This window comes from Lissotriton vulgaris, chromosome 6 (genome assembly GCF_964263255.1).
Source record: "Lissotriton vulgaris chromosome 6, aLisVul1.2, whole genome shotgun sequence".
Lineage (NCBI taxonomy): Eukaryota > Metazoa > Chordata > Amphibia > Caudata > Salamandridae > Lissotriton > Lissotriton vulgaris.
Window position 1 is genome coordinate 1,738,575,134 of NC_141694.1, and position 72,089 is coordinate 1,738,647,222.

The 72,089-nt window shown below is 44.7% G+C and overlaps 1 protein-coding gene across 1 annotated transcript; it reads left to right on the top strand.

Moving 5' to 3' along the window:
* Positions 1-21,698: 21,698 nt before the first annotated feature.
* LBH (LBH regulator of Wnt signaling pathway) lies at positions 21,699-59,254 on the top strand. Its single transcript, XM_086927974.1, has 3 exons — positions 21,699-21,879; positions 26,820-26,916; positions 57,122-59,254. Exons 1-3 carry the CDS (start codon positions 21,854-21,856, stop codon positions 57,308-57,310), a joined length of 312 nt encoding a protein of 103 aa, XP_086784100.1. The 5' UTR covers positions 21,699-21,853; the 3' UTR covers positions 57,311-59,254.
* Positions 59,255-72,089: the final 12,835 nt, after the last annotated feature.

The following is a 72,089-nucleotide window of genomic DNA, read 5'->3' on the forward strand; positions in this document are numbered from 1 at the left end:
GCCAAATTTACAAGTGAAAAGTTACTATTGCCACAAAGGAGCCATAGTAAGTCCAGCACTACACATGGCCAAACATTGATACTGTAGCATGGAGGCAGAGTCTTAAAATGGCAGCACATAGGAAATAATGTTAAATGAAATTATTTTCAATTTTTATATATATATATATATATATAACATTAATTTAATGTTAAAAAATATAATTCAAAAAGTAATATTTTATGCCAACATAGTTTAATAACGGTTTTCAATTTCAAAGTAAATGTAACTTTAATTTCTAAAAAAAATTAAATGAACTTCAATTATTCAATGCGTAACATATTTTAATACTTAATAATTAAATGTAAACAGTTTTATTTTTTGTTCATACATATTTTAAAAATAATGTACATTTAATTTAATTCAGCATTGAGCTAATTGTGCTGTATTCTTTTTATTTGTTCTACGTTTAAAATAAATATAAAAAAGTAACATAAAAGTATGGTCACTAATTTATTTCAAGCTTAGTAATCGTTTTACATTTCTCCTATACCTTAAACTTTACTTTACCATAGGGAAACCTTCACCCTGGTGGCAGAGATCTCCCTATCCCTAAGATAAAGTACAGGAAATGTAAAACAGATTACTAAACATAACAAAAACAGTAAAAACCTTTTTACATGAAATAATATTGTAAATTAATTTTATATATCTGTTTAAATGTAGAACAAAATAAAAACAATGCTACAGCATAAATGATTTAGGGCCTGATGATGACCCTTGCGGTCACACCACCAGTCCGCTGTGGCGGTGGTCGGGACCATGCCTCCAAGTCGGCAGCATCCCGACCACCGCATTATGAGATCACTGTGGGGATGAAGGTGTGTTTGGCTAAAGGAGAATCTGAATCTCATGTCAGCTGCACTGCTGTGCCTCCTGCAAGTTGGGCGCACTGTTTCCATGCACACTGTCATGCAAGGCAAACAGTGCGCACACCGACCGTGTTGGCAAATGGAGGCACAACATGGCTCCTGGCCCAGTCCACATGGGGTTATTCGCCTAAGGCCCTTTTTGTAGCCCTTTTTTTTTTTGTCGAGTCTTATATCGCGTGAACTAGACCCAAACCGAATCAGGTATCAGAGCGCTTTACATATCACCAGTTACGTTATATGAGGACACACATTCATTTTAGGCACGCGGGGATTAAGTGATTTACCCAGAATCACAGGAGGTTTTGGCGTTGTTACCGAGACTCAAACTCAGATCCCCAGGTCCGAGGTCGAGCGCCCTAGCCGCTGAACTTTTCATGGCGGTGTCCCTGCCATGAAAAGGTCAGGCGGAAAGGCAGATAATAATTTCCACAGCAGTGCCCATGCTGGCTGTGTCACCGCCTGCATCATAATCCCGTGTTTGGACCGCCAGGTATGGGGAAGGCTGGTCCGCCAAAATGCGCGGCGGTACCTGTACCACCAGGATCGTAATAATGCCCTTAATTTAAAAGTAAAATGTAATCATTTTAAATATATTAAATGTAATTTCTTTTTTATAAGGTTTAAATTTAAAAACTCCCACCTAAAGTAAAAGATATACTTTTGTGTATTGATAAATATTTAAAGTGATTTATAGAGTTATTTAAAAATAATTACATTATATTTAAATGAAAATTAATGTTACATTAACTTTAATATTCAATAAAGGTTATTAAAATATTTAAATTAAATTAAAACGAAATACTTCCTAGATCATTTTTATCATTAAAAACAATGTATTTGTATTTTTAACTATTTTAATTGAATTCTGATTATTTTCTATGGGGTTTTACTTTCGGTCCCTACCTCCTTTATTTTCTATGGGACGGTGCTGTCCAGCCTGTATGGGGCCATGTTTGGTGCTGAACTTACTCCAGCTTTGAGCTGGGGTATATTTAACATTGTTTTGATTCCTTTTGGCTGTAGTAAGTTTAAAGTGCAGTTTATCAACAGGAATGGGCTTACTCTTTTGTGGGTGGGTGCATGTTCCTTTCTAAACCCTCTCCTAACTTCCCTTCACTCCATTCTTAGCCCCTCCTCTTTAGCAGGAATTATTTGCCATTTTCCTACTACTCTCTTGTTACTCTCATTTTACTACTAAAATATATACTTGAGAGACAGAAATTGAACTTTTCCAGGTATGTTTTTAAATAGCATTTGGTAGTATGTATGTGCTTCTAAAACCTACTACAAAATACCGTTTGTGAATAGGCCCCAAAGTGGACTGTGCTACAGATAGCAGTCTTTTCAAGTGGGTTTCATGTTAGCAGAGAAGTTTCACAAATGCCCATTTTTTGGTCTGACTTGTCAGTGCAGCTGCTGCCAGACCATAGCAACAGAAAACGAGCTTGGGCTGCCTGTTATGGTGTATGTATACATCATGAATATGTATCACCAGAATGTCCATACAGTATGCTTATATTTTTCCTTAAAAAGTCTAGCACCTGTTTTTTCGTTTTCTTTGTGATGGACAATAACCTGTTTGTATGTTTTTTAGCCTAAGAAAAAACACACACATTTCCTCTTCGTCTATCAGGAAACCCCACTGATATCTACTGAGTTTAGTCCAATTGAGGGTGAAGGGCCGTCTCAAGCTGATCAGAACTGGCTGGGAGGGTAAGCATGAAGACCACAATGAGGCTATTGTTCCCTGTTTGTTGAACATACCCAGTGCCTCCTGGAATTCCAGGTCCTTATCAACCAGACGCTGGTAAAGACCAAGAGGATGCAGAATAGGTGGCATGACTGCCATGCCAACTCCTATAAGGAGTGGCAAGAAGTCTTGCTATTGATCTTCAAGCAACAGGATAGGATGCACACTTATTCGACAGGGCCCTGCGAGGCGGATGCACTGTCATTGACACCGGTTATGAGGTAGCACCCTGAGAATGAACCTGGGGCTCAAACATGTATCATATGAACTTGATGAAGCCCAACTTTAGCCAAACTGAGGAAACTTTGTTGGACTTCATCCAAGAAGAGCCACCTAAGGAGGATGACCAGACTCCTGGTCTTGTGGTTTGCTACCTACAGGGCTTCACCTTTGACTCTGTGAAGCTCCCACGGCCTCTCATAGAGCCCCAGAGGAGGGAGTTGTAGCTGGTAGTCCACACATTTAAAGACACCTTCTCTAGCTGGCCTGGTGTGGTGAAGGGTGTGGCGCTCAGTGTGGATACTAAATGTAAGCAGAAACAAAGGTTCCTGTGGGATAATAAATTAAAATAATGATACTATTTATATGCGCAATCGCAATAAAAAAGAGTTAAAGTCGGTATCCAAAGGTGAAGAAACCTTGATTTTTGGTAATAACAATTGTTATTTATGTATGTAATAATGCAATTATTTAATCAGCAACAGAGCAATAGTGTGTAGTGTCCCCAGTGAACATGGAACCTAAAACATTGTTGACATATTTGTGACATATATACATGGTTTCCAATATTTTTTCAAGTTGACCATCGTAAATGATATGTGATGAGAGCGTCGTGTTGTGAACGTATCTAGGACCCTAATTAAATATTCCCGATTTATGCCCTTGTGTGGTTATAACAAATCATATCCTTATAAGGCATAAGAATCATATCCATATTTAGTCATAGCCAATGCAGTCCAAATACGGCAAGGCTACTTCCCTAGACTCCTAGAAAGTACAACGCGTTCTTTAAACAAACCAAACCTCCAGCAGCCCGGGAATTCCCCCTGCTTCTGTTTTGATTTGTCCTAGAACTCCTGAGAGTCCTGAAAGAACTGCCAGTTCTTAGTGACAGTTCTTAGTGACGTCTATGTCCAACCTAACGTCAAACTCGGCACCTTCCAGGTATAAATATACCAGCATTTGCCTTAAGCAACACACTGTGGTTTGGAGCAGAGCGGCTATCTACTTACCCAAAGCCCAGCTGATGCGAGTGCCGAAGTAAGCCGACCCTCCCATTTGATGCACTGAGAGAGACGCTGTCTTTTCTCCTGCCGAGAAATCCAGCTCCAGTGTTTCCAGTCACCCTTGCGGGTTGCTGGGAGATCGAGTCCTGAGAAAGAGATACAAGACCTCCTTCATTCTAAAACCAAGGTACGGAGCTGATTAAATCCTTAGAGAATTCTTGATTCAGATTCTTGGCAAAACTAACTTAACTTAAACTGCAGCTCACTTACTCCTTCCCACGTACTAGGCTTAGGTTAGGTACACCGGGGTAGGCGTATTTTAGAAGCACTAGTTGAGTACGTTTAGTCAACTTTTATCATCGTATGTATTGTATATATTTTATCCGTTTTAAGTATCATATGGCTCAGAAACCATATAAATGCTTTTACAGTATTATTTCATAATACTCCTTTTACTGTACGCACTTTACTATATGATCATTTCTCTTGCATGAGAAAGAAGACTGTTCAATAAATAACAACTTTTATTGAAAACGCCCGTCTCTCTATTTCTCTGCACTCTGGTGAAACTAAGCATGCACGATTGACTGAGTGAAATAGCTATCTATTGTTTTCACACGACTCTGGAGATATACTCCTTATTCTGGAGGGAGCAAAGTTGTCATGTTTATGCAGGTTTTCAGAAACTAATCGCTTCTTGTCTAATCAGGAAAGTTAACTCCTTCCTGTTCATTCGAGAAAGTTTCTAGTGACCTCTGAGCTAGCTGGCATTCATAATTGAGTCTAACATATTCAATAGAGACCTAGTCGACCTCAGTCCTACGTCTAAACCATCGTTTATGTTATTCCAATGCACAGAGCCTATTGAGAATATAGGAACTACCCTACATGGCGCCCAACGTTTGGTAAGGCGATAATCTAACGCAAGATACTAGAGTAACTCAGTCGTGCTATTCACACAGATCCCTTTTTTCCGTAAAAACTCCAATAGACGTCTGGAGTAGGTAAAAGGTTAATATCCGCCAGAACTTAGTTAGAAGAGATTCCTATGTATTAGTTTTTGGTTTAGTCAACGTTGAAGGATACAGTGTTCCAAAATATTGTGCACCTAATCTTTGTTTCCTTGAAACTTGATCTGCAAAACTTTCAGTCAGAAAAATGTCAGAAAGTGACGACGAAAGGAAGAGAGCTAGACTAGCAGCTCAACTCTTAACCGATGACACGAACATCCAAGATGACGACCCGAATGCTATAATCATCCCGGTCAATATAAGAAAAATTATAACTATAAAACTTATAGAAAATGGAGTATCATCAAGAGGTGGTACAGTTGTATTTGTGGTAGAGGCCCATGAATATCGGCAGACGAGGTATCCTATTCCTGGATACATTTTCCAGCAGCACACGCTGTGACACGCGAGTTCCACTACTACAAAATAGAGGAATCTCCAGAGGAATACTCTCCTTTCGAGGAAGTTGAAATTCCACTAACATACCAAGAGCACCTGCTCTGGTTTAATGGCGCCCTAAAATATCAGAATCACATTACCAGGCTCGGTCCACTAGGTAGACCAGGAGCCACATGGCCGGTTCTAGCCAGCTATACACCACATCCCGACATTGAAAAAATGTCAAGCGAAGAACTCTTAGTTAAAATAAAAGAGTTAACAAAAGCATATAGAGATTTAGTTCAATTAACAGTTGACGGTACAACTAAATACACTAACTGAAAATCCTGAAAAGACTTTCATTAACAATAATCTAATTACTCAAAAGAAGAAGTGGGAGGGTAATAAACAAACCTCTCCCAGAGAAAAACAGTTTCAGTCCAGAGGAAGGTCTCCTCAACAAAGGGATAGATCTCCAGAAGGAGGAGGCAAGTCTCCACAACGGGAACCCTCTGAAAAAAGATACAACCTTAGAAATAGGGACAATTTGAGAAAACCTGACTGATATCAAGATATTGATACTCGTCCCTCTCGATCTTTTCAGACTTCCTCACAGAAATCGGAAAGAAGAGGACGGTTAGAACATAAAGAAGAGCACGTCAAGTCCAAAGACAAGGAACCTGCTCATCAAAGTAAAAAATTACAATTTCCCAGAAAGAAGGTAGCCAGTATTAAAGTAAAACATGCCGAGAATTCTGAGGACACAAATGAAAAACAGAGAGTGGGCCCAGACAATGCTAGACAGCGCAGCAGAAGAGACCATAGCTCGCAAGATCCTGATGAATCTTCTGGAGACAGTGGACACGAATGAATACATTCAAGTGGAAACTGCAGACACCCGAGTTAGCGTGCCCCATAAACTATATGAAATAACATTACGTATAGAGGGAGATAAAACTAGGAAAATAAAAGGTCTCTTCTGGGAGAACCTATCTAAAGGTTATGATATTCTTCTAGCAGAGAAAGACTGGCCACCAGAGTTTGTCAGGGAGTGCCCACATGGTGAAGAAATGATTATGCCTGCCTTCTCAAATCACATTCCAATTCATAAAAAATACACATTTGCTAGGAAATGGGCAGTGGCCCAAGCACCTGCATTATATAAAAATCATGTAGGATGGGATGAGGATTCTCCACACCATAAAATCCAGTTAAAAAATCAACCTACTGCACAGAGGCAGTATCTTGTTAAGCAAGAAGCTAAAAAACAAGTCAGAGAAATCTTAGATCAACTTGAATATCAGGGGGTTATTGAAACATGCACCTCACAAATGAACAATCCTTTGTTTCCTGTCTCCAAGCCAGACGATTCATATCGTCTAGTTTTGGACTACAGACACCTAAACTCCTGCTGTAAAACATTTGCAGTACAAAACTCACACAGTGCTGCACTAATGAATTACATTGTGCGCAAAAAATATAAAACGACATTAGATATTTCAAATGGTTTCTTCTGTCAAAACATAGCACCTAAAAGCAGATATTTGACCGCTTTCTCCAGCATGGGGATTTTTTCATTACAAACAGACATGTTAACTAAAACAAAACTGCAAACACGCGCAAAAAAACGCAACCTTGTAATCCGAGTCATCCCAGGAAGATGCGGATTCACATACCTGACCTCTAATGAGGGAGAAACGGTACCAATAGCTTACAAATCACTCTTGTTTACACAAGCTGAAATGAAATTCAGTTCTACTGAAAAAATTCTAACTGCGGTTCAAACTGCTGTAGCAAAAGAAAGAGCCCTAGCCCAAGGGAAGAGCATATCTGTACTAAAAGCAGTATCAGCCCTAGAGGCAGTAACAAGACCAGGCATTCTAAATGCTAAAGCTCTAGATCCGAAATGGATACAATGGGAAAATTCTCTTGCAACAGAAGACGTTAAACATGCATTTGATCCGAAAATGAAAAACTAGAATATCTGGAATATGAAAATGAATGCCCTCTCAATCGTGATTCTGCCTCTAGAACAGAGGTATTCAAACTTTTCCAGGTTGAGCCCCCCCAGCTGAATTCCCCTAGATGTTGGGCCCCCCCACCACCCGACAGAAACCTCGGGAATCTGGCACACCACATGATCGACTGCAACGCGCACACCGCGGGCCATATCCGGCAAACAATGCTCAACACAATAAGAGTGCCTAGCAAACTGCAGGCCTGTGAGTGGGTGTGGCGAAATGACAGAGGCGTACCACACAGCTCAAAACACAATCCTCCAAGGCAAAGGAAGTCATCACAACCCTCCCCATCCATCATGTACACCTTGTCATCCACCAACTCCCCCACCATTCATGCTGTCCCTCCATCTGTGCCCCATCCACATCCAAACCTCTTCAACCACTTGCAAACCCATCCACCATCCATCCCTCCATACATCCCCTCACCCATCCATCCATCATCCATCCATCCCTTCACCCAATCCATCCCCTCACCAATCCATCCACTCTTCCACCCATCCATCCACCCACTCATCCATCCAACCATTCACCCCTTCACCCAAGCTATCCTCCCACTCATCCAACCACTCCTCCATTCATCCATCCACTCTTCCACCCATACATCCACTCCTCCACCCATCCATACACTCACTCATCCATCCAACCACCCACCCTCTCACCCATACAGCCATCCCCCCACCCACTCATCCATCCACCAGTCACTCATCCGTCCACCCACTCAACCCCCCACTCATCCATCCACCCACCCATCCATCCCTCCCGCTCTCCACCCTCCCCCCACTCATGCATGCACTCTCTGACCCATCCATCTCCATGCTCCTCTCCCATCCATGCACACACCTGCCCATCCACTCTGCCAATCATTCATCCATGTTCTCACTCATCCATCCATCCATCCTCCCCCTCTCTCTCTCCATCCATTCCCCCCTCACCCAGCCACCCATCCACCCTTCACCCATCCACCCACTCATCCACTCATGAATCCATCCATTGACCTCTCACCCACCCCTTCACTCCTCCATCCATCCCCCGTCCATCCACCCTCCTCAATCACCCATCCATCCCCTCATCCACCCCTTCACTCATCCATCCATCCATTCATTCATTCACCCCTTAACCCATCAATACATCAATCCATCCATCACCTGTCTCATCCATCCACCCACCGACTCGTCCACCATCCACTCCCCCATCGATCCATCCACCATTTCACTGATCCATCCATCCCTCCAACCCATACATCTACCCTTCCAACCATACACACATCCATCCACTCCCATCCATCCCTCCACTCATGCATCCATCCTCTCTCCCACCATCCATCCACGCCTTCATCCATCCATCCATCCCCTCACTCATCCATCCACCCTGTCACCCACACATCCACCATTCCACCCATCACTCCACCCATACATCCACCACTCCACCCATACATCTATTCACCCACATGGCAACATAACGGACGTCTGGTGGCCGGCTCCACCCGACATCCCTCAGACATTTGATGATTCAAATTCGAATCTGCAGACCAACATCCCTGAACACAGACACTTCGGTGCCCCACACAAAGATCCTCATGAGTTGAGGACCGCAGACCAGAGCCCACTGTCCCGATTCATGGCCCAAACCCGGATGGCAACCTCTCCCTCCCTTCCCAAAATAACTGAAGGACTCCCGCCCCTCCCCCTCACTCCCACCCCCTCATAGCTGCCAAGGTTTCAGATTGCTTATGAGTGACATTTTCATAATTTCAGTGTAATTATGAGTGACATTCAACGACTGTGAGTGACACTTTCTTGCGAGCAAAATTTAACATGACAAGCTTTAAGCATCAGGTTATGTTTTGTTTGACCATGGTACCAGAAGTCAGACTGTCAAGCCCTATGTCCCTGTACTCCAATTGTTCTCTTTCCCTCCCAGCCAGTCAGAGGTAGCAGAGATGAGCACAGGGGCACGCACAGAACTGATTATAGGCAGTGTACACCAACCCAAAGCATGCTTTCCTGGTCTCTGGTCCTGCAGTGTTAGATCACCAAAACTTTTAAATCTAAACATGCTCATGTATGTATCAAGCAGGTAAAAGGTTACAAACGGCAGACATAGGCTTTACAGAGTGATTGTGAGGATGGCATGACACTGTTTATATGCATTATTCATCGTAAATGTTGCATAAACAACACTGGTGTTTCAACATCCACTCTAGAGCATCACATTGCATTTAGGTGAAGCATTACTTAAATAAACTATGTTGCATGTACATAAGTGCTTTATTCTATTAACTGGGAAAGTGCCATAACTTAAGAATCGAAAGGTCACACATAGAAACACAGCACACAAGGACTAAAGCACATAAGCAACATAAAACATGGCAATTAACTCCAGTTTTAAATCTGTAATAGGCACAATCCTATGTTCACCTGTCCCTACTACCTTCGGGTGTAGCTATAGCTGATGCTCCTCAACAACACACCTGTCAGCTGCCCCAAAAATTAAGTGACACAGTCAGCTGACTCGTGGACACCGCCACAGACAGACACTGAACAAGGCTCACCGGCAGTCAATGTGAGCTGGCAGCCATGGCACTGTAGTCTATTAAAACAAATCTCCTCAACCCTGATGAAAATTATGAATATCCCAAAAGCAGTTTGCGCTACCTGCCCAGCCCTGCAAACAGCAGCACAGATAAGGTGCCTAAATTTAAAATTAAGAGAGTCAACACAGCGGACTCGTGGAAAAGTAGCTGAGCACTAGGCAGCTGAGGCACATAGGTCACTCATAGAAAGCAAGGTTAATTTAACATTACTCCTCGACTCAGACACCCAAAAATAATCAAACACAGTTCCGCCGCCTCCCCCTTACCTCGGACGCACGGATCACACCACAGCAGGGCTGTCGCAGAGAGCTATCCAATGCTGCTTTGCGAGACGCCGCTGGCAGGCTCCTGTCACGTACTGTGTGAACTTCTGCTAGAGGGCCCTGGCAGGCAGGCGATCATTAGCGCACTACAACTGCTAATTTAAAACCAATACCATTGCCAACCAAATAGCAGAGAGGATATACACACTTCAGGGGGCACTGGGGCACACACTTACTTTGCAAGGCTCATTGCAGCAATTCGGTAAAGGGCCGCCTTGTGGTCACAACTCCTGCTGCAAGCACGCCGTGGCCTTCTATCCTGCACGGCCAATTCACGGAGTCGACAGCTTCAGCTGCAGTGGGAGGCAAGGGGTCTCCTCTGCTAAAGCTGAATGTGTGTCTGTTTGTTTGCTTTCATTTTTAGCAGAGGAGACTACTTGCCTGCACTGCAGCTGAAGCTGTCGACTCCGGGAATTGGCCCCCTCCTGGGAGAATCACCCAGACAAAGGGGCACAAAGGGAAGATCGGAGTGGAGCGCTCGCCCCCCCACAGATTGAAGAACCCTGCTCTAGAACAACACACCTGTGTAATTTACACAGACAGATTTGCACAACACTTCGTTGTGGAAAAACAAATTTACAATGCAGCATGCGCGATTGTCAAAGGTCGCTGGCGCTTAGGTAAATTCAGACCGATGGTCACTAAAACTGAATCACTCAGAAACTGTACAGCTCAGCGAGCTGAAATAAGATCTTTAAAGATGGAGCTTGAAAATGCCGATCGCGAATTCCCCACACTGATAGTGTGCGATTCGCATTACTGCGTCCAGTCTTACAATAATTCCATGCAGACCAGGATAAAAAACGGTTACAAAGATGAGACAGGTGCCACAATAAAGCATAAAAAACTATGGAAACAAGTAGTTCTTTTGCAGAAAGAACTACGAAAGACTCACGTGATACATACGCAGAGTCTTCAACGTGATGGCGTTCACGTGGCAGGGAATTTATTGGCTGACAGAGCCACAGCGGCAGCTGGTCAACCGGCTTTCGTAGCTACAAAAAAGCATATGAAAAAACAAATAGACGGTAAAACGCTACTAGCAGTAAAAGCCTCAATGGAAGGCAATTATGCTGCGTTACCTCTAAACTATCCACTCGGAAATACATACATAATTGATGCGAACTCCGTTCCGTTTGCTCAAATCGCCTGGAGTGGGGGATTGAGTAATTCCAAACACGGACCGGAGAGTCTTCTTGATTGATGAAGCACACATGGGATTGGGTCTGAGGCACCAAGAGATCCTGAAATCTCTTATAAAATTACAATCACGATACTGGTGGCCGGGAATGAGCGTGCAAATGTTTAACTTTGCAATTAACTGTCAGAACTGCAACAGAGATCGCAGTTGTGCACCGGACCAGACACCTGCCCAGACACCTCTATTAGACAGCATCAGGCTATCTATACGCAGACATCCAGACGGAAGAATGCAGTCCCATAATTATTAAGACGAGATTCATTTGGATGTGGCCCCAGTGCTCGGCTGACGCCAGAACTGTTATAAAAGATTTGCGAGTCTTTATCGGCACATACGCAATTGGCATGCTACATTCTGACCAGGGTCCTGCGTTTAGCTCTCGGGCTTACAAGGAGGCCATGGCCAGCATGGGCATAGCATTGCGGTATTCTAGTCCATTCCATCCCGAGGGAAATGCGGTAGTGGAGAGGAAAAACTGTGACATAAAGCAATCTATAACAACGAGGGTATTAGGTTCGGGTGACGGGCGGGTCAAACATCTAATAAGTGTCCAACATAGTCTTAATAATCTGCCAAGAAATTCTCTAGGAGGTATCACTCTGTACGAACTTTTGTTTGGTACAAGAATGATCATTCATGATCTCGATTGTCACACTTCAGTGGTGAAAAAAAAACCTTTGATATCAAAGATCGTTTGGCTGTTTTACAGGACTTAAATGAAAGAAGAAGTCTAAGTAACACAAAGCTAAAGCCAACGACCACTGAAGAAAAACAACCTGTCCCAGCAAGGCCTGTCTGGATTCCAAAGATTGGGGATCTGGTCAGAGAAAAGATCGCGGTGAAGAAGGAATTTGGGCCTTCTTACAGAAAAGCAGTACCTGTCTTAGCTGTCAGCGGAACAAGATCAGTAGTACTACCGCCTCTTGCTGGTAAAAAGGAGAACCGAGTTGTATCAATTGACCTGGTAAAACCACAATCATGTGGACAATCATAAGTAGTAGGCCCAGTGGACTCCCAAGAAATAGCAGAAGACCAAATCTTGCTACAATCCAAGAGGTTCAAACTGAGAGACTAATCACATTTGATAAACCTGCAGTGAATAAAAAAGGACTATGCAACAAAGCCATGGAACTTGTGCCTCTTGAAACCCAAAATGCAACAGTTCATCAAGAAACACCTGTCTACAATGATGTAGCATCTGAATATACATATCCAAATATAAATGAAAATCCGGAAGCAATTCCACCAATTGACAGAGCTGCATCTGGCTACTTTATCAACTTCGATGACTTTTCTGATGATCCAAGTGAACATGGAGACAAGCCAGCAAACAAAACTTTCAAAAAGAAAATTGCAGAGCTCTTTCATCAACTCAGAGAAACATATCTGATTTCACCATGGATTGAATTATGGATTGTGTTAGGCGTACTTTTCCTCCTTCTATGGCTCATCTTGGTTTTAAGATTGGATAAATTTATTGATGGAAAATATAGTACAATGGACACAACAAGTCAGAACATCAACTTGGTCCTGAAACCACACAGATCTTCTCACATCGAAAAAAGAGAACTATCATCAGTAAACATCACAGCAAATCCTATACCTGGTGGTATAGCATGGGACAAAACTGACTATGAAATCTATGGCCCGGTTGAGCTCTTGAAATATCCACACCAATTCAAGATCGCCTTAAGTGACTTAGTATCACCTAGTACTCTGATGATTGGGACTTTGAAAATATTAATAATATGATGTCAGATTTAGAAATGTCAGCAAAATTTACAGAACATGATTATTTACAGGGTTCTTCGAATTATGAAGAAATGTATTGCTTCAATCACTTTGGGCATCATTATCTGCATAAATCTGCTAATCCTAGACATGTTGTCAGTTATAATCAGTGGGAACATTGTCCAACTCTGCCAAAAGGCAGTTCTAAAACATTTTATGAAAAATTCCCATACTTCTCAGGGTTTAATATCACTAATCCGGAAACGTTTTATTTCAAAATGTTAAATAAGACAGGAATGAAAAACATGTTGACAAATACTAAACTGATTTATTCTGAGAAATTTTATGAAAAAATTTCTACATTTGGTTTTGAATTTTGGAAAAACAACATTGAGACAAAATCCATCTGGGGTACAAAAGAGTGGCAGGTACAAGGTGCAGAATTGTTATTTAGAGCCTGCATGATCCCAGAACAAATAATGTTCCTGAATGACACCATTCAACAGACAACCTGTCTTGGCCTAGCGAAGATAAAAGATTTAAACAACCCTTCTATACCAAAGCCTATGCCTGATAGAAACAACACTACAGATGAGGGGTTAGACGTGTCCCATATTTTAAAACAAAACAGAACTATTCCTGATTGGAACAAATGGTTGATCTGGCCCACAGACACTAATAACTGTCATGATAGATTCCTGAACAAAACACAGGGGTTCAAACAGAACAGGCCAGATCCAAGATATTCCCAGAGACAACATCCAGGGATAATTACAACATACAGTGTAGGAAAACTATGCCTCGAATGGCTACAGAAATCCACACTACCCGAAATTAAGCAACACTTAACTTTACTTAAAGAAGGTGCTGATTTGCGAGATTTCATAATGGGACCTCGCAAACAGCGTCAAAAACGTTTCATATATGCCGGTATATACGCAGCTTACAATGAAGCTTGGAAAGTATCACAAATTGAAACTGCAGAAAAAATACGAGAAATTGATCGTATTAATTTGGAAAAATCACTTTCTGTAGTGGACAATGGGTTAACGACTCTGTCCTCCAGAATTTATTCACTGGACAGCATTGTATCATCTGCTATTGATATAATAGAACAGGATATGCTAAATGTTACAACATGGTCAATCCCAATTGCGTTCTATTGTACAGATAGGCTGGACGTTACAAAATCACTGTTCAGGCTACGTGCCATGGCGTCTAATCAACACAACATCATTATTTTCTATCTTTAACCTTACTGATAGACAAATCTCGTTGGCACAAAAAGGAGCAGACTATACGGTGCTGAGCATTGAAAAACTGGAAAAATTACCATTGACAATGTCAGAACGACCGGACATTGAATGGATAATACATGGCACCATTACAATCCTGATAACAACTTTTCAGTTTCAATACTGCCGAAAGTATATACCAGCAGGCCTGTATGAAAGGTTGGGTAAAGGATACATCAAGTCAACCTGGAATTTGCCTTATACACATAGATGTTATAAAAGAAAAAAGAGGTATTTCTTAGTGGTAACAATTGTAAAAAATCACTAAGCGGTGCACTTCTGTGTCAAGGTATTAACTTGCATGGAGCATGCAAAGGTTCATCAAACAACATTTCATGTCATCTGCACGGCACCCCTGCTACACAGATAGAGCCCTTTTTCAGACAACTTTCCAACGGTAGCTACGTTATAATAAGTGACACCAGATGTTGTGGCATGATGCCAGGAAAAGCCTGTTTCGTGAGCTTTACTTCCAGGGTCATTTGTTGTATGCAAGTATTGTATCCAAACAGCAATCCAGACATGGAGGCAGCAATATGGCCTTCTGTGAATATCTCTTCTATTCGAATTGATACTTTAAGCAGAATGAAGTCTATTCTTTTACAAACAACTGTGCCTTTAACCTCATCTAGAAAAACGTATGATCTGCAAGTTGCAAGCACAGCGGCAGAGATACATACCCTATTATCGACAAATTGCCCTGTGCATTTTGTAGAAATGTTAAGCCAAATCTTAAACATGTCAGATACCAGTGGCATCGCACATGTATTTAAGACAATTTTTTCGGGACTGTTAGCACCCTTTGAAACAGTTCTGGGCATCTTCCCGAATTTTGTGCATTCTTTTTTCGGTGGCCTGCCTCTTATTTTGGGACTCGTAGCAGGAATTTTATTTTTGTTCCTTCTGCTCCAATATGGCAAGCCAAGTCACAGACAAAACTCAGGCTACGATGGAAGAAACGATCCTAGCAATACGATACCGAGAACGTATCACTAAAGTCCTCGGATTGGCCCGGCTAAGAGATCTGAATACTACCTGGTTTCTTTCATTCAGACCAATCTGGCAAGATTGCATCTTACCTGTGCTTCGATGTCTGCTATGCTGAGAAGAATGCGTGTTGGATATCTGTCTTACACTACCATCAGCAGTACCAATGGATATCGATGCTTTGCTTGGTTCGGTAACGGCTCATGCAACGTGGTATCCCCAGCGTCTACCCATTCTGATGACGGCATACGTTGAGACTTCACCATCACGATTAGGTGGCGGTGAAGTACGAGATGAAAGCGGTACCACACAGGTACAACCTTCTGTGACCATTGCTGATCTAAACACCGATGATGGCAATGCATCGCATATATGCACTATTTCCGATTTCTCGGAGTTGGCCCAACTTTCGCCTACTGTTGTAGACGAATTCTTTGCCTGCCTATCTGAGGTACTGTTCTCTCCTAACAACGAGAATAATATTTGAAATAACGAGCACACAGCGTTCCCTGAACTCTGAATTTGGCCTTCAGTTTTTATAAACAACACTACTGAAAACATTTGGAACTATTTTTTTCGCCCATGAAAGCGAAATTATTTTTTTCCAATTTTCAAAATATTTACTTTTTTGGGCACATGGTACTCTGCTTTAAGTAGAACTATTCTTAGAGAACAGAACTTCTATTTTTAGAGACTCTAGAGACAATATTTTGAATCAGCCACTAGCACATGTACAATCTTGTATAATTATGTGATAAAATGGTCTCGACCTTTTTTTCTGTATTAAGAGCCATTTCATAAATGTAAATTTCGTGATTCATTCAGTGAAGATTATAATGCACTACAAAAATGTTATCTGAATGATACCACTGCTTGAAAACGTACAGTATAATACTCATTTTCGTGTATCTATACCATTTCAAATGCATTTTATGTATTTGGGGTGGGGTGGGGTGGGCTGGAAAACACATGCATACTTATATGTTTATATCTTGCTTAGTATTTAGTAATGATGGACATTATATGTGGAGTGGGTGTTGTGAACGTATCTAGGACCCTAATTAAATATTCCCGATTTATGCCCTTGTGTGGTTATAACAAATCATATCCTTATAAAGGCATAAGAATCATATCCATATTTAGTCATAGCCAATGCAGTCCAAATACAACAAGGCTACTTCCCTAGACTCCTAGAAAGTACAATGCGTTCTTTAAACAAACCAAACTTCCAGCAGCCCGGGAATTCCCCCTGCTTCTGTTTTGATTTGTCCTAGAACTCCTGAGAGTCCTGAAAGAACTGCCAGTTCTTAGTGACAGTTCTTAGTGACGTCTTATGTCCAACCTTACGTCAAACTCGGCACCTTCCAGGTATAAATATACCAGCATTTGCCTTAAGCAACACACTGTGGTTTGGAGCAAAGCGGCTATCTACTTAGCCAAAGCCCAGCTGATGCGAGTGCCGAAGGAAGCCGACCCACCCATTTGACGTACTGAGAGAGACGCTGTCTTTTCTACTGCTGAGAAATCCAGCTCCAGTGTTTCCAGTCATCCTTCCGGGTTGCTGGGAGATCGAGTCCTGAGAAAGAGATACAAGACCTCCTTCATTCTAAAACCAAGGTACGGAGCTGATTAGATCCTTAGAGAATTTTTGATTCAGATTCTTGGCAAAACTAACTTAACTTAAACTGCAGCTCACTTACTCCTTCCCACGTACTAGGCTTAGGTTAGGTACACCGAGGTAGGCGTATTTTAGAAGCACCAGTTGAGTACGTTTAGTCAACTTTTATCATTGTATGTATGTATTGTATATATTTTATCCTTTTTAAGTATCATATGGCTCAGAAACCATATAAATGCTTTTACAGTATTATTTCATAACACTCCTTTTACTGTACGCACCTTACTTTATGATAAGTATTGCAATTGTGGCAATTCATTTCTCTTGCATGAGAAAGAAGACTGCTCAATAAATAACGACTTTTATTGAAAACGCCTGTCTCTCTATTTCTCTGCACTCTGGTGAAACTAAGCATGCACAATTGACTGAGTGAAATAGCTATCTATTGTTTTCACACGACTCTGGAGATATACTCCTTATTCTGGAGGGAGCAAAGTTGTCATGTTTATGCGGTTGTCAGAAACGAATCCCTTTTTGTCTAATCAGGAAAGTTAACTCCTTCCTGTTCATTCGAGAAAGTTTCTAGTGACCTCTGAGCTAGCTGGCATTCATAATTAAGTCTAACATATTCAATAGAGACCTAGTCGACCTTAGTCCTACGTCTAAACTATCGTTTATGTTATTCCAATGCGAAGAGCCTATTAGGAATATAGGAACTACATTACAGTCGTCGTTATAAAATAACAAGCGCTGAGGGATGGTCTGCTTTAGTTTTTGACGATGGGGCTTCGTCTCCCTATGTAATGAGGAGTCTCATCAGGACCTAATGATGTAGGGACATCTAAAATGGAAGGAAAAGAGGCTGTAAGTGTGTGTCCTTAATGGTGCCAACGTTACTTAAGAGAGATCACATGGGGGCGCCTGTACCTGAGGCAAAGGTAGTCTATCAGAGTGATGGACGTGCACCCCAAGGAAGTGAAAGTGTGAAAAATACTCACATGGGACCCAGCCGGGCACTGCACATGTGAAAAAGGAGTTGGATTAGGAAAAATCCATTTGTGTTTAATAATCAGCACATGAATATACATGAGAGAGTGCTTCCATAGAAGAACTTACCCCAATGCGAGGGGAGGGAGGCTGACAGTGGGACTAGTAACAGCGCTTGATGTGAGTAATGTGCATTGACACGAAGATCCATGTATACTTCTTGTCTGGTCTCTGAGAAAGAGTGGTACCAATGAATGTTTCGCTGCACGGTGAGACAGACTTCTACCTTCCCATCTGGCTTTGCGAATCCTAGGAGTGGTAATGAAACCGGCATCCGTGGATCTAAGGTTTCAGGGGGGAGCATACCAGGAGAAAAGAATCCGAAAGTCGGCAGGCCCTCTGCCGAACAGTGTCTTATGAATAAGGCACCTGGCCTTGAACTCCGACCTTTGCTGGATCGGGAGCCAGTGCAGGACCTAATAGCAGCTGAAGTAGGGTGTCCTTTAGGAATGTTTAGCAGTAACCGAGCAGCAGCGTTTTGTATCGATTGTAGTTTTAGCCTCTGGGCTTTATCCATGCCTATATATAGCGCATTGCAGTAATTGAGCCGCGAGAGGTTGAGGGCAACTACCACAGATTTCCTAAGATCCTGTGGGATAAAAGGGAATATCTTCCTGAGAAGCTTCAATTTGAAGAAACAGGAAGAGATTCTGCTATTGAATGGACCGAAAAGTTATGCTGGTCATCAGAAATTACCCCAAGGTTCCTGACTTTATTGGATGGAACCGGACATTGACCTGCCTCTGCCGGCCTCTATGTAGAGTTCCATAAAGACGGTCCGCTGCCAAATTACATCACCTCGGTTTTATCGGTATTGATCTTAACACCTTAGCTGCGACGCAATTCCCTCCCCAGTGCTGCGCTGTCCATTCGAACTAGTGCTGAATGAACGTCCAATGGACTTGCGCAGCACTGGGGAGGTAGTGCTGCCGTCGGCCAACGCACCGACGCAGCACTTAATGGGTTAAGATAGTTACGACTCATCCAGCTCATGATATGGGTCATGCAGGCATGGAATTTGACAATAGTGGCCTCATACTGTGTGGATACAGAGATAACAATCTGTGAGTCATCAGCATAAGAAATTAACCATACTCTTTTATAAGTGCAGCAAGTGAAGCAACGTATACATTAAACAGTGTGGGTGATAGTGCAGACCCCTGCGACACACAACAGGATATGCTAAAAGCTTAGGATTGCATTTTATCCCAATGTATGACTTGCTGCCTAGAGGCCAGGAAGGAAGAGAGTAGGGACAGAGCCAGTTCCCTTAGACGCCTTACTAACACCGTGTGATTCACGGTGTCAAATGCAGCCAAGAGGTCTAAAAGAATGAGGATGGCTCTGCCCCCTCCATCCACCTGTCTGCGAATTTCCTCCATTGCCATGGTCAGGGCGGTCTTGGTCGAGTGACATGACCGTAAGCCGTGCTGGCTGGAATCTTACGGGCCTCAGCGTCAGCCCTCCTGCACATCAATTGGAGATCATAGAAATGTTAACCCTAGAGGTTTACATAACACAACAGTTTTTATGCATTACCATCTACTCTAAATGGTTCATCCTAAGTGTTAGTTCCATAGGAGCTGCACAGACTGAACTGCTGAAGAAGAGCATGCCCTGCATGGTAGACTGGAACTTGGCATGTCAAGAGAGCTTAGAGGCTCCCAAAGAAACCCTCTGTCAACCTGTGCTTGCCAATTGGGGAGGCCCTTTATTGTCCAGACAGACGCATTAGATGTGGGCAAGAGGGCAGTCCTTAGCCAGACGCAGATGACAGGATGCACTGGACATTTGCATTACTGTCCTGCAAGCTGCTGCCCAAGGACAGAAATGGTCACAGGCTGAAATGAAATGCCTGGTGCTGGCGTGCCCTTGAAGATGCTGCAGCCTTATGGCACAGTCTTTTTGGCCCAGACTGTCCACAACCCACTGACCTGGCTAAACACATTGGGGGACACAAGTGGAAAGCTACTCAAGTGGTATTCTGTATTGCAAGGGGCTTTATTTTCTGTGAATTGTGCACTTTGGAATGCCCATGTTTCTCTCCTGTATGTGTGGAATGCGTATAGAGCTGGAAAATAGGGTGTGTGTTTGTGTTGTTTTTTTGACAGTGAGACCCAGTGGTAAAACGCTTGTGTAGATTATGTATGAGTGAAAAGATGTCTGGGGTTGTTTGGGGCTGATCTGTGGACCCGATCAGGTCTCCGTTTTAGGTTCATTTCTACTAATATAACTAGAGTTGAGTTTAGAAGTATAGATACATTCTTCCAGAAACATGCTGTTTATTTCACGATGGCGGATGTTTACTCCCTGGCCCAATTTAAGGAACACTCTTTTTGAAGGTCATGTCCCCGGCCAGCTCAATGGAGTGTTGTGCAGTGGAGACGTCCATGGCTCGGGGAGTCTGCGTCACAACTAGATACATACTGCAGTTTGGAATCTTGTGGTACTGCTGCTGCGCGAGCACAGACATGGACCACTAATGACGGAGAAAAAGAGGCGATGCGGGCTTGACCTGCATTTTAATGAGCAGGGACATTGCGGGGACAAATAACGCAGACACTCCTGCAGTAGGAGCCAGTCTCAAGGCACAGTAACTGCTGGTGCGAGTAGGACGGTCAGAAGGAAGGGTGATTGGTGAGGTGCAAACGAGGATGAATGAGCTGTTGCAGATGCTGTAATACTGCAATAAATGGTGGGAGCTGTTGACTGGCTGAAATTTGTTGGAGCTTCTGGTGATGCAGACACTTCTACAAGGGTGGACCGCCCTCTGGAAGGACGACTCCTTCCCTCCGCCTTCTGCCATTGATCTTGTCTCTTTAAACCGGCCGCCTGCGCATTCCTCGATAATCTAAAAATAGTTCTCAATGGATAGGGACAATAAACCCGCTAAACTTGCTGAGCGCATGCGCGGCATGGCCCACTAGCGCGCTTCAGCTGAAAGACGTCACTGCCATAGTGAAGCCCACCGTTCGAGCGCAGCCCACAGAAGAATAGAACAAGGAAGTGCGGTGCATGGAGGGTGCAGCGAACTTGGCATACTATACGGCAAAGCTGAACTACTAGATGATATACCAGCAAAATGTGCATTTTCAATCATATGTTCAAATCACAAACTCTGCACTAAATTAGTTACCGACATATATAAATATATAATAAAAATCTTGTATTTTGCAATCCGTCGGGTTTCATTAACACGTGATACGACATTCATAACATAACATACTGCACTGTTCTTTTCTCTGTTTTATGTTTTATAAACAACGATTTGACAACATTCGCGGACACTACGTTGTAAGGCGGCCGGTGTTTTTAACTTCACATCTTGCCTCGTGCATTAAGACATCTGATGAGTTACTCAGCTGCAGGAGGCCGGGTTGACTGTGCGCAGCCGCATAATCCACCAGATGATTGGATGGCGCGCTCGAGGCAGCTCGCCATCACACTGGCTGAACCTGAACCTGACGCCAGCCATCGGCAAAGCCTGCTATCAGACAGACCTGGCACGGGCCATTCATGAATTTGATGACGTTAATGAGGAGGGGGCGTGCTCTCCTGCGGACCACGCCCCTGACTTTATAAAAGCCTCTGGTGGCGGTGTTCGTGTAAGAGTGAGTTAGTCTGGCAGAGCGGATAGTTCTTGGAGAGCAGCTGCAAAGCGGCTCCCTTGTGTAAGCGTACCTCAATCCCAGTGTTCTGCTGCAGCCCGCCCCTGGCGCGTCATTACCGTAACCAGGACTGTGTGCCTTCTTCCCGGACTTCATGTCTGTATTTTACCCTATTCACTGGTGAGTAGCGCAGTCTCTTTTACTCACGGGACAGTTTGAATGTCTGCGCCGTTTCCTTAAGCAGTGCGAGGGCAGCTTGGGTCAGGGATGCTTTGCAGGGTGTCCTCACAGAGCCGGCTCCCATTCCGCAGGGAGAAAACAACTTTGTTGATTTAAATATATATATATTTAGCAAATTGTTTTACAGTACCTTTTCCCCTACCCTATTAGATCTTTCCAATGGCTAAGAAGGGTGACATTTCGTGCCATGCATGCATAGCACCACCATCGTGATTGCACTACAGTAGTGTTCGTGTGGTGTGTGGCCAGCACGTTGAACGTACTAGTCTCTTTAAAGTCCAGCCTGCGCTGATTGGTTTGTTGTATTCTTCGGTTTTATGGAATGGTTGTCTCCTTTTGATCGAGCAGTGTTCATTGTTGGGGGTGCACGTGGTGTGTGCATGGCTATTCTCAGGTGATTGTGGTGACATGGGTATCAGTTGTCTCCAAGACTGTCGAGTGTTGTTTCCGCCAAGGGGGTGCCATGAGCTGCCTTCAGACTCATTGTGCTTAGGTTCGGTGTCATTGCTGCATTGTCCCTGCACGCCCCCCTCCCTAAGCCCCGCACGATTGTCGTCACAACACTCTGTGCCTTTGTTAGCCTCGAGGCACAGCACAGAGCGCCTGGATTAGACCCCGATTGGCACACGCGATGCCCTGCGTTAAATAGTGAGAATAAAGTTGTACGTGGTGAATTGTGCGCTGTGTGGTTCTCTGGTGTGAAAAACCGCACCACTCGCGGACTCAAATGCACAGCATTGTCTACGGTGTGAGGTGAAACCTAGGGCTTCAAGCCGCTGCGGGAAGTCCTCGAGGCGGCAGTTAACTAGTGGTGCAGGTAACGCGTGTCATGTAGATGGCCGTATGACACTGGGGCAGTCTGTGGCCATGCCTACGTTTTCACTTGGTTGTGATATAGCGCACGGGCCATAATTATGGTAGAGCTGCGATACAGTCATATTGTAAAAGCAGAATGCAATACTTGGTGGGTGGTCTTATAATTTGACCCTCTTGAGGGGGTGGCTCATGTCCTTCGAGACGCATTTAGTAATGTGGTAGAGATTAGTGTGCTGGTTGAGTTTGCGAGTAACGCAACCTGGACATGGGTTTATTTAAAGACGTAAACCACTACGTGCTTCGCCCACTCGTTAAACTAAAACAATTGTGTGATAGTAGGACTTTGAAGCAAGACGCATTTTTCCGGGAAAGGCGAGCCGTTTACCATCCTATTGCTTCAAACCACCCGCGAGCAAGTGTCGTGCATATTCTATGCCTTGCGCTTAGTAGTTTGTTCAGGTGACGACTAATTGCTGACGGTGTGTTATTCCGTGCATTGTCACCTCCAGCAGGTGTGTTCTCTAAATGGTGTGCATTGCGAGTCTCTGCGCCCGTGAGGCCTGCAGTACGCACATGGATGCGCCAGGGGGCGCCAGACTCCGCTTCGTGGATGGCGAGGAGAGCTAGCCAAACCCCCCCCCCCCCCACAAATCTAAGACTCCGTGAATCCCTTGCAAAGTTTTTTACGGTAACTTTTTCGTTATTTTATTAGAGGGCTTTATATCACACTTCCACCGTATTTCTGCAGGTAGCAGGTTGCTACGTTTAATTGTATTAGTTTAGAGACTCTGGCTGGCAGGAAGGGTGAGTTGGCTTTGCTTGGGCTTATGAATGATGTCGTGTACTCTAATCAGCGGTACCCTATTTTCCTTAATATGGCACCACTGTCTCGTGTCACATGTCTTTGCGCTCCGGGCGCGTCACGTTAATTTTAAGTGTCCCGAACACTTTTTCTATTTGTACCCAATTCGCGCCAGCTGAGCCGCAAACAAGACTACCTACTTTGTGAGCTGATTTGCTACTTTCTCCGCGTGAGTGGTTTTAGGTTGGGGCCCCGACCCCACTGCACTCTTGGCTCTGGTGGGCGCTGAAGGGGTGTTGTCCTACGATTTGGATAACCGCAACACCCCATCACCCTCCCCGGCATCTTTGTCGATTCGGGGTTTATTTTTACGAAGGGGACCGCATGTACATGTTCTTCCAACAGCCCGTGTCCCCCGGTGCTCCGAACGCGTCTGCTATTCCAAATTCTTTCCCCGGTTTGCTGGCCAAGTCATAGTTTGATTAAATGCGGGTGCTGAGAAGCCGCGCGCTAAGGCTGCAGCACACCGTGGTGACACCCGCCAGCTGTGCATTTTGCTGCATTGAGCTTGTGGATACGTCACGGTGTGCACTTTTGGCAACTGTAGCTTGTTTTTTCACGGCGCCCCGTTTCTAAGCGCTCTAAGTAACGGGCGTTACAGCGGCCATGGACCAAAATGTATTGGATGAAAAATGGTCCTGGTCCCGGGTTTGGTAGTCGACGGCTATATTTGAGGAGCTCCAGTGCCACTGCACGCTATGCACAAGTGATGGGTGTACCCCTTGTTAATGGCCCTCATTTGTATTATACTTGTCTCTTGGGTGACCAGAGATGGACTACTGTACAATGCGCAGCACACTGTGCGACAAGTAGGCTTGGGGCGGCAGGCACACCTTGCCTCTTTATCACCGCCTGTCAGGGCATGCAGGTGTGCGGCGGTCATGGCATGTTTTCCATCGGTGCAGCGGGTGCAGTGGCGCCGGGCCCCAGAGGTCCAATGAACCCAGATTATTGTATGGTCCGTGGCACCCTGGCTAGGCTGCTGTGCCGAGCTACGCATGAGTTGCCTGCTCGATGCCCAGCAAGGCCCTTCGTTACACAACATTAGCGCGGCGCGCGGGCTCTGAACGTCGGGCCCGGCGCGGATTAAGAGTTTCTCAATGGCTCACTTATTCACGCAATTACCGGCCGCCGGCGCGGGGGGGGGGGCCGAGGCCAGACTGCGGCCGTCCACATCCACGGGTCACCTTCTACAGGCGCGCGCCGTCCTCAGGCCCCCTTCTACAGGCGCGTGCCGTCCTCAGGCCCCCTTCTACAGGCGCGCGCCGTCCCCAGCCCACCTTCTACAGGCGCGCGCTGTACGGAAAGTGAGTCCTTGGCGTATATGGGAGGGAGGCTGGCTGCGTGGCATGGAGCATGGCAGTGCGCCTGGCAAACACGGGGCTTGAGTCTGCAAAGGCGGCTGTTTAACGCGCACTGCTGTTCAGTTGCATGTGTCTGTTTATTTCGACGAAGTGTGCACTTGGGCTCATCCGCCACCCACCGCCGATTCACCTGGATCAGCCCTTTCTGGTCAGCGGATGAAGAGGGAGTGAGCACGTCACTTCCCGGAGGCCCATGGATGATTAAAGTAACGAAGTGATCCTGTACCATCATGAAAGTACCTCTTTGATGGATATTATACTGCTTTGCCAGCGCAACGAGGCACTACATCTCGGGAGTCTCACTCCGGGTGTCCACTCTGCGAAAATGAAGGTCTTAGACCCCCTGGGATCCTGTTCATGATCTTGGCTCTCCTGGGTCCCTGTTGGACAAGTACAACTGAAGTGCACCCGGATCCCCTGTCCACGGCAGGACTGTGGTACGCCTCATCACACCTGGATTTGCACCCCAGCTGTTACACGGAGCATCCATTTACTGCCATGGCCTTCTATCCTTGTCCCAAAAGAACAGACCTCCTTCTTAATCCAGTGCAGAGCGGCCATGTTGAAACCAGAAGCCTCTGCCCTCAGACTGCAGCCAGCTCAGTGTCCTGCACCGAGGCAGCCACGCTATTCTGTTTGGAGTTATCTACGCCACAAGAGCAACCAGGGGTATCTTCAGAAAAGCTGGGCTCTGAAGACTGTACTTGGAATTTGTATTTGGACTTTGACCCGGATGGGATTTAACCTACCTTGTTTCGTTATGGATTTACACCGGGGGCTACAGGCTTTATTGACATAGTTCTTACAGGTGATGCGATTGTCTTGAGGATAAATTCTCAGCCGTGATTAACATGCCTCCAATCTACCCCTGGGTCACAAATTCCTTTTGGACAGATTACTCTGGCTGGTCTGTTGGGACCAAGTCCTGTGCTGCCTCCAGTGGATGGTGCCTCCCTCTGTCCAAGGGCTGGTGTGCTCGTGGCCTGCATTGTACCTCTGCGCATGTCTTAGAGCACCACACAGCGTTTGCCGCTTCATCCAGTGGCTTGTAATGGTGGCTCTTAATTGCTGATGGAGAAATATTTAGTTCTTGGATGAGACCTGCCTAGGATACGTCTACGTAACATTGAGACGCCTACTGTCCATGTAATGTGGAGTCACTTCATTGAGTAGTTACTGTGGTGTATTTCAAAGCGTATATACCTGGTCCCAAGACTGTTGCATAAAGACTCTTTCAATACCAATGCCACTTGAGTAAAGCAGCATGAGCCTCGATTTTCCACCCCATCTTGACCCAACCAGTGCTCTATTAAACATGTTCATAATTCAGGCAAACATTATTGGGGATTTCAGTCCTGTTGTCTTATGGCAGACAGGAGTTTCTTTTAGGACTGATCTACTTTCAGCTCTTTCCTAGGAGTAAGTGGTCGAGAACTGGTCAAGCACATCAGAAGGGCGATGTAGATTCCCCAGGGCAGTGGTCCCCTTTCAGCCAACTTTAGCATTTGTCTGTAGTTATCATGCATGGTTTGTCTGATTTCTGTAGTGCTTAGCAGCATGGTGTTCAGTAGTTGCCTTGCTTAGAGGTATGCAGTTCTTCACTAGCACCTGAGGACATCTTTTGATCTGATCACAGTAATGCAGTGTTCTTTTTAATCCTAACTACAGATTGGTTTTTAATGTCGCTACTGATATTTTATATTTTTGTAAAGATTTTAATTAATCATGTACAAATAAATATTACTTACTTAGAGGTATGCAGTCACTATCCTGTATCAGAATGAACATCTGGTTTTAGTGTGACTGCCCGCTGAAGGTATGTTTCTTTCCCCATGCAGCCCTGATTACCTGCGATCAGCTGAAATGACTGAGGTGATCATGAGCTCCCCACAGATGGATGAGATGGGACTCAGCCCCCGCAAGGACTCATATCAGGTGAGTGGTCCTCAACATCTAATAGAAGTGTCTTCACCCTGATTATTGTTCGGATGCTCGGCACGGAGAATACATGCCCACGCTATTGGTGCATGGGGTTGTTTCACATGAAGATGCTGCTCTTATGTATATGTGCACCAGACGGTTACATTCTGTCCTTTTTTTAAGAATGAAAATTAAGATTGAAATTTGCAAACAGGATCTCTTGGGCATAGCTCTGGTCTTTTTGAGCCTATCATTAATCTGGTTGCTTTTTATGCCCAAATTGTGGGATTACGCGGTTATGAACTCAGGGGCATCATATTCTGCGAAGTGGCAGGTTATGGAAGCAAACTAGAGTTTTGTTGAAATGTTCTCCCACCTTTGAGCCCGCGCCATGCTTAGTCGTCCAGTGGGTATTCTTTTCTAAGGGGCCATAGGAAAGGGTTCTTGTGGGTGCCAAGGTAGGACTACTCTTAAGACCATGTATTCCCAAGCTGGGTCTTTCCACAGACGTTCGAAAACATGCCAGGTTACTGTTAAGAGGGTACAACCCCCTCTGAACTGAAGGCCCCTCTCCCCTAATCTTTCCTGCATTCAGCCCAAATTGTCAAATGATGATGGATTCGGTTTTGAATATTGATCTGGTGATGGCATGTTGCTGTGTGCTCTGAAGTGTCTGCTCGAGCCTCCTTGAATGCTGTGGGTTTACTCTAATGCTCGTGGTTCCCAGGTGGCATGAATAAATGTGCAACATTGGTTGATTCTCTGGGTTTGGATGTTTTGTGTTCTATTTTCTTTCATAGAGTATTAAGGCAAAGTGCTTGCAGCTAATGGGGTCCCTTCTCTTGTTGCAGCCTAGTTGTTAGCGTCAGGTTTGGGTCACTTGTCTTCGTGCCCTCTTATCCTCCTCCTTATACGGTTAACGATTTCCTTTAATGCAGTCAACTTTTTAGTAGGACTTACATTGGTATGAACCTATGGGAAGGGGTGCACCTTCTACTGAGATGTGGATTTTTGTTCTATTTGGGGTATCATTGCATAAAGAATACCAGGCAAAGGCCTAGGTCACTTGGACGTTGGCATGTGCTGGTTGACCATGTGCCACATTTGCCATCCGATCATGATCAGATCCATACCTTGCTTAACAGAGTTGCAGATGCTAGAATTGCTTCTGGTCAGTCTTGTATTAGATTTTCCAGAGTATTATTGGCGCGTTTGCCATTCCTTCGTACAGCTCCCTTGAGCGCACTCGAGCTATGGTGCCCACCTTCATGTCATTAGGGTGCTTTTCCTAGTCGTGAACTTTCATGTGACTGTCTAATTCATAGTGGGTGCTGGTCTCTTGCTCGGCTTTCCTTGGACTAATTTGACCAATTCACCTGGAAACCATGATTTGTGGTGGGAAAGTTTGGAGCTGGAGGTAGTGCCTGACCTGGCGTGAGGTGGCCGCCCGAACCAAGCATGCTGTCAAACCTACGCTGTACCACACATCATTGAGATTCAATGAAGCCCAGCCTCGGTTTGTGCAGTCTTACATCAAGAAAGGGGGTGGTGATACTTAAACCATGTTTTTGGGTACTAGAGTTGGTGGTCTGAGTGTGAAGGAATAACCTGCAGTACCATTGCTGCTGCACCTGTTCCTCAGGTTTACTGATTGATGGCAAGTCTCTGCCATTACTGGTTGCTGGTGGGTGCCTAGATGTGTGGTGTGCAGGCAGTGTTATTGGAAAGACTCAGTGACTCTATCAAACGCGATTTTGGGACATCTCCAGTAACTGGCTTTTAGCACTTGTGGGCCTCATGGTACTGTCCAAACATGAGTGACTGGTACCAGTTCCTAATCTGCCACAGAACATTCGATTCCGGAAAGCCACCACTTCTTGGGGAAATGTTTCTGAACCAAATCGAACCGGAATGTGAGCCTTTGAGTGCCCCAACGGAGTAAAGTGTAGTCGTGAGTTGCACAATAAACCTACTTGTCAGTCAGTGGATAGAGCCCAGCCAGCCCCTATGGAATGTGTAGAGGATGGAGTCTGTTTTCTGTTTTCATGAGGTGATTGGGGGGTTGCTTTCAGCACTGGTTCCAGACCTTAGTTTCTTGTTCTGGACTTCTCAAAAGATTGGTGCATCCCGGTGGGGGTGCGTGGGGGGCTTTGTTGGATTCCGTGGGTCTAACGCATGGCATTGATTCCTGAAAGGAAATGCTGTCCGTATTCATGGAGTCTTCCGGGCACCTGTGAGCCACGTGAAGACGTTCACGATAACACTTACAGCAGGGTTTTGGGTGTGATGGAGAGGGGCGGTGGAGGTTTGGGGTGTGTGTGTGTGTATGTAGTCGACACCAATTGAAGTATATAGTGAATACCATGTACTCTCATCAATGACGCAGAAACCCTCTGAACCAGAGTAGGATAAAGGAATTTGTATTCACTTTTTGCCATATAAGCCTGTTGCACGTGTGTGACCCTGATCAAAGCTGCTCTCTCCATAAAGCACTGTCGATGCCTGGCAGAGGAAGGCGTGACGCTTTCCGGCACAGCTCGGGACGTGGTGTAAAGTGGGCTGGAGTGGTCCCTGGTTGATGCTTGTTTTCACTATTTGTACATTGTCTAAGGCTCCTCTGGCACTTCACCAGCCTACAGAAACCTACTATGTAGAACCAGTTGAAAGACGACCTTTCACCTTCTGGTCTACGACCACATGCTGATGCCACCCGATTTCGTCTAGCGCCTAGAGCGGTCATCTTATCCGCTAGGTGCTTCAGAAGGCTAGCTATACACCTTGATGGCAAGCAGCGTGGGCCCTTCCACGCAGACTCGTGTATGGAAGATCAGTTTGACCGTTCACCTCCATGCATTAAGTACGAGGGGCTCGAGGGCGCGCCGCCGGTCTTTATATAGCATAGGAAAATGTTTGCACAACCAGGATTGGGTGACGTCTGGGCTCGGGTGACGGGCCGCACTGGCGCTCTCGCGGTTTGAGAGCGTCCATCAGAGCATCGGTGGGAGGGACCACCGCGGTGTGCACGCGCCTCCACGGTGAGCCGGGATAGGCTGCAGGGAGCAGCTGACATGTACCGCACGTGCCAGTCAATGGAGACATTGAGGCGCTATGTACAAAGGGCGCGTTTTAACCTGCGACTGACACTCCTGCAAATGAGTGAGTTGAAGCCGCTTTTGAACGTTTCTAAATGTTGCAAGTGCGTGAAATGAGCGCATTACCTAAAGGGCACTCTGAACTTCTCGTCTGGTTCATTTGTGCCTGTTCACCAGGGATGTGGCCAGGGAAAGAGTATACAAGCGTGGCGTACACCTCCAGGTCTAAACACTTTTACTATTTACAAACGTAAAGTGCCTTTTTGAGTTGCAGCTTGCAGGCCAATAAAACGAACTACAGAAAGTACAGGGAGGAAAACCAGTCACATCAGTTTTTCACTGGTTGGGTGGGCAAGGAAAGGGCCTAGTACAGAAAATATTTTTAAGCAATATGAGTCTGTGGCAAGGGTATGCCCCGATAGGGGCCCTGTTCTCATCGTGTCACCCACTGGAAGCGCGCTAAAGCGGACTGAAGCCCATCAACCAGGTGGAAACCGGTATGGGGTCGCTTGTTTCAGTTTTGGGAGGGCCTGGAAGTTCGGGCTGGACTGTTCCTGTTGCAGCATGGTCAAGACTACTTTGCATATGACTGGGTCCAAACGGAGGTGGCACAGTGGGCAAAATAATGGTTGGATCGATATTCCGAGCGACTGCCTGTGGTTGGCTAAATTGCAAGCATCCCTCACCACATTTTGTTTGAAGCTTGGATATGTCTGATCGATATTTGACTTTGCATGAATTGTTGGCCCTCCTCAAGGAAAATCAATTCTCTTCCCATACATTTCTGTGGCCAGCCTCGACATATTAGACCAGCGTTTCAATTCAAAGACCTTTATGAAACCCCATTCGTTGTGTGCCTTTGCACAGTGGTGCTTCTGTATCAGAAATTGTTCTCACAGCTAATTTGGTGTTTCACCTTTAGCCCCTTCTTGACAAATAAAAAGCCTGCTGGGAATTGAATACTTTGCTAACATTGCACCTTCATATGAATCTGCACACTCTGGCTGTGATTTAGAACCATTCCCATTGGCTGATGGCAGCTATATGGTGGAATTGCTGTGAGCATTGACAGTATTTCGTGTTCAAGGATCTGTCTGAACGTGTGGGGTTGTGTTCAGGTAGGGAAACCCGTTGCTAGAGTTTGATTGAACAGCGGATTGTGGCATTTAAAAAAATATATTTTATTTCACCAAGTTTCTCTCCACAGGCTAGGGTTGGACGGGCCTTTTATTCCAACAGGTATTTCCTGGCAGGCTGAAGTCCCAAGAGGCCTACCATGGAAGCCCAGGGCCACCCCCGTTCTGTTACTTTCCCCAGCACCAGGGAGTTAAGTGCAGCTGCACGTGGTGGTTTCAGGAGAGAGAAGGAGGGATGGTAGAGACAGCGATCAGAGGGAAGAGCGAGTCAGAGGCGTAGCTTGGTCAGTCAGATGGGTGGAGGAGGGGTTGAAGCTTCAGATGTTGCAACAATCACACCAGCATGCAATGTTAAAACACATACGACAAGCAGGGAGCATGCCAGCGACTCGAGGAGCAGTGGAGAGGAATGCAGATCGGAAGAAGCCCTAATGTGAGACACAATTTTGTAAAACAAACCTTTTTGAGGACTTTGAAACCAGGGAGAGGGTGTGCTTTTTTTCTGTGAATGTAAACAAAAAAACTGGTAATTCGACACTGTTCACCATACCAGACTGAAAGCATCTGTACCACAACTATTCAGACCCCCCCCCCCCCCCCGCGGCCCCTTCCCAAAGCTCCGACCCTGGAGAGGAGAAAAGGATCCAGACGATGGCTGGAAAGGGAATTGGCTTAAGCCTGGTACTAAGTGGCCGGGTTTGGTTTGAGTATTTGTTCATGGCTGCTCGTGGTTGCTAGGTCCAGCCCTGCCACAGGCTTACGAAGATATCGCCGGTTTCGTTTTCTGTTTATTTGTTTCACCCTCTCCTGTATCCGCCGGATGGCGCACTAGATTAAACGCTACGTGCATCGTTTGGAACCACGAGCGCCGAGGCCTTGTTTTCCAGTCATGACCTCATTCACCCTTTCTGCTAATTAGATTTGATGGCGTTTTTGATCACACCAGCAGATAACATGGCCGCCTTTCAGTGTGCAGCTTCCCTTAAATCGTATTTCCAAACCTAGTTACGCCATTTTATGTGAAAAGGGGCTTATTAATTGCGGTGCCTTTGTTACACTGATTGCAGGAGCGTGCGTAGTCTGTTTTTTGTTGGGTCCTTTGTTTTTCTTCCGATTGCTGGGTTAGTGATTGGCATATTGTAAGTGTGCAATTGGACCTTCTGTGATGGCGCTGTCTGTCTTCATTAGCAATAATTACTATGCTGCGTGCAGCAGGTAGCTTTCATCTGCCTGGTGTCTGGTTCCTCCATTTGCATTGCTAAGCTGCCTCCCAGACTATCTCCTTGCTGTGCTGACAGGGGGCTCTGCTGCCTGGGAGTGTGATGGAGAGGGTGCGCAGGGGGCCGCTCTGGGGTCACTAACATTTTCCGCTCCTGCTGCCAAATCCCCTTTCACTGGAAGTCAGGTTTCGGTCATCTGGCTTGTAGACGAATACAGATCATACCGAAGTCGGTGGTTTTCGAGCTGGTATTGCCTTTCAGTTCACCCAGGTGAAATGTGAGCATTCGTTTTCCACCCTGCAGGCTCGGCATGAACTGGGCAATGCTTATTAGCGCATTCTTTGACCGGAGTGGCACAGCCATCCGCATTTCTTGGGAGGCAGGTCCAATACCGGCCTCAGCTGCTGCCCGGACAGTAGAGGGGACAGTGGAGAGTTGGTGCATTCATCTGATAGCACTACTGGCCTTGGAGTCCATAATTGAGCAGTATGGCCTTGGTATGCAGGCAATAATGGTTGTTAATCACTCGCCCCACAATTGTGGGCTTGAGTGGCAGATGACTGGTGTGGTGCTGTACCTGAACTCACTAGGGCAGTAGTCACTGGAATGACTGGGATCAGGCAGTCATGGAATGCTTCTGGGGTGGGGCTATACAAGTAGTTGTCTGCAAAGGAAGCAGTAAGATTGGCTGATAAGCTACCAACATGCTGCTTAGGATGCTGACTGTTTCCCTCTTCTGCTGTCACCCGCAGTTTAAGATGGTGTGTTGGCAGTGGTGTGTTGGGGGTGTTGGTTTTGGCTGGTGGGGTGGTTGGTTTTGGCTGGTGGGGTGGTTGGTTTTGGCTGGTGGGGTGGTTGGTTTTGGCTGGTGGGGTGTTGGGTTGGTGGTGGTTTTTTGTTTTTGTTTTTTATGTTCAATGCAGGTTTGCATCTAGCCTTCACTAAATACTGTGACTATTGGCAGCTGAACATAATTGCGTTATTTGTTGGTTGGCAAAATTAGCACGAATGCAGGTGTACCGTACTCACAACCTGCTTATGGCAATTGATCCTGGGATATGAATCCGCTTGGAACCCCTTTAGGTATTTGGAAAAAATAAGGTACCTGAATTAAAGTGGAGCTCTAAAGGCTGTATTCTGAAATGGGACATCTCGAAGTAAAAACATAGAGATAGGAAAGGGGAGACTAGGCATTCAAAGTATTGATTCCTAAGCATTACACGTTTTAATTGTTCGATAGTCCTGTGTAGTAACCCTTGTTGTATATTGAGCTTTTTCACATCATTCAGAGAACATGGTTATTCTTTCTAGATGTAGACTGAAGTTGCATACCAATAAGTGTACAAAGCCTCTGAAGTATGTAGTCTGTACAAAAACTCTTGAGTTCATCATGCAGGTAATTGTGATCACATGCCATAGTGCCATCTACTGTTTTGGCTGGTACAATATTGAACCAGTCTTCCTCAGGACTCGCACCAGATGAGTAGCCATCAGACTAGGCATCTAACCCTTGGGTAGGAGTATTAATTAGTCTGAGTTTGTAGAGCACATAGATTTATAATCGTGGATCTGCAATTTTAAACATAATGTAGATCTGGTCCACTGGGTAGGAGCCTGCACTGCATCTATTCTTCCAGTCATCTGGGCACACTTTGATGCGCTGAGTGACGCATCTGTTTGCATAGCTTGGGATGCAGGACCTATACAGGCCTCAGTTTCTGCACTTTTTTATTTTATATAGCGCAAACTAGACCTGAGACATCCGGTATCAGAGCGCTTTACATGAGCACCAGTTTAGTTATATAAGGACACATTCATTTTTGTTAGGCACGGGGAGATTAAGTGATTTGCCCAGAATCACAGGATGTTGAGTGTCGTTGCCGAGACTCTAACCCGGTTCCTCAGCTTTGAGGTCGACAGCCCTTGCCCTTAGGCACATCCTAACCTCCTACCGTGCACAATTGAATTGAGGGGCAGAGGATACTGGCAGAGCTGGCACATACATTTGCTAACATTTCTGATCCTTGGATTCAATAATTGAGCAGTATTGCTCTGACATACTGCCAATAATGGCTGTTAATGAATCTGGAGAACAAAACAGGGTCCTGACTCTTAACCAGCAAGGCTAAGTCAAATCAACCAAAACAACAACACAACTGCCAGTGCTGGACTTAGCTAAATACCTTTTAAACAAAAACCGTTATGAACAAAACATAGCAGTCTGTTGGAACCAACGTCACTAGTTTATTTTAGTCCTTTTAATTTATCAAGTTATTTTTCATTTTTTCTCAGACATTTCTTGTGCATATGCAAAATATATACAAACAAATAGTTTTTATTACAGACTATCTCTTTACAGATTAGCACGACATCCACAACATACCTTACTCACTCCATACATTCAGCACACATTCACATCACATACAACATATACCACTGAGGTATGGACCTTTGTCAAAGAAAGAACGCTTCGAAAAACCAAATTATTGAACCCAACTTTTTCATAGAACTTGAGTGATCAAAAAAGAGAAATCAGTTGGAATGTATCCAATAATGTCATAACACAGTCCTTCTAATTTTTATGTTGACAAAGGTCCGACGAGGTCGACACGTTTCAAACCCCCAATTGCGTGGTTCTCCTCAGGACCAAAAAGACTTCTTCTAAATCCTGTAAATGGTGTCTCGTGGGATGGATGTCGAGATGCTTTCACAATTCTTTTATGTGTTTACCGGGGGAACCCGGCCTGGACTATGGAGTCGTTTTGACTAGCTCGGGGAATCGGGCCGGCATCGCCTTGGCTAGAAATGAAACCTCCTGGTAGCTCTCCCTGTGTCTTAAGCCTGCAGCATCTAAAGCCCAACCGTCACAGCGAGTTCACGTTCCCTCCAGCAATCCTTCGATTCAGAGTCATGAATTCCCAGAGCTCGTCAAAACGACTATTATGTGTTACTACCTAGGACTACGCGGGAGCACTTGATTTTTTTAAAATTAGGTCTGTGAGTGTGAGTGGTAGGGTCAGTGAAGAAATGCTAGATTGAGGGTACTTAAAACTTCCCTGGCTAGTGGAAAAACACTTTATTCACTTCCCTAGCTGGGAACGAGTAAAGTAGTGGAGACTGCTTACGAAACATGTAGACCCAATAGAAGGTATTTAATACAAATCCAGCCTCCACTGATTAGAACCCCATTTTTAATGTTCCCAGCTAGGGAAGTGAACAAAGTGTTTATTTTCCACTAGCCAGGGACCTTTTAAGTACCCTCCATGTAGCATTTCTTCACTGACCCTCCCACTCACTCACCTCCTAGACCTATTTTCAAAAAAATAAAGTGCTCCTGCGTAGTCGTAGGTAGAACGCCCTGCCCCGCCGAGGGACGGGAAGACCCCTATGATGAAGCATGACACTATGAGACTTAGTGTGTGAGGGGTATTTTAAACACGAAGTGCTTCCCTTGACATCTCAAGGAGCAGCAACACACTATTTTATTTATTTTTTTCTAACCACAAAAAATGTTATTTCAAAACCAAATAAATAAGAACCACTTTGCCAGATAGAGTAGAATCATATTGTTTATTACTATACAGGAGGTAGATTCTACTCCCCCCCCCCCCCCCCCCTTGTTCGTTTTTCGCATTTTTAGATGTGGCATACTGCCGCTTGTAGTGTTGCAAATAGCAGTTATTACTTCATACTTACTGTATCAACCTCTGAAGGATGAAAGGCAGAGTCAGCCGTTCCCAGCTTTGAGCGCATGCTCTCTTCGTGCCACTGGCGAGCGCCGCGCGCCCAGAGCCTTCCTGGCAGCTAATTCTGGAGGAAGTTGAACTTATCGGATGTAAATCGATTGTAATTTAATACAACCTGCTACTGAGTGTTGGGATACGTTTAATCGTATCTTATCTGTCTAGAGCGAATTACTGGCACGATACATTTTCCCCTCGTTATCATTTCCGCCCCCTCTTCGCTAGGCATGGGCGGAAAATCCGTTCCGCTCGCGGATTTTGCGGATTTTCGGGAAATCCGCAATCCGCGAGATTTGCGAATTTCCTGAAAAATCCGCAAATCCGCGAGCAGCGGATTTTGCTCGCACTGCTCGCACTGTTCGCGTGAGTTCGCGCCCCGCGAATAAGTGCGAAATTGCAGAAATACGATTTTAGCAAAACTGAAAGTAACTACTTACCAGGTTCAAAAGTTCAGGCTCATCATTAGTAGCCATTTCCTGTAGTGCTTCCTGAGGGGCCCCTCCAGAGTTCAGTTGCCAGTTGCAACTATTATGTGACCCTGCTCTGAACCTCAGAATAGTTACACATATGCCACAAAGGTCCTGAATTACAGCTAAGGGAGACAAGCAGGAGCCAGGCTGGAAGTTAAAATCCATTAATCAGCCCCTAATTCATTATTGTCAGTTGGGGCAGGGCAGGTGTTGTAACTAATTTTGCAACAATGAAAGCACTTAGCAAGTGCAAAAGATCACTAATCAGGGCGCACTAAGGAAGCAGGTGCCAGCTAAAAAAATATTCTGTGACACATTAATCAGCCCCAAATTAATTCAGGTCACTTGAGGCAGGGAAGGTGTGCTTTGCTTTGCCAAAAATAATGTACACTGGACAACCAGAGGGTGTGGTGATGAAACAGAGGGTGGCATGGGTGGGCCAGAGGGTGGCATGAGTAGTCAGAGAGTGGCAGTGGTGACAGAGAGTGGCAGTGATGAAGAAGAGTGTCCCAAACAGGTTGGACACGTAGAAACAACAAGTTCGCAAAACTTGCGACCCGACAGGTAAGTTCGCAAATTGCGAAATTGTAAAAACCCTCGCGAACTGGCAGAAACACGGGCGAACACAAAAAAAAAAAAAATCCGCAAATTCGCGGGAATTCGCGGATTTTGCGGATTGCGAGTTTGCAAATCCGCAAATTCGCGGATTGCCAATCCGCAAAATCCGCTCATGCCTACTCTTCGCCCCTCACCCTTCTCCCATCTAGCCCCTGGGATGGGTTTATTGCTGAGCCTGTGCTGGCCTAGGGCGCGTTTACTGTTTCAACTTTTGTTTTGCGCTCTGCCGTGATTTAAAAGCATGAGTTAGTGGAAAGAGTTGACCTCGGGGTCAGCCTTCTTGCAGCTGTTCCAGATAACGTTATTACGACGCCAAGTGAAAGAGCTGAATAACATTTTCTGCAAGGAAATGAATTGCTGTTTCAATGTGAAAAATTGACAGGCCGTCTTTTCTGCTGGAATCGCGTTGTGTAAGCGGCCGATTGGGGTGGCGTGGGGGGCAGTGGAAGGGTCATGTGGACCTGCCGGTGGGAGGGCGAGGGGGTCTTGGTGTCGCTGAAACTAGTATGCCACAATACTGCAAATAATGGGACCCATCAAGGGGAGGGGGGGAAGTGATTAAAGATGCTCACATTTACATGTGTGGCTTTGTGCTTTTGGCCCACTGGGGCAAACTGATGTCTTGAGCGTACCGCCCGTCAGTGTTTGGAAACCCATTATCTCTCTTTGCAGCAGCACTGGTAAGCCATGGTTTTTAACAGCTCGTTGCATTCTGGGAGTTGTAGTCTCCATAAATGGACCAAGGTTCTATATTGCTTTGAAGAATGAAAGATTGGACCGGAATACGTTCTTTAGTAACAGTAATGGTAGTGATGGCTTGGGCCCAGCGCGCCGCCCGTCTTGGTCATTAGCCCTGCCTCCAGGGAGCTTTTGCTGGGCTCCAGTTGTGTCGAACTCCCAAGTAGTCTTATCAAGAGTTATGGCTTACCCTGGTAAACATTAGGACCTGGGATTACTGGACCTTCCTAGGAGGGGCATCTGTTGTCCATGGCTCTGGCATTGATCGTGTGAGGTTTGACTGGTGGAACCTCCCGAATTTGAGATGCTCCATGGAAACGAGTAATCAGTTCTGATGGTAAATATTCAACAGAGCGGGGGTTTACAAAAACAGCATGCAATGCCTGTATATGGGCAACAGTGCGTAGCCCATGGGGCTACCTTCAAGAAACTAAAGATGGTTTGGATGGCAGGGGTTGCTCACAGATGCAGGTGCCTTTAATGCGATATGCGTGGCAGCCTGCAGACAACTTGTTCGGAAATATACGAGGATTCAGGGAGGTTTATTTTAAATCAGCCCTGGCTAGGCCACAATCTTTTAGTCCTGCATCGCGCTGGGAATAGTGGTTGACGTTGATAAAATGCGACGTCACTTGAACAATGTAGTGGCTTGTTTCAGCTGTTCGTTGCAACACAAAGGATTTCTCTACACAAATTCGACTGTACATACATAATATCTGAAAGTGAGGGGGAGCTCCGAAGTGTTGACATCCATTGTACAACTATTGCATGTTGTACCAGTTTCATTGTTTCATGTAGAGCAATGCGATTAACAATATGTATGTAAATTGTTTTGGTGTTTGGCTACTCTCGTATGTAAGATCATCAGGTCAGGTACTGCTTCTACCCTTAGCGCGCTGGTACGAGCGCTCTGCTCGCTCTGCATTTTTAAACTTCAGTTTTGTTCTTTTGTCGGCTGGGCTTTTACTGTTCCCTTACTTTTGGCAGGACATGGGTATAGATCCCCCCCTCCCTCTTACCGCACGTAAAATTTACTAAAGCACCGTCACTTGGCGGGTCCGGGTTCCGTGGGTGGCCCTGGGTTGCAGCTTTAGGCGCCATCTTGCTTTGGGCTTTGTGGTTTGTTTGCGGGCGCCATCTTGGAGCGTTTTGACGCTCGCTCGGCTCCAAGGAACGCCTATTTAAGGCGGACTCGGTATTTGGATTCTGGTCAGGTACTGCTTCTACCCTTAGCGCGCTGGTACGAGCGCTCTGCTCGCTCTGCATTTTTAAACTTCAGTTTTGTTCTTTTGTCGGCTGGGCTTTTACTGTTCCCTTACTTTTGGCAGGACATGGGTATAGATCCCCCCCTCCCTCTTACCGCACGTAAAATTTACTAAAGCACCGTCACTTGGCGGGTCCGGGTTCCGTGGGTGGCCCTGGGTTGCAGCTTTAGGCGCCATCTTGCTTTGGGCTTTGTGGTTTGTTTGCGGGCGCCATCTTGGAGCGTTTTGACGCTCGCTCGGCTCCAAGGAACGCCTATTTAAAGTCGTCCTCTCCCGCGCAGCGGGAACGCGCAGTGGGACGCCGTCGCTTAGCCGGAGTCGTGCCGGAGTCCTGCCCGTCTGCGCCCGTCCGCGCTGAGGACGCGCAGGGCGCTGCGGGCATCCGGGGTCCTTGAGAGTTGCTCTCGGCTCTCGTTACCATGCTGGTGTACTCTGGCGACACTCTGCGGGGTATAGGTCGTTCAATTGTGAGTTGTACCCTTCCCCCTATACACCCACTAGTGGGCCCCTTTCACTGTGCGTGTGGAAGGTGGTCTTTGGATCCCCCTACCCTGAGCTCACACGAAAATCCTGCGGTTGCCCTTAGTAGGAACCGCGCCGAGCATTCCCTTCGCATCTTCAGCCTGAATGCCAGGTCTCTGGTGCTGCATTATCAGGCCGTGTTTGACCTGATACAGGAAGAGGCCCCGGACATCGTAGCCATCACCGAGACGTGGTTGAAGGATGACGATGTGGCCATTATCAACTTGGCATTTCCCTCTGATTTTTCGGTTTTTACCCTTAATCGACCTACCAGGGGAGGGGGTATTGCGTTGGCCATGCGACCTGGCCTCACTGGTAGTTGGTCTGGTCTGACCATTGCGGGATGTGAAAGTGCGGTGTTTAAGATCTCGGTCACCCCACATTTCACACTCTCGGGGATGGTGGTTTATCGCCCCCCTGGGAGTGATGTGGCGTTTAGAGCGGCCTTCCCTGACATGGTTAGTTCCTTGGCGGTAGGCTGCTCCAATTTCTCGATTTTGGGAGACCTCAACTTACATTTTGAGAACCTTACCTCCCCCTCGGTTAGCGGTATTCTTGCTGACCTGGAGGCCCTTCAACTGGTGCAAATGGTCTGCCAGCCTACTCATACAGGCGGCCATACCTTAGATCCTTTTTTCACCAATTTGGCAGACGCTGCTGTCTCCGCCGTCACACCTCTTGGCTGGACGGACCACTCTTTGGTTACCATCTGTACCCCTTTGCCGGGAATGATTACTGTTCCCCCGGCAAAGCTGGTTACAAGGCGGCAATGGAGTAAATTACGGCTGGAGGACTTACACCGTGTCCTCGCCGAGGAGCCTTTAGAACCTCCGTTGCTGGTTGACTCAGGTTACGAGAAGTTCTGCTCCTGGATCTCCAAGGCGCTTGACGCCCTTATTCCACTTACCGCTTGTAAAGTCAGCTCCAGGGACTCCAGTCCGTGGTACGATGGCGCCCTACGTACACTCAAGGGTAGTTGTAGGCGAGCAGAGAGGGCTTGGCGGAAGGCGTACGATAGCGGGAAAAAAGCTATTTATCTCGCCTCCGTCAAAGTATACCATCGGGCTGTTTGCCAAGCTCGGGCAGCTTACTACGCTACTGAATTCGGCAACAGCTCCAACCCCTCTAAAACCATCTTTAAATTGATGAAGGATCTTTTGGCAAAGCGTGCCTGTACTACGACGACTGGTTCCACCACTCACTGTGAGGCTCTCGCTTGTTTTTTTTTTTTTTGGAAAAGGTCCAAAACATCTATCGGACGTTCCCTTGTACAGGGCCTCCGGCTGAGCCCCCGATCAACATCTATGGTGCTTCCACCCTGCATGTGCTGCCCCCGCTGACATCAGAGGGGTTTGACCTCCTGGCTCTGCAGGTCAAATCAGGGTCCCCCGCTGATCCGCTTACAGCGACTCTTTTTAGAGAGCAGTCGTTTGTGGGACGGGCCGTGGTTCACTCCTTGATTAACATCTCGTTGGAATCAAGCACGGTACCCGCTAGCTGGAAGCGGGCAGTGGTCTCTCCCATTTTGAAGAAGCCGTCTCTGGATCCAGATAAACCTGAAAACTACCGGCCCATCTCCTTACTTCCGTGGCCGACCAAAGTGTTGGAGGCCCATGTCAACAAAGTTCTTTCGGCTCACCTTATCCATGCTAACATCTTGGATCCCACCCAGAATGGGTTCCGTGCTGGACACAGCACGGAGACCGCCCTCCTCTCCATGGCTGAACACCTTCGCACGGTGATGGATGCGGGACAGACAGCAGCGCTCGTCTTATTAGACTTGAGCGCCGCGTTTGATACTGTCTCGCATCCTATCCTGTTGCATCGCCTGGAGGAGATTGGGCTGGGTGGACCTGCCCTCCAGTGGTTCCGGTCTTTTCTAGACAATCGTTTCTTTAGCGTTGCAGTCCCACCGTTCCAGTCCCAATTCCATCCTTTGTAACAGGGGGTGCCGCAAGGATCCTCGCTGAGTCCCACGTTGTTTAATCTCTACGTGAGACCGCTGGCTGAGGTCGTCAAGCAATGGGGCATGACTATGGTCTCATATGCTGACGACACTCAGCTAGCGGTTGCGATCAGCGGGGATGCGGACTGGGATGCCCCCAGGTTTCAGAGTGGACTTAGGGCGGTGGCGAGCTGGATGAAGAACAACTGTCTCCAGCTCAACGCTAAGAAAACAGAGATCATGATCGTAGGCAAGAGATCGGAGCTATGGGGGGACAGGTGGTGGCCTACGGAGCTGGGGCCGGCCCCCCTCCCGGTCACGGAATTAAAGAACTTAGGAGTATGGATGGATCCCTCCCTCAGCTACGTTGGCCACACGAAGAAAATCGCGGCCTGTTGCTTTGGTATCTTACGGTCGCTTCGCCCGGTTTTGAAGTTCTTTGACCATCGCACCAGGCAGCTGATAGTCCAGGCTACAGTGTTATCTCGCCTGGACTATGCCAGCTCTCTTCTGGTAGGGTCCAACGTGGCTGAGGTTACCCGCCTCCAACGCGTCCAGAACGCTGCGGCGAGAGCTATTGTTGGCCTACCCCGCACTTGTTCTGCCTCCAGCACTTTGAGATCACTGCACTGGTTGCCTATCAGGGCCAGAATTCAGTTTAAAGTGCTGTGTATGGCGTTCAAGATTTTGAGGGGAGTAGGTCCCCCTATTCTTGCGGACCTTTTGTCTTGGTATGTGCCTACTCGGCCCCTGAGATCCATGGGTCATGCACTTACTGTGATTCCCCGATACAGGCTGTGTCGGGTCGGTGGCCGTTCCTTCCGGGTCAGAGCAGCCGAGCTCTGGAACTCCCTTCCTGTAGAGTTGCGACTGCTAGATGATCTTTTAGTCTTTCGTAAAGCCTTAAAAACCTTCTTGTTTTAATAAATTCACTTTCCTCCCTTCTGTTGTGTTTCCTGTGGTGTTGCATTTTTACCTGCCATGCGCCTGGACGCCCCTTAGCTGGGGCAGCAGTGCACATTACAAATGTATGTAACATAACATAACAGATGACGTCTCTCTGGAGGTTACTTATGCTGCACAAAGAACTTTTATTATTGTAATAACTGCACTTTCACTATTGCTTATCAACGTTCTTGATTTTCAAATTGATTTGGAAACTCACCATGTACCCCCTCCCCCCCCCCCCCCCCCCCCCTGTCCCCCTATCTCCTTAAGATGTTTGGGCTTGCTTGCTCGCCATGGTGCACTCTGACAGAATTTCCGCCCACCACTTTCAAATGTCACCAGCCACCACTGGTCCCTGAATCTGTGGTGAGCAACCCCTGCCATCGAAACCATCTTTAGTTTCTTGAGGGAAGCCCCCTGGGCTACAGACTGTTGCCCATATACAGGCACTGGATGCTGTTTTTGTAAACCCCCCCCCCCCCCCACTCTTTGTGGTGGTGTGCAGACATTCTATGTATGAGGTGTCCCGACCCTGGAGAGGTTTTGTGGAAATTGTCAACACTTTATACTCCATAAGATCTGTACTAATTTTCCAGCAGACACCAGATATCTTGAGGGAAGTAACCGAATGAGGGCCTGGAGCGTGGTAGCAAGAGCCTGAGGCTGGGTGTGCTTTTCACTGTTCTCGTGGACTTTCCCTAGACCACAGACTTTGCAATCGAATTTATGTAGCACTTATACCGCCATGTTCTTCCTCGATATATATTTTTTTAACAATCCTTTTTATTAAAACAAAGCATCAGTGAAAAATAGAGTACAGAAGAATCATGTCGCCTTCAACACCTTTCCCACAGGGGGGGCACGGGACACAAGTACATACACAGCAAAGATCCTACAGGGATCGGGGTACATCCAAAACAGCGTTCCTGGGAGGCACACAAATTCCTCCTCTATAATGATTCCAAGGTCCCTATATTGAGGCCCACTTTCGAGGGCGGCCCCTTGCATAAAACAGTTTTTCCCGGAACACGCTCCAATCGAAGTTGCTCTTCCAGGTCTCAAGGGTGGGAGGCTGCTCAAATTCCCAATGTTGTGCAATGTTCCTTTTGGTTACCATGTAACTCAATGTAACCCATTGTGTCTGCGGAGTTAAGGTCGTTTGGCTCCCATATGTTAAGGAGGCACCTCCGTGCCTCAGGTAGTAAGGAGAACCCCAAGATCTCATGAATAGTGTTGTGAATCTTACTCCAGTACTCAGCCACATATCGGCATTCCCAGATAACATGAAGGAACGTCCCCATGGGACCACACCTACGTCTACACAACCCAGAGTCTGACAAACCCATCTGCACTAGGCGGGGCCCCGTTACTTAAATCCTATGTAATATTTTTAATTGAACGAGCCGCAACCGTGCAGGAATGGCAACCACTTTAGGAGATGAGCTTCCTCGATATATTGGTCCTTGGAGGAATAATCCGGGTGAGGTTATTGAAATGGGCATTCACGGCAGGAATTCTCTCAAGTTCAGCTGTGCTTGAAAAAAACCTGTATTTTACTTGTATCACATGATGGGGAAATATGTCCAGATCAAAAAAGATGGAGGGGATTAGACTTGTAAGGGCTTGTTTAGTTCATTGACTTGGTTGACAAGTCCAAATTATGATCCGTGCTGCCCAGGGTGGGGGTAGAAGAAAGGTTTCTGGTGCTATTACAAATACTTCGTTTAGCTCTAAGATTTAAAGTCCATTTTGGGCATCCAGTGGTTATGTACTGTCCTATGAGTTGGTTAAAGGGACCTGCTAAAGAGATGTTCTTGCCACATTGGCTAACGAGGATGTTTCCTTTCATGCATACCCCCCTCCCCAAATCTCGTTATTTACCATAATAGTCCCCTTCTGTTGTATGTAGATGGCTCAGCCCTGCTATTTAGAACTAAACTTGTTCCAGAGCGTCTGGTGAATAAATGTCACCTTTATGGAAAATCTTTGACTGAAAACAAATGACAAATACTCATATCTATCCGTGGGAAAAGTACAGTTAAGGTGGTTTGATAGAGAGTTAGTTCCTTTTCCTACTTAATTGAGTCATCTTGATAGTTGCTAGAACTAAAGGGGAAATCGCATCTTTAGAATGTCCCAGCCGTATAGGCAATTTCTGCAGTAGCTACCCATCTCTCTGGTGCATGGAGACACTAAAACGCATTATTTTCAGTGAAATAAATGACAACGCTGGTCTCCTGGTCTGCTTCTGTTCAGTCCCATCCTTGTAAGCGAATCATGATGTTTCCCTTGAGTATCCGGAAGATGAACTGCCCTGTGGTTATTTGTGAGATCCAAGCGCTTTGCAGAGTTCACCAGCCTGATTCTAGGAGGCGTCCTTGGAATATACACTCACACCTCTGCCTTGATTATGCTATGAGCAATCAAAATTAGATGAAAGTGGCTGCAATGCAATATACTGCATACCCGAGGGAATGCTTCCCTCTTATAGAAGGATTGCTCAGTAGTTTTAGGTCTTGCCTTCCTGGTAGCTTAAGCTGTCTGATTACAGAATAATTTGCATGGGCTTACAGCCTGGTCATTACTTACCACTGGTTTAGTTTGTCGTCTATTTGCTGGTTTCCTATTCAGTGGCCTGCCTTCCTCTTTGTCCCTTCCCTGGGGCATGGCCTCTTTACATCCTTCTGATTGCCTGGCTTGTAACCTTCCATTGCCTTCACTCGGACTATTTCTTTTCCTTTCGGAAATCCTTGATTGCGCCTGTTTTCTAGGTCTCTCCCACTTGTGCTGCAGCCCCAACCCTGCCCCCCGCATCACCCACTTTATCGTTTGCGTAACCTGCCTCCAGCTTATTTGTTGCTTCTTTCTCTTATTTTTTTGTGAATTGTACTTTCAACCCCTCCTCCCACTAGGTCCTCTGTTGCTCCCTCTTTACATTGTTTTTTTCCAACACCCTCGTCTGCGTCTTTTCCGTTACTCATGAATCCCCCTCCGCCCCCCTGACTGCTTCTGTCTTTTCCCTGCTCTGGCATAGACTTCTCCCCACAAACTCTCGACCCACTCTTCATTCTGTTATTTTTACTTTTTTGGGAGCGGGGGTGGGAGGTCCAGTACCTGCACTTGGCTACCAGGCTGCACCTTTATTCAAACGCACTTTTTAAAAATTTACTTAATTTAATTTTTTCTGATAGCCATGCCAAGATTCCCAGTTTGCAACAGTAAATAACCAAGCCAGAAAAGACTGAAGTTGGTAAACTGGGAAGCACAATGATGCCCACAGTCTTTATTCTATTTCTTTACAAGAAGTGGAGGTGCCGAGCAGCTCCCACAGAGCAGTAGGAGCTCGAACTCGCTGCGCTCTGGGAATTGATTCAGTTTGTTTTCAACAGTAGGAGTTCATTGCAGAATGAAGCTTCGTGTTCATCCAGCATTTGGTTGTCTTAAAGCAAGATCATTCATGTATTTAGGTTGTCACCATGACTGTGGTCGGACAGCAAGTGACGTGGTGCCTGACTTTTAGTGTGTACAAGAGGTGATTCATGCATAGCTGCCCGGTTTCCAGATTGATTGACATTTCCATGTTTTTAGTGTACTTGTGAGTGATGTTCTACCTCCCAGTGCGTAACACGAGTGACGCTTTCTTGCCAGTAGAAATAAGCAATGAAGTCCACATTGAGAGCTAAAAATCCCAAATGATAGCGTTTTGGGCAATGTGAAGTACTAACCAGACTCTACTTTCTATTTTAAAACACAATCTGAAGTAGTCTGACCCACCCAGTACATCCCAAGTAAAACAAAAAACCGCATCAGAACCACCCAGTGTGTTGAATCCCTGCATGCTTCCAGCATAGCTACCCCTGCTCAATGCACTCTGACCCTACGTACTTCCATCAGCAATCCCAGCCAGCTGAATGCCATTCTAGCCCCATTCATATCCACCAGGACCGGTGCTGCCCTGCCCAGCCCGTTCTAGACCAACTAACGCCCAACAGAAACCGCGTGGTCCTGCCTAGTCCCTTCTAGTAGTCCCCTTCCCAATATGACCCAGTCAGCCCTGCCCAGTGCAATCAGACACCATACATATCCATCCAACCCAGTAGTTGAAGTTATTCTGGCTCCAGGTACAGCGACCAGAACCGGCCTCAAGTGTTGCTTACTGGCTGTGTTTTTTTTATTTTATTTTTTATCTGCCCGACCTAGTATTTTAAATGTCCCAGCAAAAAGTCACCTAAAGCTGGTATTTTTCCTCTTAATGCAAACATTGGAGTAAAGCACTTTAAAATGTGTTGCAGAGCTCCGTGACTGATAAAGTAATAAAAGGCAGAAAAGAAATGTTAAAAATGAAAAACGACTATTTAGTATAAGGTCCTGTTTATCATGTCTGGGCTTTTGCAGAATCTTAAAACATGACCAAAGTGCCTGTATTACTCACTGGGAAAGGTGGAAACTCTACTGGCCTATCCCTCGCCACCATCTGTCAAAGCACAACCCACCTGTGACCAGTGCCGCCTCAGTAACTCACTTTTAGGATGAGAGCCAGGGTGTCTTCATCGGGCAGGGCTGGTGGCCACAAGGTGCTCTTCTGTGCTGAATATTTCTCAAAGTCCAGCTTGACATGACTAGCCTTGCTTTATCCTGCACAGTATTGCTGCTATAAAGGCTGCCGCCACCCCTGCTCTACCGGAGAGCCCTGGGGCCAATCGCCATGTCAGACTGTTGGGGGGGGGGGAAGGGAGACGGCTTGTATTGCTGTAAGTGAACATAGGCAAGGTGCAACCCCACATCCATGTGGATACTTCCTGCTGGATATTTGTTTTTTGTTAGACACAGCAGAACCACATGGTACGCAGAGCCCTGGCCACTGGCTGAGCTCCCCTTTGATTCATTTAGGATTGTGGCACCCGCCAGTAACCAAGAACTAAAATACCTCTGAGGCTGTGATCATAACTAGATTTGTTCATTTCGATTGAGCTGAACAACCCTGCACCTTTACATACATTTCCCTTTAGATGAGTCTTTTACAGCGTGTGATACCCCTCACCGACCTAAAATACGCAGCACTGCATACCGGTGGTCGACTAACTACACTGTGAATGAACACGCAAGAGAAGGGCGGATGTGCATGGAGAACAGCAGCCGCCCGCAAACCCACCTGAACTTTGACCACGAAGAGCACCCTCTCCAGGGTGCGCACCGTGCCATTGCTACAAGACATGCAAGCACAGTGCTCGGTGTTCTCCTCTGGCAGGACAGCAGTCAGTGCTAGCACGCTTGCAGTGCCATAGTAAAGCATGCCTTGAGGAGGTCCCATGGCGTGACTAATGCATTTTAGTGCTGTGATGCGGACACCAGCACTAAAATGCGTTTGTCTAACTCCTGATGCGTGGTACTTGGCAAAGCTGTTAACACCATCGATGCTAGTGTTATTTTCCTCCTGTGCTGTTATTTCTTGATTCCCATTGTTTCATGACGAGCTGAGCTCGTCATGAGCGTCGAAGGTGTTAATCAGTACTTTCTACATATCGGGGCATTTTTCTTTTCCATTATGTAGGATGGATTGTGGTTTGTATAATTTTAACCTGCACTGTTGCACGAATGTCAGATTGCTTATTAAAGCAGTGCAGTTAAATTAGCAGATCATGATGAATCAAAACAAAGCATATATCGCTTTTCTGTCTTAAAAATAAAAGCCCTACTGATGACCCGGAGCGAGGATACTCCCCGAAGGATTTTATTGCAGCACAACTGGATTTCGTAAACATGTAACCCGGATATCAAATACAAATTCAAGGTTAAATTTAAAGCACGTTAGGATTCACAGTAAAGACTGGCAAGAATTATAATGAAAACCAAAGTTTATTGGTAAATTAAAGGCATTACAGAAAGCAAATAAATGGCAGTCAGCTAGTTTTTAAGTGGCAGAACAGAGCATAATTCAGCTCAGTGATTAAGTCAGAAATCGGAGGTCAGACAGAGTCCCCTCTTAAAGATTTGGGGAGAGTGAGCTAAACACCATTTGATAGGCCATAATATAATCATACATTTGCTGTTAATGTGCAAAAGTCCTAGAAATACCACCCAATCATGTTATAGAAAGAACAGTACAGTTTAAAATAATTTGTCGTCACTGTCCACAGATTCATTTAATGAAGTTCCCATCCCTGGTGCTCCTGTGACCTTTATAGTTAGTACAAATTCTGCTATAAGTCAGTTACTTTCTCATGATAATGGCACGGTGGTCCCAGTAGGTGAGACCATGGGAAAACGTTCACTATGCGAACATAGCATGAAAACGAACCTTGAGAACAAACCATGTTGTACATGAGTGACATTGTGTTGAAAACCTGGTCTAAAAAATCTTTTCTGCGATGGATTCACAATATGAAAAGGACCAAGATGACTGCAAGAATGAAATACTATGAAGAGGCAAGAGCACCCAAGTGTATATAGACGGAACCTTGGGTCTGAGCATCAATCTGGAAACAATGGTCCCCCACATTGAATGATAATTTTAAATTACACCATAGAAATACAATGATCTCTATGCAAAGGTGTGAATATGTATGTGGCCTACCATGCTCGGTTTTACTTGGGCAACCATGCTTAGTGCCTGAGTTTCGCAATCTTAGTTTCTTTTTGTATTGAAAATTGTCCCACTGTATGTCTTGATGCTTTTGTAAATTTTGTGGATTGAAATAAAAATATTCTATTTTGATATGCAGACATGGATGTATGTCATTATATTTCTATGGTGTAATTATAATTATTATTCAACATACAAGAATAACATGGCAATAGGCATTAAACAATTTTGATATCCAGGCCTACATTATCCAGATTAAAATAAGAATCTTCTCAGCAGAATCTCATTCAGTATGTTAATCACACAGCGTTAATGCAGTTAAAAAAAATAAAAGCTCATCGCAATAGCACGGTCTTTGTGGTATAGCGGTTTTAGAGGCTGGACTCCATAGATGTACTGTAAGTGATGCCACATTGAACATTATATTGTGTGTTTACTTAGAATATTTTTGCATTGAATGACAAATCATGGGTCAGTTTTTAGGTCTGGCATTAGCCAAGGACTTTTGATTGTACCAACATTGTGTGTACCTACTTAAAGGAGCCTTCAGCCACCTCGCTTCATCCATTGAACTGTCATTCGCATTTTGCTTCGGCCCAATACAGCGTGGGTCAATGGGCAGCCTACATCAGGCTCTAGACTTCACTTGGAGTAACTGCATTTTGCTCTTTCACTGAGCACATTTGCATGCAAGAGTTTATTTTTGTGCCTGCGTTTTTGTTTTTACTTTACCATTACTTTAGTGTTGCCTTTGTGTTTAAAGCCTGAGGTGAATGCAGGGCCTTTCTACCAGATGTGAGCACAGGCCACATTCCACGCTTCCATCAGATGCTGTGAAATACACAGGAAAACAGATTGCGTCCATTTGAAACTGTTCAGTATCAAGCTGGTCTAATTTTACTATGCATGCAGTATGCAAACCGAAAGCTTCAATATTCAACATATGAATTCATAAGCAGACCATTATTCATAACGTTTATTCTGGACTCCATTTCACTAATGGTACTTTAATAAACTTTGCTGAGGAAGAAAATCTGCATTTATCGTGCTAAATTTGTAGCACTTAAAACACTTTTTTAATGTATCTTTTTGGCTTCCCTTGGTTGCTTTCTTTCTCTTGCTTCTTTCCTACTTTTCTTTCCAGCCGATTTCTTCCCAGATTTCTTTCCCTCTTTTCCTGTCTTTCCAGTCATTCTTTCGTTCCTCCCTTTCTGTTCAGTCTGTCCTTTTCAGTCCTCCATTGATTCTTGCTTTCTATCCTTCTTGCCTGGCAGCCAGTGGCAGAACGATTGGCTGTTTTAGGTCTGGTAACCAAGATCCTTTGAGTTTACTAAAATGAGTGACATTGTTACTTATAGGGGTTTTCCGCCACACTTAATCCATTTGTCTGTAGTTGCCGTTCACATTATTCTCCAACCCACTCAAGCATGCATCAAGGGGCAATGCTTCAGCTCACTTCAGTCAGTGGCTGACTCAACTTGGTTATGGCATGCTGCCCTTTCACAATGAGCGCATCCACTCGCAAGTAGTTCCCCTTGGATGTTAGATATGGTAATGTGTGCTATTTTGAGACCAATTTTTTTTTCAGATTGACAAACACCCAGCAGCTCCCTGAACAAACGTTTTCCCAAAACCATAACAAAACAAATGTCAAATGGCAAGCAGACCACCCCAGACCTTTTGGCTTTGACAGTGCTTGTTTAAGGTCCTTTTTTAATCTTCCAAACCCTTCTCAGCACCCAAACATTTCTTTTTTGACTGATCCCCTTTAACAAGAGCCATAAACAATATTCTCTAAAGGCTACTGCAGCCCTTGACCACGAGTTCCAGAAGTCTGACACCGATGATACGAATGAATAGATTGCGATTTAACACATGCACTCTGCTGAAAAATACAATTAAAATATCCACAATGCTAGGGAGACTAGACAGACCAAGGAAGGTTAATGAAGCAAGAGTGGAGCTGTGATAGAAACTGACACTGATTCCCTGCAGTGAGGCTACAATACACTGAACGAAATGCCTTACCCTTGTAAGGAGTTCAACATGTGGCGCTTGAACAAGATTTTATAGATACGTTTTCTACAATTTTGCCTGCTTTAATTTTGCCTGCTTTAATATTAATTTTCCTTCCCTCTGGTATTTTAAATCTAAAGACTACATTTTATTCGCCATCTTCCTCATTTTTTAAGAAACCTCATTCAGAATTACATTCAGCTCTGTTACCAATAATTGGTGGGCTCTGTATTAACCCATTGGCCATGATTGGTTGGCTTTCCCATCTCCCTCACTTGCTTACTGCTTAATAACTAGCGTTTCCTCCATTTCTAGTTTGGCCTTCTCTTGGCCCATTTCTTCACTACCTTTGATTGGATGACTTTTCTTCCAAATGCTTACATTCAGGAACCCACATTTTTATTTTAGTGCACCAGAGCTGTGCACTTAGGATGTTGCTCTTACTCTTGCCCTTCTGCTGTTTCAGGTTTGTGTCCCTGCTACTCACTCTTTCCTAGCCCTCTCCAGCTCGTCTATTGGTTCCTCTTACACTCCCAATCTTACTCAGCTTTTTCCTGCCCTTTCAGTAGCGCACCAATCCCTAATAGCCATGTCATTTTCGTTCACACATTGTATGCCATACTGGTATTTGGATAAAAATAAACAGCGTAGATTGACAAATCCCGTCCAAATAGCATACATTTTGTTGCATATTTAGTGACATATAAATTTGCCACTGTCCAAAACGGGGATATTAATTTGGTTGAGTGGACACCAACTCGATAAATGAACTCTGGTTAGATTAAAACACAATTCTGAGAATCCCTCCTCAACCCCATGTCACAAGCAGCAGGCAATCGCCAGAGAAGTGTGTGCTAAGTTCAAAAAGTAACCATTCAAAAGAACAGATCATAATGAAATTCCCAAACTATTTTAGAACATAAGCAAAGACACCAAGTTAAGTTTAAGCCAACCTATAACACATTTATTTAAAGCTACTTTCTGCTTAAGTTAACATATCTTATTTCACCAATGTCAGAGTTTAAAAACTAAGCAGGAAGTAACTTTCAATCATTGCTGTAGGCCTATCCTAACTAGGTTGGAAAATAAGATTTTAATCTCACCCAGTGCTATTAGAGCATGATCTAGCCAGGTCTTCAGCGCGAAAAAGCATTGAGGTTTTATTTTACTATTGGGGCACACTAACCCAACACATAGCGGGTCTTAATTTTATATATTGGCATCCTGCCCTTGAGCTAACAAGGTGCTCTTCTCTATATGGCAAAAGCAGTTGTCCCGGTCTGTCTTGTCGCTACATTTAACTTTTAATGCCATATGCATGCATACTTAAGGCTGTATATATGGACTTATAGTGAAGTTAATAGGCTAAATGGGGAGTTCCAACCTACAGCTTGTGATTTAGAGAAAACAGACTCTATACCCTTCTAAATATTAGGGACGTGCAGAGTCCCTTAGCAAGCCAAAAAGTGTAAGAAAAAGGCAAACTCTTGGGTTGCCATGCAGAAACAGTGAATTTGCTGCAGCAATTTGCTTTTAATGGTGTATCATTTTGCTTCATATGTTCAGTGTAGTGTTCTGATGCTTTGTATTCTCTTCACAGGCTTTACTGGTGCCAACTTACACATCTGGCCCTCTGGCTTTTGTCTCCTTCATTGTGCTTGGTGGTTTTTTCTTTTTTGGTCTCATACCTTGGACAGTTCAAAATGTCCAAGCCTGTTCTGCTCTTCCTTTCCTGTGTAGCAATCTGCTTGTTACCTGTAAATTACCCATTCACAGATTTATACATATGCCAACTACTTAAACTTGCAATGATCCTTCGCTTAATTTAGTTTGAACTTTACCATGCTTCTTTATGTTGAGGTTTAGCTTAGCGTTCTTGTTGTGGGACCCTTGTGCAAATCCATTGTCTTGAATGTTCATTTCTATGGGCCAGATTGTGCCCACCCCCCCCCCATTGCAGTCCACCATTATGTCAAGCTGAGAGGTCTTACCGCCATGTTACAGTGCGGTCAATCGGACTGTGGAGGGACCAACCGATGCCTCCGACAGGCTCAACGAGTATGAGTGTCAGTCCGACAGTAATCCCTACAATGGGGGCAGTGCCAGCAGAGGCTCTGCAGTAGGGATTACGAGGGCCCTTTCTGACTGCCTTTTCATGGAGCGGGCACTCCAGCTACGGTGCCGCTACCCAGTGGACCGCTGTAACTTGCGCTTAGATCGCTTGTTAAAAATTGTTTTAAAACTATATGGAACTCTGCTGCTATTTTCTTTTTAAGTGATTACTACTTAGAATCTTACCTTGCACGCATCGCTCTCAGCTCCCTCTCTCCCTCCTCAGCACACCCCTCGGCCTTAGCCAATCACGCCGGGTGGGGGAGGAGTCAGAGGCGGGGTATTGCTCTTATGGCCCACACAGCGCGGGCTCACCAAAGACAAGCCAGTCTGCGCCCGTCTGCGCCAGGTCGTGCCCAAGGGGCAGTCCCTCTGCACAAATCACCACCTACTCCTCGGAGGAACTAAGAAATTTACATCCGGTGGACCTCGCGCTCTGCCCAGCTATCCACGCACACCTTAAACGCACAGGAATCCTCCAAAAGCAGAGCACACTGCAAGGGCTCCCGCACACCATCTCTCACCAGCGTTAGAAGCCTACTCTTGCGCAGGTCAAAAAACACCACTCTACGTATACTCTACCTTAACACATGCTCCCTCGTCAAACATCAGTTGGATATCTTTCTCTTCCTGTTGGATAAGCCTGACATCTTTATCACTGAGACATTGTTAAACCCTGATTCCACTCATGACATTCTGGCGGCCCTTCCCCATAACAATTACATCTTACATGTCAACCGGATCCCAGGAAAAGCGGGAGGCAGAGTGGCGGCCATCATCCACAAAGACCACTCTTTTACTTCTATGTCCTCCTTAAATCTCCCTGCCGCAGACAACATGATTATTAAACTTGACTCTAGTGCAGGGCAACTAATATGCACCCTGATATACGGACCCCCTCAACATGTCGTCATTCCCCCTCTCACTGAGTGAGCAGCTGGCAAATCTGGTCAGATTATATGCAAAAATACTTCTACTAGGTGACCTTAACGACTGGTGCAACAATGAATCTGGCAGACCCCATGCCACTGAACTGTTGGAACTCCTCTCCAACCTCAACTTCACCCACAAGATCTCCTCTGCTGCACACATCAAAGGCCACACGCTGGACCAGGTGTGGAAAACTAACCTCACGGTCTCTACACCCACGATCACCATGTATTTGGTCCAACCACCACTTAATAAACTTCACCTTCTCCATCCCTACTTGTAGCAAGTCCCCTGCGTCCGAGGGGGACCTGATTAGAAAATGGAGCAACCTTGATAAACAGGACTTCTTGGACAGTATAGTCAGTTCCACCCCTGCAGATAACCCGGATGTGGATCTTGCTGAAGCTAACATCTCAGCCTGGCTACTAGCGGCCAGCGATAAACATACCCCGCTTAAACTCAAAATTGCCTGCCGCTCTGAAGCCCAGAAATGGTTTTCCCCTGAGTTCAGGGCTCAAAAACTAGACATTCGCCAAAGAGGAAATCTAGACTGGCCTTTGCCCCGGAAGCAAAAAAACTCCGTTATCAGACTGCTCAAAGACTACAAAAAAGCCATTCTCAGCCAAAACCACCTGCTTCTCGGCAAAAATCGCAAAGTCGAACTACAAATCAAAGGACATCTTCGCCATAGTGAACGAGTTATCCAACGCTGAGAGAATCCTCCCCAAATCTGCGGCCACTCAAGATGTGTGACTCCCTGAACAAATACTGCTTGGAAAAACATGCCAATATCAAAGCTAGTATTCCTGTCTCCTGCCCCAAGGAGGACTCCCAGGCCACGATTCTCAACTCTTACCCTGGACCACTTTCCACTCAGATGCGCAGGCTCTACTGGCCAGGGTGAAATCTGGTTCACCAAGGGACTGCTGTCCCCCGCATATCCTAAATGACGCCTTCTTGGTCCTCTCGCTCCCTATCCTGACCTTCCTTAACAAATCTTTCTCCTTAACAAATTTTTATCTCAGGGCAGGGTCCCCAAAGCCTTCAAGGAGGCAGCCGTAGTCCCCCTCCTTAAAAAAAACCAGGAGCAGACCCCCAAAACCCCTCCAACTAAAGACCCATCTCTCTGCTCCCCTATTTGGCCAAGGTCCTTGAAGCTCATGTAGCTACTCACCTGTCCAACTTCGTGGAGCAGTCTTATTACTTAGACCCCCATCAAGCAGGGTTTCGCCATGCCCACTCCTCCCAGACAGTCATTGTTGCAGTATTGGATGCCCTACGAGGAAATGCAGACCAAGGAATCACTCAGGCCTTGGTCCTTCTGGACCTCTCCTCCGCATTTGACACGGTCAATCATGCCATCTTATTGGACCGTGTTAAACAGGCCGGCATCTGCGACTCGGCCTACAGTTGGATCAGGTATTTTCTCAGAGACCGCACTCAAGCGGTACGCTTAGCCCCTTTCACTGCTCCCAAACTTCCCACGACATGCAGGGTCTCAGACATCCGCACTGTCCCCCTTACTGTTCAACTTGTATCTGTTACTCTTTATCAGTCTCTGAAGGAACGTAAAACTACCACTTTTAACTATGCGGATGATCTCCAGTTGATCTTCACAATAGACAACTCCCCTGAATCAATTCAGTAGTTCCAGGGTACAATGCTTCACATCCGTCAGTGGATGGACCAAAACCATCTGAAGCTGAACCCCGGCAAGACCGAACTAGTTCTGAACAGGAACAGCCAAATCCTCTGGGGCCCACATTATTGGCCTACAGAACTTGGCCCTCCGCCCATACCATCCTCCTCGGTAAAAAGCCTAGGGGTGATCATCAATAATGATCCATCTCTAAAGACCCAAGTAGGCATGGTTCTGTCCTCCTGCTTCTTCCTGCTCCGTAGGATCGGGAAGATCAGCCGCATGTTCACCTATTGGGCCCTGATCCAGGTTGTGATAGCCCGGTTACTGTCACACCTGGACTATGCCAATTCTATTTACCTAGGCCAACCACTCTTCCTCAGCAAAAGCCTTCAGCTGGTCCAGAACAAGGCGGCCAGACTGATTCACCAGCAGCCACGTTGGCAATCTGCCAGACCCCTGCTAAAAAACTTCACTGGCTCCCCATCCCCCAACGCATTGCATTTAAGAGGACCTGTATCATTTTGAAGTCCCTCCACGGCCGCTGCCCCTAATTCATCAAAAGCCTTCTTCCTAGGTACACCCCCTTGCAACCTCAGTTCCGCCAACCTCTACCTCCTGGTCACCCTGCCTTTCAAGCTTCAATGCCAGGGCGGATGCAGGTTTGCGACTCTGGCCACCAGATTATGGAACTCCCTTCCGTTGGAAATCCGATCATTCAACAACCTCCTAAGCTTCAGGAAAAGGCTCAAAACATGGCTATTTAGACAGGCCCGCGTGTAACTCTTGCTTGGTCCTGGCATACGCTAGAGCTAGCGCCATGAAACCTCCCCGGTGAACGTGCGCTCTACAAGTAATTATTAACGTAACCGAAGTCTGTCATGCACAGCACTCGCCTTGTAATTGGGCAGGTGGAACTGCAGACACCTGCCTGAAATGATGGTAGTCGGATGCTAATCTGACAGCCATTGTAATCAGGCCCCTAAATATCACAATATTTTTCTCCTGTTACAATTTGCCGCCTTCCCTTCTGCAGTATACATTTTCCTGTTTTTGCCAGTCTGCCAATATTTGCTCATTAGCAATACTTACTACATTTAAAACATTTTCCTAAAGCGTATTTGTTTGCAGTCTATACATTACGTGATTTATGTGCGCTATTCAGTAAAATAATTTAAGGACTTCATAATCTGTTACAAACAGGTCTATTTCAATTAATGATGTTTTGTTCTTTTTATTTCAGATCTTTCCAGATCCAACAGATTTTGACCGCTATTGCAAATTGAAGGACCGCCTGCCCTCCATTGTGGTGGAGCCCACTGATGGGGATGTGGAGAGCGGGGAGCTCAGGTGGCCTCCAGAGGAGTTTGTGGTAGAAGAGGAGAAGGAACAGAACCATGAAGACACAAACCAGCAAGGGGAGGAGCAGTGAGAGTGGAATGTGCTAGAAGCTATCACTCAGCTTTATCATCTTGAGGGAGAAGACTCGTATGGCCTGAATTAGATTAAACGGCAAATCCAGTTTGTGATGGAGGTTTTTGTTTTTCTTTCACCCTAGTGAAAACCTAAAGCCCTCAACATGACATGCCCTGTATTCAGAGGAATCAACTAGAAATGTTTGCTGTCTTAGGTGGTTATGACTAGGAGTGTTTTCCCCCTAAGACAACAGAAGCCAGAGAAATTGGTGCCGAAGTTGAAAAAGGAGACTACTTTCAACAAATTGACATATCTTGTGAAGCTGAAGCCTTGTCTACTTACGCTTTTCTACCCTTGAAAGTAGAAATACGTTTTAAAACTATATGCGGCACCTAGGGCTGTTAAAGTTGAGTTCAGTCTGGCTTCTAACTGGAGATGGTAACCGCAAGCATTTATGCAGCCATAAAGCAAGGGTGTTCTGATGTGGAGTAACAAACCTACTCATGAAATGTGCAAGACCCTTGTCCCTAAACCATGTCATGCAAAGCACTTAATTCTAGCACATTGTTTGTGAGGGGGTGGCTTTCCTTGGGTATGTGGCCTGACAGTAAGGTCATGTACCTATATGGTAACTGTTGCCTGCTTTTTTTTCTGGCCTAGGAACAAGCAGCCTTTCAAGAATGCAAATGAGGGGTGAGGAGTGGGTTGTCCCTGATGCTAATTTTGAATTGTGCAATAAGTAAATGAAGGGAGAGAATGGTGTGCAAATAGTATGCAAAGTATCTGGGACAAGCGCGTGCCATGAGGTGCATGGAAACTTGGTAACCCAGTATTATGGGAGAAGCACCAGCTCCTACTTCTGAGACCAGTATTACATGTTGGATTCATAGCCTGTGGGCAGTATGCTATTGGGAGTCTGTCTTCCCTTTTTAAATGTATACAGACATGAGTTATGTAACAACATTTGGCGCAAAACCCCTTTGTTTTTTTTATTTCCTCTCCTGAATGGCCTCTAGCTTCAGCACACTGGTTTTGAGTAGACATTTGTTCGCCAAACCTAGCACCACTTCTCTCCTTTAAATTACCTTTCTGACCAGGTAAAAAGGGAAATGTGCACATTTGGAGAACTGTGGAGGATAAATAGAATTGTGCAACTACCTTTGTCATTTCTTCCTGTTTTTCAGAAATTGTGTATTTGTTCTAGGATCGATACCTCATGAGTGTTAACATGCTGTTTCAGTAGTGGGCTGTGGGGAACGGGTTTCTTGCATATCAGATGATCCAGATGTGTCCTTGTCTTTGTCTGTAACATATTAGCAATAAATCCAGTTGTGTTGCAGTTTCCAACTCAAGGAGCAGTAAGCCAGTTCTTGTGAATATTGTTGCTTGTGACTAGACTGTTTTGAACAGTAAAACAGGTTGTTTTCCATGGACGTCACACTGAATCCGTTCAGTATTTCTTGGTGTATAGTCTGTATTTTTTTGTGGCATCATTGAACTGCAGTCATAGGATGTTATCCCTTGTCAAATCATGGAATGGAACATGCTCCTGAACCATATAATAGTTTGGCTCATTCCATTGTGATGTGTTTTGTCTACTGATTCGTCTTCTGATTTGCTTTCCAGACAAAGATGGACACTTTAAACCTTTCTAGTAACATGAAGCAAAATGAAGTCTACCCCACCCTTTCCTACTGTTGGATGTTCAAATCCCAAAGGGAACACTGTCCAAACCCTTAAGGATTTCTGTATACTTGTCTGCATCCTTTGGGCGTTATTCGTGTATTTCTTGTTAATGTATCAGAACAAAAAGCACTCAAGTAAAATCTGTTGTACTATACATTATATATACTATATTTCTGTAATTCTTATTTGAGGCTCAGGGAGAAGCTAGAATTTTTTTCAAAACTTTTTTTGTCACTGTGACAGTTGTAAATAAACCTTTGAAATGCTTTCCAAACCTGTGGTAGTTTTTGAGTATTACACTTCTGGTTCCATCTGGCAAAATGGCTGTCACAATTTAATTGACTGCAAGTTCACTAATACATCACCACAACACTACAAAAGAAGAATGTTTGCTGTGTGTATACGGGCATTTAAAAGGGTCAGTGAAGAACCCTTAAAGAAAATTAATTGATAATCATTTTTAAAAAGCTAGTCTTTACAGAAAAATCTGCTCCTCTCCTCTAACCGGGGTTCAGAGTTAACATAGTATATGAAGATTGGACATTAACATGAGTGACTTACATTTCTCATGCTTCCAGCATGTGAAATTCAGCAGTAATGCCCCAAATACTTACCAGGATTCCTCATTATTACAGGGCCTAGCCTTCCTCATTACAGTCCAAGTTCCTCGTCCTAACTGCCTTGTTTTTGTTTGTATAACAACGCAAACCACACAATGGAAAGACTGGGTCAAGGACGTAATGTGCGAATGTTTTTAGAGGAAGAAAACTGAAGGGGGGGGTCCATCAGCAAGCTACATTTGTAGTGCTTTAGTGCCGCAATAGCCCTACCAACGCACTACAAAATGCTGTTCCATGTGGAGGTCTGTCTCTACTATCTTTTCTATGCAGGAAAACGCGCACTGACAGCGGAGATATTCACTTGCAAAGATTTTAGTAGTGAATGTGTGGTGAACAGTAGGGCGTGACTGGAAAATGGAGAATACTTATGAGATTAAGGGAGAGCAGTGAGCACCCACCCTCAGAAGTGCAGTCTGAATAGGAATGGACTTACTCCTACTATTACTACGTTACAAAAGGTCCCAAAACTGTAGTAAATGTACTCCAGGATGATACATGGCCAACCACTGGTTCAGCAACACCCTCCCATAAATAATGGAGGTCGGAACTTACAATAGAAGTTCATGACAAATAATGTTAAGGTAAATTAATGTATTTACTTAAAATAAATGAATGTTTTTTTTAAAATAAAATAAGTAAATGTATTACATTAATTTTTAAATAAGATGTTAGGCTAATTTAACAAAATTAAAATTGTATACGTAACTTTTGGTAACCTCATACTTAATATAACATTTTTACTTTAGGTACTTTTTCAAAATAAAATGTACTTCTACTTCGGCATTTTTATTTATAATTTAAGTGTTTTACTACATAAAAAAAAATATGATTCACATTTAACAATGAAAAAAACGAATACTTTTCCCAGTACTCCACCTTAAGAAGATCTTTGCCCCAATTATGCAGGTCTCCGCTAAGTGTGAAGATTTCTAAATATGGTCATAAAGTCACTACTTGTAGTAACTTTACAGTTGCGTACAACATTTTTACTGGCCGCACTCAATCTCATGGTTGAGGGCATGCAAGTCTACACTTTAGACTAACTTTATACTTGTAAATGGTGAATATCCTACAGTAGTAGATACTCCAAAGTGTAGGACTAAACTTTTCACGTTTAAATGTACTTGCTTGTAAGTGAACCTTTGTAAATATTTCTCTGTTCGAGTTCAGTGTTGATAAGTGAACATGGATTTAATATTTCTTAATCCAGGGAAAAGGAGTCTGGTTTGTCCCAAACTAGCAAATGCGCTAGTTATTGGTAAACTATTTCTGTAAGCCCTTGTTTGAGAGATCTGTTTACCAATTTGTATTTACTAACCAAATCTTAGAAGTACTAATCTATGTCCCATGTTTGTCCAATAGCTTGGTTTGGTAGATGTTTGGTCAGTTCTTAGAAGGAATAGGTCCAGTTAGCCTTTGAATCTGGAGCATTTATTTTTAGCCATTTTGTTTTTAACAGGTATACTGCCCTCTAAATACATCACATCCAACCACTTCTGTCCCATTCAGGTCTCACAAGAGGTCCCTTAGTGGACATTAAATATATGGTCATACACAGGATAAATAAGATATTACATGAACCCTTCACATTTCTGTAGATAATTTAGATTGGTCCATTGGTGTGATACCAATTGTACATAGTTCTAAATATAGCAACCATGCTGGAACTTAGAAACAATGCACCAACATGCTGGCCATCTTTGAATGGTAGAACTTGTATAGACCAGACCATACCATTCCATGATGGTCGCCTCATTTAGAGACCATGGATGCTTTCTGCAGCTGTGATCAGCAAGCAACCCGTTATGCTTTAAAAAATGAAAACAAAGAGGGAAATAAAGGAACCTATAAAAGGAGAACATTGAAAACGACAGGACTTTACCACCACCCCTTTCAATGAAGCCCACTCATTTTCAGATGGTAGAGCATATGTGATGAGACACATGCCATCACTCACATGGCAATAGTTATCAATGGAGCTGTATGAGTGTCTTAAACAAAGTGGCAGAAGTATGGCCTAAAGCGCCTTATGTATCTGTACATATATTAAAAAAAAAATTGTGATTCAACTATCCTGGTAGACTACGAAGCCTGTCAGTTCTTGCTAGAATATGTTCAAAAGGCCTATTACAGTATAAATCTTCTACCATAAGGATTGTCAAAGAGGGTAATCTACACCAAAACCCTAGTCTTCAAGGTTGCCTGAGATTCCATCTAACAAAATACATGTCTGCAAGCTTCAATAGAATGAAATAATCTACCATAGAGCCTATTGGCTTTAGCATTTGTGTTGCTTAATGCATCTGGCAAAACTATTCCCAATGAACCAATGAGGTCTATATTCTTTATCATTGATTTGCACCAGAACTAACTTGGTACTAATATATTGAACATAAGCTTTCCTTCAAGGCAACCATTGGGTGTATAGTGGTAACATTACAAATAAGTACACAATTAGTTGTAAAAACAATCTAAAATCCCTGTTAAAAAGGCCTAATAAGTATGACCATGGCAAAGAGCCTCTGTCCCCTTGGGCTGTTCAAATGGCTATTCAAAATTCTGGCCTACTACAGTAATCTGTGGGATTCCATGCAACGTACCACCTATCTACTGGCTTCAGCTCGGTGTAATAATCCTTCCCCGAAAGCCTATTTCCTTTTAACAGTTGGTTCTCACAATAATTCGGGCTACTGGCTTTTGTCATTGCTTCATATTGAACAGGTTAAGTGTAGGGAATTTGACTGTTTCCTAATAAGCCCATTGTAAAGGATATGTACCTTTTTGTAGGCTCATCACCATAACGAACACTGGCCTCCTGAATTTTGCATAAACTGCCATTCAATTATAAAATAAAAATATTCAAAAGCGTTGTTGGCAAAGCATTATGCAGCAGTGGTGGCTGGTAATTGTAGAAGTGGGGGCAAACAGGACATACACGCACTGATCAACAATTGCAACCATGCATTTACACATTCGTGCACACACTAATCCATTCACAACACTAATTATTAAATTTTCAAACATGCACACCCCCATCCCCCCCCCCCCCCCCCCCCAAAAAAAACATAAAAACATCACACTTACCAGCAGCTCTGCCTGGAGGTCCCAGTAGTCTTGGGAGAGTTGCTTTTCCTCATTGGCCGACATTTGGTCAGTTAATGAGGTGGCAGCAGTCCCTGTCAGAGGATGGGGCCAGTTAGACTGCTGACCCCACCCCACTCTAACGAAGTGTCACTCATTGTCACTTTACCCTGGCTGCTCCAGGGTTTTAAACTGAAGCGCCCAGGTGCAAGGCAATGTGACGCAACCCCTCGTCACTGATGGAGAGGGCCTCTAGGACCGTTGCTGGGCTGAGAAAGTTACAGCTCCTGTGGGCAGGACCTCAGCTCAGCAAAGTTCAGCTCAGGCAGCCATCAATCAGACATTTGTAGAGCGCACTACTCACCCGTGAGTGTCTCAAAGTGCTAAGGAGGGATTAGGGGGGTCGAGAAGCTGCTACTGCTCGAACAGCCAGGTCTTGAGAAGTCTCCTGAAGGTCAGCAGGTCCTGGTTCTGGCGCAGGTGGATGGGGAGGGTGTTTCCTTGTCTTGGCAGTGAGGTGGGAGAAGGATCTACCGCCGGTGGTCGTTCGGTGGAACGGTGGCGAGGGTGAGGTCAGTGGTGCAAAGCTGGCGGTTTATGGTGTAGATGGTGAGTTGTTTGTTGAGGTATGCTGGTCCGGCGTCATGGAGTGCTTTGTGAGCGTGGGTGAGTAGCCTAAAGGTGATCCTCTTGTTGACTGGGACCCAGTGCTGGTCACTCAGGTGGGCAGTGATGTAGCTGGGGATGTCTAGGTTGAGGCGTACAGAGGAGTTCTGTATGTGTTGGAGTCTTTTTGTGGAGTTTGGCCATGATTCCCGCGTAGAGGGCTTTGTCTTAGTCCAACCTGCTGGTTATGAGGGCCTGGGTGACCGTCCTTCTGGTTGTGGTGGGGATCAATCTGTAGATCTTGCGAAGCATGTGGAGGGTGTTGAAGCGGGAGGAGGATACGCGTTGACTTGGTGGGTTATTGATCATGCTGAGTCCAGGATAAACCCCAGGTTGCGGGCATTGGTTGGTGTCTGCGCAGCTCCCCTCGGCGCTGGCCACCAGGAGTCGTCCCATGCGGCGGGGGTGGAGCAGAGGATGATGAACTCCTTCTTGTCCGAGTTCAGTTTCAGGTGACTGTTCTTCATTCGGCGACGGCCTTCATTCCTTTGTGGAAGTTGGTTTTGGTGGTGGTGGGTCTTTGGTGAGGGAGAGGATCAGCTGGGTGTCGTCGCCGTATGAGACTGTTGAGGTTGTGTGATCAGACGATTTTGGCAAGTGGCATGTAGATGTTGAAAAGGGTTGGGCTGAGAGATGATCCTTTGATTACGCTGCAGGTGATCTTGGTGGCTTCGGAATGGAGGGAGGCAGCCATGAGCCTGCGCATGTTTAGCTCCTGGCTGCCTCACCTGAAAACATCAAGCCAGCCTTTGCTCAGCCTTACTGTCAATTATGCAGCCCTGAAGGAACTAACCTTAGATTATCACAGTAGAAGTAATCTCTCCCCAGGGTTTTGTCATGCAGTGGTTAAAACACCAGCCCCCTTAGCTACTGTTATTTCTTGCAACAAAATGCCTACCTACAGCCAGTAACAGTATAAAAACAAACCTTCATCTAGGGCATATTTGCTGTAACTAATGCTTTTCACAATAAATCAGAAGTTATGAGCAGATAAGTCCTAAAGCAATGCACATAACTTCTCAGTGAAAGTATCCGACCAGTACCTTCAGTGTTAGCGTGTTGCTATAAACACCTTAGGCCTACTCTATTTAGCATGCACGTTATACAAAGCAACCATCTGACGTAACTTCAAAATGTCTACAAAATTAGATCACTTACTTGCCTCGGTACCAGGGCCAGAACTAGTTACTTTTTGCCTCCGTTACCTGGAGCCATGCAGCACCGAAACTTGCCACAGAAGAGGAAAAATGGCAGGCCTACCTGCAACTTCACAATGCAAAACTTAAATTTTTCAAATCACCCTTTTTAACAGATCGCTTGCAAAACCTGTGATTTGCCACAAATGAGGGCTTGAAATTTGAATAACAGCTAACTTTGTTTATCAAGTATATTGTTTTATAGTTGCAATGGTTCCCAGTTATGACGCAATAAAGGTTTTACTTGTATACAAGATTAGTTTGCGAAAAACAAACTTCTCTTCTGCAAGGGTCCCACCAGGACTCTGTTATCCCATAACTTGTGCAGAAACCAACGCTACAACACTTGCCTGTTATGGCAATCTGTGAGTCTCCATGTAACAAAATTGGTCCTCGATTCAGGTTAATAACAATCTACCCATAAATAACTAATCACTTTACCATGTTTCTCTCTCCCACCCACCCCATATGATAGGCCTACTTCATTTGTAACAACCTTTCATAAACACACCTGGATTTACCATATAACCACCAGTCATGCTGTATAAAGTAGGTTTCCCACAAGCTGTATTGTAATGCAAGCACTTTTTCCAATGGAAGCACACAACTTCAAGCCAATTAAAAGCAGCGGTGTGGGTGAAGCCAGGCCCTTGGCAGTATTTCTGAAGGCTTTTTCTGTTGCTCACATAACCGTAGATGACGGTAGCAATGTCAAGCCATACCTAAAGACCTTTTCAAGTTTACTGAAAGTGCATCTTGGCCCTTTCATTTTTTGAGAGGCCACAGGGAGGATTGCGACACGAGGAAACCTCACATGAATGAGTGTTTAAATATATACAATAAAGTCCACAAGCCAAACCGGAGTTCTGTTTAGATTTTCTCATATAGTTACACCAGGAAACTCTTAAGGTTGCTTTCTTATACATTTTGGTTTCATTCTTACACATTGTGGTGATCTGTTTTGTTGCAGAATAAAATGGGGAAGTGTACATTCAATCAACTATTTTTGTTTTCTCGGGTGCATGTAGAGATGCTGTCTCTGTCCAGTGTTTGTTCATCTTATCAGAAATCTGTCGGCAGGTGTAGGGTTACCACTTTGTCGTTTTTTTATGAAAAACGACCCGACAATCTTTCTACTACTTGGAATAAAGTGAGCATTTAGGAGCTTTCAGATGGAACAAAACTCTTGATTCCATGCAAGAAACGTAAGTTATAAATGTTTTTTTTCTCACATTTTGGCAATGAATTGGGAACTAAATAAAATATGGAAATTAGCAAAATGCTTTCACAGGGGTAGGTCTTGGAGACACCAGCCCTTCATAACCGAGCTAAGTTCACTACTGAAAGTAAACAAGACTCCCAGCCGAAAAAAAGATGTCAGTCAAGTAGGATTTTCACTAAAATACTCATTCTTTAGGGCAAGGTGTGGAAAGGTATAAAATAATGGTTGATCGGGATAGAATGATCCCACGTTTGTGAGTGGTGTACCAGAGTTGTGGCATGTTCTTGGTCGGTAGGATTGCAAATAGATACTTGTGACTCCCATAGCAGAGTCTGAGGCAGTCTCATCCGAACAGAAACTTCAGTCCCAAGCCTGGCTGTCTTCCAGGGATGTGTGAAATGAGGCAGTTGTGGCAATCTTCATGTGGGTGGCCTCAAGTGAGGCAGGAGTAGTTGGGGAAATATTAGACTTTGTAGAGGGCTATGGTTGACTGGGGCAGAGGGAGGTAAAGTGATGCCTGTGGGGGCACTTCTTAAGTGGGACTGTGGTGACTACAACCTGGTTCCTGGGGGAGGTGTGCAGGCTGAGGGCAGCTCTGGAGAAGCTTTCAGCCCCTGGCAGGAGATAAATCTGCCCTACCCAGAAAAACACGATCAAATATGGAATACTAGTTTACATCTGGTAATAAGGATGAAGTGATTGAGGAAAAAGTGCTGCTTTCACGTATCTACGGGGTCTTGAGCATCACCAATGGAATTCTGACCCGATCCGTGCTAATCTGAGGAATACATTGCTTTAATTGCAAATAATGTTTTAACTTATTTTACACCTTAATGTTACACATGAGTCATTGTAGAAATAAGTGATTTGTGCACAGCCCAATGTTATTATATGTTCATAGAAAAAATTGTTTATGGGTGCTTCAAAGGTAATGCCTCCTGTCCCGGGTGTTCTTATTCAAGCAAGAACACGTGATTCCAACAGACTGCTGGTCCCATACCTTTTGAGCACACCTACTTGTTCTTGGGAATAGTACCAAGACCTCCACAATAAATGTTTTTTTTTAAGAATTCTTGAGTTAAGTTTTCAAATAAACGTTTTATTATTGTTTTCTTTGCTTCAAAGTCAATTTATATCATTATGTTCTTTTCACATAGTTGCAATATTTCTTAAATGCATCTTGCTTTAACTTCTCCTATGCATTTCGGGCACAGGGCCTTTCATCAGGGAGCCTCACTAAAAATAAATGTACATCATGTCAACATAATTAGTATATTCACTGAGTTCACTCTGTTAATACATAACTGTGATTCACTCGTGGTAAAAGGTGCCCATTATGGTGATATGGTAAAAGAACATAATTATATAAGTTGACTTTAAAGCAAAGAAAACAATAATAAAATGTTTATTTGAAAACTTAACTCAATTCTGAAAAACATTTATTGTGGAGGTCTTGGTACTATTCCCAAGAACAAGTAGGTGTGCTCAAAGCGATGGGGACCAGCAGTCTGTTGGAATCACGTGTATTTACACATGAATCATTATCATAACGTGCACGACTAGCATAAGGTTTTTAAAAAAATATGATTTACTTCTCAATGCCTGGTACTTGAACTTATTACTTAATTAACATGACCCAAAATACATAATTCTGTATCCTAACACTAATGCCATCCAGTTTCTCATGCAATCACAGGCACAATTTCCAATTTAGAATGCATATCAGTTGACAGCTAAAGCATATTCATGAATAATAACGTTCTCACAGGGATTTTTAACCTGGGGGGGGCTTATGGGTCTGTTAACCCTACTTGGGGAATCTGCCTCTTCTTGTAAAAGTACATTTTAACAGACTAATAAAGTGTATATAAAAAGCCATTTTTACCACTGAACTTTAAAATGTAATGTAAAGGCATTGGAAATTTGAGGCTAAAAATTAGGTTCCTATCCCCGGATTGATTTGTGGGAGCAGTGAAGTGCATCAAACAATACAATACGAACAATGAGTGGCCTCCATTACATTTAGAAGTGCTCAAACTTCTCAATAAAACGTACTTTTTAAATTGTTTAAATATCTAAAATGTTTAGGCAGCGGTACCTTTAACATCACTTTACCGGGAAAGGATTTGCTAGTGCTCCTCTTGATAATTTTGACAACTGCTCTTCATTGTCTGGAACATCCAGCACACATGATACTGCCATGGGAATTTTTCAAGTGTGTACCAAAGAAGTAGCGGCTGGAAAACAAGCTGTCTGCTTTAGGCATAAACAGACAAAGTTGCAAACTTTTAACCCAGCTGCTTTGCCAAAATGGGCTAAATCACTATAAGCCATCAAACACGTCCCAGTCTACCAGAAAATTTCAAAGCGGCTGAAGACATGGATCTTCTACCTGATGCTGCAGTCTGCAAAGATGATTTAACTGAATTTATCATTGCTAATTTGCTCTGGACTGAAGTATGAAGAAAAGCCAGTTCCTCCGTGAGCTGGAATTCATGCTCTGATATCCCAGAATTTTTTATAAAAAAAGGAAGGTACCCACACTTCATTATATTTCACACCATTTAGTTTTGGATGAAATGATAAACAAAACTTAATATGTTTATATGATAAACATATTAAGTTTTGTTCGTTACATGGTATGTGCATCATATCTGAGGCAATAGAAATATTGTAATGGAATGCTTTCTGAAACAAGAATGAGAAATATTAGGTTTTGCGTATCCTGTCTCAGAAGTGAACAAGGCACATGGTGCACTCTATACAAAAGACAATGCAAAGCTAGGCAAGGTTAAATACATTCAGTTCAAAATCAGAACCCCATGTTCATAGAGCATGACCACGAATGTGCAGAAAAATCAGAACTTTGTAAGTACTGGGAAAATGTTTTACACATGATGGCTCCAGTGAACAACTAGGTGCATGCTGATCGGGACGGTGATTGGGAGCTGCATGGGAAGACTGATTACTGTGTTTCGCTAATTTGATTGCATAAACTACCTAAGATATGGGTCCTGGTATTTGGACAGTGTGAAGAAACTAGTGCTAGAAAATAAATCAGTCTACAAAAAATTCATCAAAAGACATTTGTGGTGAAAGACAGGGCGAAGGCTCAATGCTGTGGCTGCAGATATGAAACTGAAACAGCCGATCCAGAGATCACAGAAAAGCTCCAAGGGAAATGTTGATCAAACACTTAAAAAGGTAATATGTTGCTCAACGACAGCAAGTTTACCCTGAAGTCCTTTCTTTTGCAATGTTTTCAGAGATGTCAAATTCAAAATTAATGGACTGCTCCTCACCACGAAATTATGGGAGAGGGTAATGTTTTAATAAACCTTTTGATAGCCTTCATTTCCTGCAGCGGCAAGGAAACCTCTTTGAAATGAGTCTGCAAGGCTACTCAACTTCGTGACCAAACAATATGTGGATAACGATATAAAGACACGTCTACTAGATGTCCTGGAGCATGGATCAAAACTATATGCAGAACTGAAGCAGGAGAGATTTGTATTGAACGTGAAAAGTTGTTTGACATAATCACTAAAGCTAAACTTCCAAGCTTTAATACGCTACTTGCAGACTTAAAAGCAATAGGCTTATCACAGCGAGTTCATAGAGCTACGCATAAAGCTGGTTACACCCTGGATGGCCTTTTTTCCAACTCTCACGAAATCTGTCTAAACACCATTTTTCCGGTGGAATGGACCAACCATCATGTAATTATTTTTGATATTCTTATTAATAAAAAGCTTTCCAGGAATACGTTTAAAAACGCACCTGCCTAATTTTAAGCTTGGAAAAGCATAGACAATGTGCTCCTCTAGGAACAACTTTCCTCAACCCAACCAGAAATACCTTCAGATCCCAATATAGCATCAGTAACTTATGAAAATTGGCTGCATAATGCATTTTAATAGGCTGGTGCCAAACAAAACCCTCTCTAAAAACCGGTGATCGCTGCCCTGTGGTTCTCAGAAACACTCAGGGAACAAAAGAAACTATGTAGAAACGGGGAAAGACAATGGCGCAAACTGTACTCTAGTCAGAAAAAACTCCTTTATAAAGAGGTTTTCGCTAAATACAAACTCTTAATCACACAGGAAAAAAGTAACTAATCCTTTGCACAGATTGAAGCTGTGAAAAATTCCAACAAGCGGCTATTCAGAGTAGTTTCCGAATTATCCGGCTCCACATCCACTGCTGTCCCTGCTTCCTCTTATTCACTATGCGACTCCCTAGCAGATAACTTTTTTTTTTAAGTAAATAATATTTATGCAAAATGTACTACCCAGACAAACTCTATGAATCTGTCTTTCACAGAGGATGTACCTGAACATTCGTTAGTACAATTTGCTAATACAACATCAGGCCAGATTCTCAACCTTATGTCCTCCATTAAATCAGGTTCAGCTAATGACCCCCTGCTCCCGGCTGTACTTGCACCCTTTGCTGATCAGGAGGCATCCGTTTTGACAAACATTTTTAATTCCATGTTCACTTCAGGTATTTATCCTACTTCCTGGAAGAAAACCATTCTGAAACCCTTACTGAAAAAATCTAATTTGGAACCAGAAGACACTAAAATTTACAGGCCCATTGCCAGCCTACCTTTTCCAGCTAAAGTTGTTGAGAAGGTAATTTACAGCCAACTCTCGAAATGTATTGAAGATCATCATCTATTAGATGATACCCAGTTTGGTTTCCACAGAGGGCAAGGAACAGAAACTGTGCTCATTAAGGCATCGGAAGATATCAGATTTATCCTGAACCAGGGCGGAACGGCAGTTCTCATTTTACTGGGTCTCACAGCCGCTTTTGACACGGTCGATCATAACATCTTGATCGGCTGTTTCACTAGAATGGGCGTCCAACTCAAGGCACGAGACCTGCTGTCATCCTTTCTCACCTCATGCACCCAATCGGTAAATTTGGCCACTTTTCACTCCGCCCAACGAGCCCTCCCGTGTGGTGTACCACAAGGTTCATCGCTGAGTCCGACACTTTTTAACAACTGTGTGTCGGACTTAGCCAGAATCATTAAAGCACACGAGATGCGGCCTTACATCCTATGCCACAACTGGTACTGGCAATAAACAATCCCGGTGACAAAGTGGCAGCCGAGTTCCAAGAAGGCATGCTGGCCATCCGTAGTTGGATGGCCAGCAATTGCCTTGAGTTGAACTCCGACAAAACAGAGGTCATGATAATCGGCAAGTTATTTCCCATCTGGTCTCAGTCCTGGTGGCCTCATACCTTGCCCACCCCTCCCCCGACTCCAGTCACCAAGGTCAAACTGGCAGAGCACAGCCTCTTTTCTGGGCCTTAATTTCTCCATGAGCATGCGGAATCCGACAAGTTGGCTGGAGGTATCGCCAACTGCAATGCGGTGAGCCTTGCTCAACAGGGTGTTTAGATCTTCAACCACTAACTCAGAGAAAATATCTATTGGGTCTCCTGGCAGCATGGGTACTAACGAGGACTTGGGCTTGAAGAATGTAAAGACATTCTCATTAACATCCAGTCCCTGCGCATCTATTAGTTCTTGTTCAGATATCATTTGTTTCTCTACAGATTTCTCTTTCCAATTGATCAAGTTCTAACATCAATTTGAAATTTGATACTTGTAGATTAGTTAATATATATATATACATATATATATATATATATATATATATATATATATATAAATATATCGGGGTCAGGGAGGAGTTGACAAACTGCCAGCACCAGCCGAGGAATCGGAGCCCGAAACTTCGTCAATATCAGGAGCCAGTGTCACAACAGAAAACAGTTCGGGAGCAGAAGGAGTGGAGGGAACAGAGAATATGGTCAAACTAACAATGGCAGAGGAATTAGAGTATGTCAGGCAAAGTCGGCGGGACACACTCCGCTCAAGCACAATGCAATCGGCAAAAAACGGCGCACACAGAGGAGGAGGGCGAGGAGGACCGCCAACAAACACCGCGCCAAAACGTGGAGGATGGGGCAGGGGGACATGGAAGAGCAAAAAATCAAAGTAAGTGATGGTATAACCCTGCAACCCAATGCCAATACAATAATAAACCTAGCGCAGATAAATCTCACAGCAGCAGAGACTCAATTGTTATCTCTAGGTTTGTCTTATTGCCCTGAGTCAAATTTTCAATACACCAGGACCAGAGCGGATGTGTACCAATATATAAGAAAGCTCAAACTGCGAAAATATCATGAACAAATGAAATTAAAGAATAAAACGAGTACTGTACCTGCCGAGACATCTGCTTTGCCTAACTTGGCTGCAAGTGATCATGAATTATTATCGGACCTACAATCCATTGTTAA

What these genes read in the sequence shown, in the direction of transcription:
- LBH (XM_086927974.1), top strand. Translation starts at nt 21,854, where the DNA reads ATGTCTGTATTTTACCCTATTCACTG. An exon ending in GTATTTTACCCTATTCACTG is followed by an intron (nt 21,880 to 26,819) that starts GTGAGTAGCGCA and finishes TTCCCCATGCAG; the next exon opens with CCCTGATTACCTGCGATCAG. An exon ending in CCCGCAAGGACTCATATCAG is followed by an intron (nt 26,917 to 57,121) that starts GTGAGTGGTCCT and finishes TTTTTATTTCAG; the next exon opens with ATCTTTCCAGATCCAACAGA.